The 57,174-nt window shown below is 38.8% G+C and overlaps 1 protein-coding gene and 1 long non-coding RNA gene across 5 annotated transcripts; one reads left to right on the forward strand and one right to left on the reverse strand.

Annotated features, from left to right (window-relative positions):
• Positions 1 to 18,572: 18,572 nt before the first annotated feature.
• Positions 18,573 to 27,815, forward strand: LOC149161160 (uncharacterized). Of its 4 annotated transcripts, none has more exons than XR_016261859.1 (4): positions 18,573 to 19,431; positions 25,485 to 25,758; positions 25,871 to 26,070; positions 26,141 to 27,815. It is a non-coding gene; the product is annotated as an uncharacterized LOC149161160 (long non-coding RNA). The 4 variants fall into 4 exon arrangements; XR_016261858.1 differs by having other exon boundaries at positions 26,162 to 27,815; XR_016261860.1 differs by lacking the exon at positions 18,573 to 19,431 and adding an exon at positions 21,574 to 21,761 and having other exon boundaries at positions 26,162 to 27,815.
• A 12,666-nt stretch (positions 27,816 to 40,481) lies between these two features.
• Positions 40,482 to 41,066, reverse strand: LOC149161161 (secreted RxLR effector protein 78-like). The gene has a single exon (XM_089434793.1). It carries the CDS (start codon positions 41,064 to 41,066, stop codon positions 40,482 to 40,484), a length of 585 nt encoding a protein of 194 aa, XP_089290919.1.
• Between the last annotated feature and the right edge of the window lie 16,108 nt (positions 41,067 to 57,174).

The raw sequence follows: 57,174 nt of genomic DNA on the forward strand, positions 1-57,174 counted from the left end.
TCAGAAATCTTCAAAGGGGTTCTGGAAGGTTCAGAGGTAAGTTACCTTTTAAATGCTTTGCTTGTGGAAGAGTAGGTCATTATTCTGCAAAATGTCCTTATAAGGATAAAGGAAAGGAACCTGCTAGATGGAACAAGAAACAGAATGCAAATAAGAAAAGCTACTACACTCATGAAGATAGTGATGGTCTATCAAACAGTGATGAAGATGAACAAGGTAATGAATATAAGTTGTTAATGGCATTTGAAGATGATGATTATATGGATGCTATAGATGTGGATAACCTTTATGATGAAATTACTAGACTCAAGAGATGTATAGAAGAAAAGAACATGATCATTGATACTCTACAATTTCAAATTGATGAAAAGGAAAAACATCTCGAAAAATTAGAAGGTGAAATTGTTGGTCTTAGAAAAGAGATTGAGAAAACAAAAGCTATTAATCTCAAGTTTGTCAAAGGATCTGAAACTTTGGATGAGATTATCAATGTGCAGCGGTCTCCTCTAAACAAGACAGGTCTGGGCTATAATGGAGAAACCTCTCAAGCATCCACCTCAAAAAGTTATCTTGATGCAGCAAGAAGAAATGAGCAAAAGCACAATGAAGATCATCAGGTAAAGCAGGGACAAATTACAAACAGAAACTATCAGGGGCAATCCATCTTAAGGGTGAAAAAAAGCTACAACCAGCCACAGGTAAAATCTTCTCAATTTGGTTTAAGAATAGATGACAATAGAAATTACAATCAATTGGCTGGTAGATTCAATAACCGCAGAAGTTTCTTCAATGGACAATGCTTTTCTTGCCATAACTTTAGTCACAAAGCAGCTCAATGTGTTGCATATAAAACGATCATGACTAGGGAAGCTCAAAAACAAAGAAGTATGACGGGGATTACAAAAAGGACCTATAACAACTTTTCGGTTCTTGAAAATGAATTTGAATGTTCTATTTGCAATAACTTTGGTCATGAAGACTCTGAATGCAGGAGCAGGTTTCAGCAGAAAAAGGAACAAGCCTCAAGCACCAAAACATGGAGAATAAAGGAACCTCAAACAAAAAGATGTGGGATAGCATTTTATGCAGAGGGACAGGAAAATCTATGGTACATTGACAGTGGATGTTCGAAGCATATGACAGGTGATAAAGAAAAACTTGAGTCTTATTCTACTCTAGAAAAGGGAAAGAAAGTCTCTTTTGGAAATGATACTCCTGCAACTATAAAAGGAAAAGGCATTGCTCAGTTAAAAGAAAAGGTCAAGGCTGGAAATGTTTTGTATGTTGATGGATTGAAGCATAATCTTCTAAGTGTCAGCCAGATGTGTGATCAAAGAACCGAGGTTATATTCAGATCAAATGGATGTCTTGTTCGTGATCTTGATACAGGTAAAACAGTGATCAAAGGCAAAAGAACTCCAAATAATCTGTACATATTTGAAGAAGGACAACAACAATGCTATCTGAGCAAGGATGATGAGCACTGGTTATGGCATCGGAGGTTGGGACATCTAAGCTTTTCACAAATAAGGAAAGCATGCAAATATCAGGCAGTTCGTGATCTTCCAGATATCAAAATTCCTGACAACACCATATGCAAATCATGTCAGTTTGGAAAACAAACCAGAACTAACTTTCCAGAGAAAGAAGGATCAACTAGCATGCCTCTTGAGCTAGTACATACAGATACATGCGGTCCTTTCAGGAAAAGAACACCTCGAGGAGAAGAATACTTGATATTATTCATTGACGATTTCTCCAGGTTTGTCTGGTTAGGACTTATGAAGCACAAAGATGAAGCATTCGAAAAATTCAAATCCTTCAAAGCCTTGGTTGAAAATCAATCAGGTCACAAAATTAAGTGCCTCAGATCTGATAGAGGTGGGGAATTTACTTCAAATGAATTTTTCGATTTCTGTGAAGAACATGGGATAAGAAGAGAATTCTCTACAGCAAGAACTCCTCAGCAAAATGGAGTTGTGGAAAGGATGAACAGAACAATCCAACAAATGGCTTGTGCTATGCTTGATGAGTCAGGAACTCCCGCAACCTTCTGGGGTGAAGCTGCACATGCTGCGGTTGTTATTCTCAACAAAACAAATGTCCGGGTGAACAGCACTCAAACTCCTCATGAGCTCTGGAGTGGTAGGACTCCTTCGGTAAAGCACTTCAAAATCTTTGGGAGCAAATGCTATATCAAGAATACGGATGAGCAGCTTAGCAAACTTGAACCTAGAGCAGATGAAGGCATTCTTCTTGGTTACTCTCCACATAGCAAAGCATACAAATGCTACAATAAAAGACTTGGCAGAATTGTTGACAGCATTGATGTAGTGGTTGATGAAAAGGGATACATTCCTAGGCAAGTACATCATGAAGACATCGAAGAAGATGAAGGCTACCCCCAACGACAGAATGATGAAGAAGAAGAACCTCAAGGAGAACCTCAAGAAGAACCAGAGGAGCAAACAAGAATAGAAGAAAAGAATCCATCCAGATATGTTCAGAAGAATCATCCAGAATCTCAGATTATGGGGCAGAAAGAAGCAGGTGTACAAACAAGAAGAACAGTTGCAGAAGCTTCAAGCTATTTGGCATTACTCTCCTCTACTGAACCACAAAATGTGAAAGAGGCATGCAAAGATGAATGTTGGGTGAAAGCAATGGATGAAGAACTTGAGCAGATCGAAAAGAACAACACTTGGGAGCTGGTTCCTAGACCAAAAGATAAGAATGTTATCGGGACAAAATGGGTCTTCAAAAACAAATTGAATGAAAATGGAGAAGTAATTAGAAACAAATTCAGACTTGTGTGTAAAGGGTATGCGCAGCAAGAAGGAATAGACTTTGAAGAAACCTTTGCTCCTGTTGCAATACTTGAGGCCATCCGAATGTTCCTTGCTCTCTCAAGTTTTCAAAACTTCAAAGTATTTCAAATGGACGTGAAATCAGCCTTTCTGAATGGAGACTTGGAAGAAGAAGTGTACATTGAACAGCCAGATGGGTTCATTCTTGGAAATGATCCAAATCTTGTATGCAGATTGAAAAAGGCTCTTTATGGTCTCAAACAAGCTCCAAGGGCTTGGTACTACCGTTTGGACAAATATCTTCATCAACAAGGCTTTTCAAAAGGATCGACAGATAGCAATCTTTATATAAAAGTTGAAAATGACAAATTGCTAATACTTGTTGTGTATGTAGATGACATTATTTTTGGGAGCAATGAAGAAGCTATGAGTCAAAGCTTTGCCTCGGTCATGCAGAAAGAATTTGAAATGTCCTTGCTAGAAGAACTGACATATTTCCTTGGTTTGCAAATCCAACAAAAAGAAGGAGTAATCTTTTTATCTCAAACCAAGTATCTCAAACAGATTTTGAAGAAATATGGTATGGAAGATGTGTTACACAGTAATTTGTCACCATCCCTGTTACTCCTCTTGTCGTACCTTGGAGGACCCATCCCGGGAGTTATAAGAAGTGACAAAGTCTAAAAACACCTGCATTATGTTCCCATGAGTATGTACTCCATGTTCCCTGAAGACACCTTCTGCAGATCATCCCTAAAAAATGCTCTTTTTCCATTGGCGCAAGTCCACAGTATCCTACCCGCGCCAATGATGGAGATCCTCAAAAGGGGGCGCGACCATTGGCGCTCTATCTTAGAGCAACAGTCGCGCCAACCAAATTTAGTCGTGCATTTTGCCTTAATGCACGTCCGACTGTTGTTTCCTTCATTACATGGAGCTTTTCTGAGGATAGAAAATCAGTTTTTTGTCGAGCTTTATCCATCTTTATGGCTTTTGCTAATTCCACAAAAGGTGTCCCGGTTCATCGCATCCTCCTCCCTTCTCCATCTATATAAGCTTGTCATTATGCATTGGACAAGCTAGTGCTAGAGAGAGTGTTGGTGTTAGTGTTATGCTAGTGATTTGGTAATTGAGTTATAGTAGTGATGATTATTGGTCATGGAAGAGAATGCTAATGAGTGCTAGAGAGGTTATGCTGCCGGAGAGGAGATGCATGTCAAGACACATATAGTTACTCACCCAGCCAGGAGAAGGGTCGACGTCAGAACAATGGTTGTAACTTTTCCTGTTTATTAATTGATGAGCGACTGCTATTATAGTTCCAATCTCATTATCTGTCATGGTGATATGTTGATTTATTTCCTTTCTGACTGAAATATAGTTGTGCCTTGGTAGTTTTTATGTTGGTATCTGTCTCTTCCTTTGTATGTGCAGGTATTCGTTATGATCTGTTGGAGCAAGGGAGTGAGGATATCAACTCTGCTTCAATCATAGCGTTGGACTCCAGGTTAGTCTTCTTGATTCACCTTTGAGGCATAACTAGGAACTTGCGTAGCAGCGTGGTTTGTTTGTGGCTAGTTCTGTCATAGGCTAGTGGGATCACCTCTGTCTGCAAAGGGGATTTACCTTACCAACAAATTGGCGACTCCGCTGGGGAGTAACTCTTTGATTTCTGTCTTGCATGTTAATTTTCTTCTGCTTGCTTGAGTGCATGAGCTTCCTAAGTCAGTTCTGAGTTGATTCTTTATTGTTTGACCCATCTGAGCACTGTCAACCCGACCTGAGGTCGTATCATTTATCTTTTTAGTTGGCAAGCTTAATTGGCGCTGTTATTTCTTTAACAGTCGCGCCAGTTGGCGCACGTTGCTCAAAAGCAACTCGCGCCAATTCTGTGGTAGCGCAAGTTGCAGGCTGACAGTCGCGCCAGCTCTGTAAATTTTGCCTGTGTGTGGGTGGAAAGCTCATTCAGTCTCTTTATATATCTCTTTCAGCCTCTGGAACTGTGTTGAACCTCTACTTGACTAGTTTTAGCCTGTATCCCTCAGTTGTTTGCTTATTTCCAGTGACTTTGCATGTCTAGCCTTCTGTGGGAAGTTTCGGTCTCTTGATCATCCAGTCAGCTTGTTGATTGTTCTACACCTATCCAGTGCTTTGTTAAAGCTTGATCTTCTATACTCTGAATACTTCACTTCTAGCCTCTTTGAAGTTCACTAGTTTTTGTGTTTTTTCCTTGCTTGCATGGTTCATTTTGTGTTTTAGAATTGGTTCTATTTCATTGACTGAACTTGGATTGTGCATATCTCTTAGAATTTGTTTACATGCATCATGCCATCTTAAAGGAAAGAAAAACAAAAAATCTCTTGCATTATAGTAGTTAGCATTTATTGTTATTTGTTGCTATTAAAAGGAAAAAGACAAAATTTCGTTTCTTGTTATTAGCTGCATTAGGATCTTTGTTCTTTGTTGAAGTGATCATTTCGTTTGTGAAAAAAGATCTCAACCCTACTGTAGATAGGATTCATCGAATCAAATGATTTAATTTCGGCATATAGTTTGCATGTAAGAAGCTTTCGAGATATCACATACGGTAGGACCAAAAAACTGAAACATAATCAAAGATAAACTTTAAAATGAACTCAATGAACATAACAACGCATTGGAACCTAACGCAAACACTCTAGAGGTCTAGGTTAGAGACGTGTTCCGGCGTCGTTAAACCTGGTAGTTTATCGTCGAGTGGTTGGGTGATTCCTCCACGGTGAAACGGTAGCTGCCAATACGGACTGTGCTCCCACGTACCGTCGAGTATATATTGGGAGACCCCTATAGGAATAAAGCCTTTATCCATAGGAAGCCGTGTCAGCCGCCCTACGATTCACAATGCAGTGAACACAGCATTCACGAAGATCGACCACCCGTACCCTAAAAAGTATTCTGTGGTTTTGCGAAAAGTTTGGCACACCCTCTACCTAGAATTCCAGAGCAGTCACTTTTGATCCTTTTCAGACTCCCTAAACGAAAAGGTGCCTATGAGCGTCTTGTCACTTCGTGCTCATTAAATATTCGAAGGAGACTAGAGTCATCTTTTACCCTTTACTCTTAAAAAATGAAAAGGTTAAGTTCAGTGTCTTAAAAATTATTGGCCACGATAACATCTACCCAATTAGATTTTGCGTGCGTTAGCTTGAGTAGGGTTAATTCTCGTTCAATGGTAGCCTTTCCGGTGCCCACCGGCCAAGGCATTCCTCCTGATGGGTACCCTCGTCCATTTCCTTCTGTTGGAAATGTTGGTGTTCAGTATATCGCAACATTGTCTTTGCCTGGGTTGACCATTGGTTTACCCGTATGGTTGTTTTCAAACTCGGTGGTCTCAAGTGTGATGAATCCTGTCCCACCACCACCTCCTCCACCTGAACAACACCATGTTGATTCTAAGGTGGACCCCTTCCCTTCTTCGCCTATTGCTGCGTCCTCATCTTCTACTTCGCCTGGTGAAACCTTGGATTTCGCTAACCAGGTGGCTAAGAAGAAGAAGACCAAAAAGAAGAAGTCTCCTAAGGGAAAGGTCGTATCTACCACGAAGCTATCAGAAGTGGAACCACCTTCTGCTCCTCCACGGAAGCTTCGGTCTCCTTGTCGATTATGCAAAGGGGATCATTTTCTTTCTGATTGTCCTGGCATTCCCAGGATCCTAGATATATGGTCCCGTGACCCGACTCGCCCCTTGCTGTCGCAAATTGACGATACCATACTAGTTGGTAACAGGAAAGGGAAGGTTCGTTTCCCTTGTCGACTTTGTGAAGGTAATCATCTCCTTCGACTTTGTCCACTGATGGATGAAGCTTCGCGTATTTTGGCAAGTCTGTCGGATTCCTTACCCCAACTACCCGCTGGATATCAGCGTCTTGTTACACCTGCAGAGTGTCTCTCCACTAACCAAGAGATCAAGCATGATTCCTCTTTGGTCCAGCTTTCTCTTCCTGAACCTACCTGTGCTCAGCATTTTCCAGACCAGTACCTGGTCGGAAAGAGTGTTGCTCAGCCTATTCCAGACCAGTACCTGGTCGGAAAGAATGTTGCTCAGCCTGTTCCAGACCAGTACCTGGTCGGAACAAGTGATTTATGTTCATCATCTACGCACTACTTAATCATCAAAGATGAACCTCCTGAGTCCAAACCGACCGAAAGTCCACAGTTCAAGCTTACAAGTAACCCGGTCTTTCAAAAGGTCCAGCTTACAAGTGACCCGGTTTTACCTACAGAAGTTCCATCTTTAGCTGCTCTTACATCTGAATCTAAACCAGACGAAAGTCAAAAGGTCCAGCTTACAAGTGACCCGGTTTTGCTTTCAGAACTTCCACCCCTAGATGATCCTACATCTGAATCCAAACCAGACAACAGTCAAACGGTCCGGATTACAAGTGACCCGGTTTCGCCTTCAGAAATTACCTCCTCAGATGATGTTATCACTGCCAAGAATGACGAACCCACCGTCCAAATTCTATTCATTGACATAGACGTTAATGATCAAGTGAGCATCCCTCTCATTTCTTCACAACAGGGAGAAAGTCCATTAGAGGCATATCCGGCTGTTTATCCAGTCCCACCTCCGAGCAACCTAGTTATTTCCTTTAATTGGGATCAACTGGTCAATCCTCGGTTACCAGCCTCCATACCATTTCGAATTATAGTTCAAGTCTATCGCATGGTTATGGCTGGTACAATTATTAATGAAGGATCTCCTGTTAGTATCCTTTCTTCAACAGCTTGGGAAGCACTTGGTTCCCCACTGCTTCTGCCTGAGATGAGAAGCCTTGTAGGTTTCCATCGAGAAATCACTCGACCTTTAGGAATTCTTCCCAATGTACCTATCACGTTAGAAGGGAAGACTATCCAAATGGGTCTCATGGTAGTCCAAGGTCCGTTAGATTACAATTTACTCCTTGGACAAGATTATATTTATCGCATACGTGCTATTGTGTCCTCACTCTTCAGAGTGATGTGTTTTCCGCATGAAGGAAGAACGATCAAAGTCGTAGACCAACTTTCATTCCCCGGTTCACACTTCACATATAGCCATTTGCCATTCCTAAATGGTCTTATTTCCACAGGAAATGCCCCAGCACCCACCCCGTCATTCTGATGACGGCTGCTCACCCGGGCGCGTGACTGAAGCCCGGGGGGCATCCTCCAATCGAGTCTTTCCAAGTAAACCTTCATTCCATCCACTCCGTGAATGCCATGAAGCTTGGGGGGCATGTATCTCGATTGGTATAATCATGCTGGGGGCATGCAACAATTTTTTTTTTTAACAAGCATAGTTTTTCGTTTCAAGCTTGTGTAAACATGAAACCGAACCCAAGCATAGTTTTTCGTTTCAAGCTTGTGTAAACATGAAACCGAACCCAAGCATAGTTTTTCGTTTCAAGCTTGTGTAAACATGAAACCGAACCCAAGCATAGTTTTTCGTTTCAAGCTTGTGTAAACATGAAACCGAACCCAAGCATAGTTTTTCGTTTCAAGCTTGTGTAAACATGAAACCGAACCCAAGCATAGTTTTTCGTTTCAAGCTTGTGTAAACATGAAACCGAACCCAAGCATAGTTTTTCGTTTCAAGCTTGTGTAAACATGAAACCGAACCCAAGCATAGTTTTTCGTTTCAAGCTTGTGTAAACATGAAACCAAACCCAAGCATAGTTTTTCGTTTCAAGCTTGTGTAAAAATGAAACCGAATCCAAGCAAAGTTCTTCATGTTTCAAGCTTGTGTAAAAATGAACCCAGTTACATCCCGTGATTGCCTTTTATCCGCTAAAATTCTGCTAGATGAGCCTTGGTTGTTTCATTCCATCGCCACCATCTTTTTGGCCGATCATGTGCTTTCACTTGGTTGTTTCTCCTTTCCTGAGGAACCGCAGCGATGAGTGGTCTTGTTAGCCAGCCTCTTAACCTTTACGTGTTTCAAGTAAAGTTCCACCATTACCAGAACCAGTTGCTATCCCTTATACCACTCATTCCTTCAGGACGAGTCGCCTTTACGCTCTTTTCTGACTCGTAAAATATGAAAAGATTGCCGAGTATTTTTCCCTTTTTTACTCGTTAAAGAAAATAAAAATGAAGGTCCGCTTTTAGCTCTTTTCTGACCATTTAAAGAGGAAAAGATTGCCGAGTCGCTCCTCTTGACTCGTTAAATGGTGATAAGGGGCGGTCGTTTTAAGTTCTTTTTGTCGACCGTTAAAACATAGAAAGATTACCGGGTTTTTGTCGTTTCAAACTCGTTAGTGGTTACGAAACGACGTGGTTTTGACCGCTTTTTTACTTTTTCAGGTCGAAATCACTAATCATGAAAAGTACTCCTCGATCGTAATGATCGGGCGGTTCTTTCGGGTATTATTTTATACTTTTTTGGGCCCGAGAGACACAACTTTACGAAAAAGGACATCCCTGGAGTTTCCTTTTCCGCTGTCTTTTCAAACTCTCTAAACAAGAAAAGACGCTGAGTTCTTCCTTTGTCAGACTCGTTAAAACTGAATGACATCGGATTTTGTCACAACGCAAGCATATGCTATCCCCATCAAGCTTGTTAAAAATAACTGGGGTACTCGCCAGAAATGGTGGGGGAAAATAAAATTTTTTGAACCATAATTATTACCGTAACGGCAGTATGTCGCTCTTGAACATGACACTTTTTGCTTTCGTGTCCAGGGTGGGGATATTTCATCTCATATCTTTCACTTGCTTCCATGGATTTGGGTACCCTATTTGACCTCTCATTCACTCATTGCCTCGTCATAATGACCTTTGATACATTGATGTCAAATACTGCCAATTCCGTTAATGTGCCGCCGATATGTTCAAGAGAAGTTGACCTCTGCAAATAAACAACCTCCCTCTGATAGTTCGCATAATCTTGATTCACAACATTATCTCTCTGTCTCGTGTCGATGATGTGGGAAACATTATGGCCCACCTTCGATCAAGGTCACTCCCTGTCGACTTCAGCTCACTATCCAGGAAGTTGACCTAGAGACTCCCTTCCGGTGCCTTGGAGCTTGCATGCCTCAATGGCAGGTTCTTCGTGTTCGACGTGAGGTTTTCATCATTGGCCTCCGATCGAATGATACTACGGGTGTTCGACTTCAGCGCATTGATTCACACGCCGTAGATTGTACCTATAGTACCTTGAGGGCCATTGTCATTATTGGTGGTACCTCTCGCGTCTGTTAACAGTTTCCATTATTGACTGGTAATCAGGCGATGTTCATGCATGTTCGACTCCAGCTCATATATTCACATGCTTGGACTTGTACTCTTGTTCGGGTCGAGATGGAGCGCAAGACCCTGGATTGTGTCTGTTGTAATCCAGGCGTGTTTCTTGATACTTGACTCATTCACTGGATGGCTGCGACCATACCTGAGTCAAATCATTGATCCTAACCAGATGGCTGCGTCCATACTATGGATCTAGATTATTTATGTACTCTCTTATGGATGGCTACGACCATACCACGTACATCTTGTAATTGAACTATCAGTCATGTCTCTTAATACAGCTCCTTGGCGGCAGTAACTATATGTGCTCTTGTGTGCTCTTATGTGTGTGTTCTTGTAAAGCATTTCACCCCTCTCCACCTCTCGGACTTCATGCTTTAGGGGGCATCTGTTACACAGTAATTTGTCACCATCCCTGTTACTCCTCTTGTCGTACCTTGGAGGACCCATCTCGGGAGTTATAAGAAGTGACAAAGTCTAAAAACACCTGCATTATGTTCCCATGAGTATGTACTCCATGTTCCCTGAAGACACCTTCTGCAGATCATCCCTAAAAAATGCTCTTTTTCCATTGGCGCAAGTCCACAGTATCCTACCCACGCCAATGATGGAGATCCTCAAAAGGGGGCGCGACCATTGGCGCTCTATCTTAGAGCAACAGTCGCGCCAACCAAATTTAGTCGTGCTTTTTGCCTTAATGCACGTCCGACTGTTGTTTCCTTCATTACATGGAGCTTTTCTGAGGATAGAAAATCAGTTTTTTGTCGAGCTTTATCCATCTTTATGGCTTTTGCTAATTCCACAAAAGGTGTCCCGGTTCATCGCATCCTCCTCCTTTCTCCATCTATATAAGCTTGTCATTATGCATTGGACAAGCTAGTGCTAGAGAGAGTGTTGGTGTTAGTGTTATGCTAGTGATTTGGTAATTGAGTTATAGTATTGATGATTATTGGTCATGGAAGAGAATGCTAATGAGTGCTAGAGAGGTTATGCTGCCGGAGAGGAGATGCATGTCAAGACACATATAGTTACTCACCCAGCCAGGAGAAGGGTCGACGTCAGAACAATGGTTGTAACTTTTCCTGTTTATTAATTGATGAGCGACTGCTATTATAGTTCCAATCTCATTATCTGTCATGGTGATATGTTGATTTATTTCCTTTCTGACTGAAATATAGTTGTGCCTTGGTAGTTTTTATGTTGGTATCTGTCTCTTCCTTTGTATGTGCAGGTATTCGTTATGATCTGTTGGAGCAAGGGAGCGAGGATATCAACTCTGCTTCAATCATAGCGTTGGACTCCAGGTTAGTCTTCTTGATTCACCTTTGAGGCATAACTAGGAACTTGCGTAGCAGCGTGGTTTGTTTGTGGCTAGTTTTGTCATAGGCTAGTGGGATCGCCTCTGTCCGCAGAGGGGATTTACCTTACCAACAAGATGCAAAACCAGTATGTACACCCATGGTCACAGGATGTAGCCTCAGTGCAAATGATGAATCTGCAGCAGTACATCAACCAACGTATAGATCTATGATTGGAAGTTTACTTTATTTGACAGGTACCCGACCAGACATCATGCATGCAGTTGGAATAGTTGGAAGATTTCAGGGAAATCCGAAGGAGACTCATCTTCAGGCAGTGAAGAGAATTTTCAAATATCTTCAAGGGACTCAAAATTATGGCTTATGGTATCCTAGAGATACAGATCTTACACTTCATGCTTATACAGATGCAGATTGGGCCGGAAGCGTGGATGACAGGAAAAGCACAAGTGGTGGTGCGTTCTTTATGGGTTCCAGACTGGTATCTTGGTTCAGCAAGAAACAGACTTCGATTGCCTTGTCTACAGCTGAAGCGGAATATGTTGCTGCTACATCTTGTTGCACCCAACTCCTTTGGATGATGCAGACTTTGCAGGATTTTCAAATCACTTGTACACCACCAATCCCCATCTTATGTGATAACACAAGTGCAATCAGCATTTCAAAGAATCCTGTTATGCATTCAAAAACCAAGCACATACCAATCAAGTATCATTTTCTCCGGGAACAAGTGCTTGAACAGAAGATCAAGTTGGAGTATGTTCCTTCTAAGGAACAAGTTGCTGATATTCTCACCAAACCACTGCCCAGGGACACTTTTGAATACCTCAGACAAAAGCTGGGGGTTGTTGATGCATCATCTTATTACTGAACCTCTTCTGATTGATGGTACAGGTTCAGGGGGAGCACATAATGCATTGTTGGCATTATGGAGGATGTGCAGAAGGAGATTTTGGAAGTAGCTGCAATATGTCTCTATCTCTTTCATGGTGGATTATGGTTCCTCGTTGCAGATCTGGTTCATATTCAGGGGGAGCATGTTCTTAGGGGGAGCATAACCCTTTGCCCTTGATGTCAAAGGGGGAGAATGAAGCTGAAGTTTTGAGGTTGCCATCAAGTCCAAAGGGGGAGATTGTTGGCATTATGACTAAAGTGTTGTCCTTGATGGCAACCCATTCAGGTGATAGATCACAGTACTTCATATCAGCAGCAGAGATTGATGATCAGCTATCAAATATTGAAGAAAATAAGGGGTACGCAGGTACTCCTTGCATAAGGTGCGTACACGCAGGTCAGTGTTACATAAAGTGCGTACATACCCGCAGTTATCCCGTTCAGGAGGTGCGTACCCCTAGTGCACACTTTTCAAGGCAAAGAAATTCACATGTGGGGTTTTCTTATGTTTTACTCTTGGTATTTAGCCGACAGTATTGTGTTATTATGGTGTCGGCTCGTGGTATTGATCCATGATTTAAGGAAGAGCTTTCCTATATAAAGCAAAGGAGATCATTTGGCTTGAGCGTGTTTTGGGTTGAATATCTTATGAGGGCTAGATCTGGTCTAGATCTAAACAAGGCGAATCTACTGATGGACCGAGATCTCTTCGGCGCATGTTCAGATCTGTAGATCTGACTGTCTGGGTTACTTCTGAAGTCTTGAAATCATCTATGCCCGGAGGTACGCAGGTGCAGTAAGAGAAAAGTGCGTACATACGCAGGAACGAAGCGTTTCAGGTGCGCCGGTACGCAGGCGCAGAAGGGTTCAGGTGCGTCGGTACGCAGGCACAGAAGAGCTGCAGGTGCGCTGGTACGCAGGCACAGAAGAGCTGCAGGTGCGCCGGTACGCAGGCACAGAAGGGTTGCAGGTGCGTACATACGCAGGCAGTTCAATAGACTCAGAGCGAGGTACGCAGGCTAGCAGTTGAGCAGGGTGCGTCCGGTACGCAGGTTAGCAGTTGAGCAGGGTGCGTACTGTAAGCAGGCAAGCAGTTGAGCAGGGTGAGTACAGTAAGCAGGCCAGCAGTTGAGCAGGGTGCTTACGTAAGCAGGCAAGCAATTGAGCAGGGTGCTTACTTCTCTTGAAATCTTTGTTTATCATTGTTGTGTTCTGGGTTTGGTCCTATTATTGTTGATCTGGTTACTACAGTTGATTGGGTGATTCTCTTATACTTGATGATCAATTGATGCTTATGGATCCAGTTTGAAAATTTATGAAAAGTGGTCCTTGTAAGAAAAGAAGTAGGGGGTTGTAGCTCCCTTCCAGGAGAGACTGGAAAACGAGAGAGAGTTGTAGCTCTCTGCAGGTTGCAGCCTGCGTACTGGTAAAGGACTGCACCAGTACAAAACCATTGTAAAAGGAGATTCTAATTTGAAAGAAGATAGAGACATATTGCAGCAGGTGGTTTTCACCCACATTGGGTTTCCACCTTACATCTTGTGTTCTTTGGTGTGACTATCTGTTTTCTTTTGTTCATGCTCATTATTTTATGGTACTGACATGCAAAAATAATTCAAAGAACAAATAAAGAAGATTTATTAAAAGAATTATATAATACTGATTCACCCCCCCTCTCAGTATTATTTCCAACACTTTCTTACCCTTGTACTCCTATTTTTACCCCTTTTTTACCTATAAATGTACCTCTTTTCACCTACTATGCCACTTCATTCACTGATTAAAACTTTGCCATCACATAACTAAAGGTCAAAACATTTATTTGATGTTATTTCAGTGTTTGTGGTTGAATTTAGGTAGATTGTAGAGTCATGCTATTAAAATATTCCTATCTATCTATTTTTGGGCTCCTAGCTCTCAAGGTTATTGACATGGAATGACAGATTAAGTACCAGGATGGAGGATGAGGTGGTGGATGCTTTGTCATCTAAGCACTACTACTATTATGTACTTAAAACCTTATTTCCAGACCCATACTCAAGGTGGAAGTCGACAGGTGGCAATTCCTTATGGTGAAGTATAAACAGTTTGTGAGATCTTTTGAAATCTCATGCCCTGATATCTTTGTGGCCAGAGATAGAAGCAGTTTATCTAGAGATAGGAGTTGTTGATCCAGGTAGAAGTGCTTTGTCAAGCTACATGCAACTGATTCGAAGAGATCATACAGTCCAAGATTAGTTGTTAGTTAGCGGGTTGCCATGTTAATGTATATTTTGTTAAGTTTTTTACTTGTCGATTGCCTCTTAAAAGGGCTGATGAAATTGAAATCAGGGGGTTAAGCAATGACGACAATGTAATGTCCTGTTGTTGTTAGTTTTTAAAAACTTTGTTTCAGAAGATATTAGACTATGCATGATTGCATCTAAGCTTTGAATTAAATCAATTTCGGCGTTATCTTGTTGTAAGTCATGGTATTTGTGCTTTGATCTACATTTTACTAAATTAGATTAGCTTGCTCCAGGCGTGGCGGGGCCCACCACAATTAGAACCAAGCTTCATGGTTAGAGTAGATTTAGGAAATTGTTACTGTGTGATTTCTCATAGTTTAGCTTACATTTATCTAAATTTCTAATGGTTTGGTCTGTTGATTGTTTGAACGTTCATCGTTGATATCATAACTGAGCCTTTGATTGGTTTCTAGACATTAAGTGATCTTCCTCATCGATGATTGATTTCTTTGAAGAATATTTTTTATTGAACCATGGAATTATAAATCGTTATGATTAAAACCAAATCTTGCATAATTATTTGAAAATGCATACTTTTTTATCTTTATGAATGAGCAAGCATGAATGCATCGGTGTAGCACAGTTAAGAATATCACTGCGATGGAATGTAATTTGAAGTTGTAGTTAATGTTTATAAGTTGGAACAACTTCTGATTGGGAATACATGTGTTTGAGTCACGTGGTTAACATTAGAATGATTTTGATTGAAGAAGAGTGTTTCTCATACAATTTGAAACTTGAACAATTGTTTCATACTTGAGTTTTGTAGCAAGGCATTTTGAGTTTGATTAGAATAGTTTCATTTTCCATTAGATATAGTTTGAATTGGTAGTTACAACATTTGATTTCAATTAGGATTAGTCTAGGTTTGAATTGGCATTGCAACAATTTAAATAAGAGTAATTTAGTTTTCTATTGAACGTAACTTAAATTGATAGTAGAGTGTTTCAAATTCAATTAGAATAATCCCGTTCCCACTAGGTACAATTTGAATTTCGATTTCAAATAGAAAGAGTCTTTTCATTCCGCGAGTTCGATTTTCAGTAAGAGTGAAGATTTTTCATTTCGAATGAGCATTTCATGAGTGATTTTTCTTTACAATAGATACAATTTGTGTTATATACCTAGGGGGGATAATATGGGGTACCAAGGGAGGTATCCAAGGTAATAATGTAATAATGGGATGGGCCATAGTAATAAATAAGGTGGTTAACCCATATCATGTAACGGACCACAAGTAGTTAATAATAATGTAATGGGCCCATGGTATTAGTTTGATGGTATGAGGGAACCATGGTAATGATCCATGGTATTGTATGTATGAGGCCTATATAGAGGCTAGAGACTCCACATGTAAGAGAGTCAAGGATTATTGTATGAACAAGCATATGGAAATCACATACTCTGCATTTAGATCTTCACCCAATATGTAGTGCAACTTGTTTTTACGATTCCTGGTTGATAATTAAATATTAGGAGCTTTAAACGTCTAATTAAACTCCCAACAATGATTCACCATTTTGCAAATTTAGATTCCCTAGTGGTATGTCGACCTCTTCTTTTGCCAAATCCATAGTCTTCCTTGTTGTTTTGAGGCATCCTGCATAGATCAACCTATTGTCTATAAGATCTAGTATTCCAAGTTTTAGATCGGCCTTTGCTTTGGCGAGATCAAGAATTATCTTCTCTGTCTCGAGTTTCCCTACATTGATCTGACGTCTCTCAAGTCAATCGCAATGGGGGGCTTTCTTTGATGGATCGGGTAGCAAAGGATGGGGTCTGGGACATCCAATAGTGTACATTTTTTCCATTGCAACCCCTTCCACTCCTCTTTGATCCCTTCCATGATTTTGATATGGTTGATGACTTGCGTGATTCTCATGAATGAGTGTCGGATTGGGGAACCAAGACAACTTTTCAATTTTTTATTAAAACCCCAAAAGGAAAATCAATTTTATTTTGGGTTCGGGCCTCAGAGAGCATCAACCAACTGAAGCAAAGTATTCCGCACATTCTGGGTATTTCAATGCTCCTACAAAGCCTGATCGGTAAATGGAGGTCCTTCGTTCAAAGACATCCTCAAAGGGAAATCTGAAGCATCAACAATACCATAACAATACAATATACCCAGACCCTATAAAGTGGAGCAACTGAATCAAATACCAAAAATGATTGTATATCTATCAGAAACAACTGATCTATGCACAACCTATGAATCTCAAGCAATTATATGTAGGTGCAACGCTTTTTGGCCAAAACCAATGGATCTTTTCCATTGGATCTTCATAATTTGTACAATAAATTGTGAGATTCACCTCTGCTCCAAGGGTTTTTTCATAGTAAAGTTTGCATCATTGGAGGAAGGTGAATATACATTGTGAGAGGGCCCGTGATTCTGTGGGACTTTTTGTCACCCCATGGTTCCCATATTTCGATGCCAATACAATGGTGGTATCAAGGCTGTCGATTTGGGTTATAAATTGCATCACCCCCCCTACATTTTTGGCACCATAAAGTGCTTGAAGGCATTGGGGACCTCTTAGGGAGATACATAAAGATAGACACACAAAGAGTCAAAGAACCAATCTACACTTTTGCCAAAATTTGTGTGGAGGTGGATCTCAACAAAGGTTTGCGAATCGTATTTTCTTAACACATAACAAGCCATGTTGGACACAATTTCTAGATTTTGAGAACATGACGTTTAGATGTCGAATATGCCAACAAACCAAACATTTACAAATCTCATGTTCTCATACCTAGAAAGCACCTCGAAGGAAGAAGAAATCAGGAAATCAGCCCAAGGGATAGCAATTCCCACAACAACTGCCTGAAGAAGAATAAGACGATGAAGAAATGACACCCCCTACCACTGAAGAAGCCCACAATAGACATCGTAGAAAAGGAAGGAGTTAATCATGAAGATTCAAGTATCCCAACACACACATTGCAGCATGAGATCATATTGCCTCTAAACATCATCATTTATCCGAAAGTTCAGATTCAGATAAGGGAAATCCAGGAAAGAATGAAGGGTCCCAACTAGCACTTGTAACAACCACTTCATCCCAAGGAGAATGACCAAAGGTAGAAAAGAAGAAATGGAGAAAATGGTCACCTCAAAGTAGTTTTTAATGTTTTTTTTTTGAACAGGAGAATGCATGTAAGCATCTACAACATGTAATTTGTTTTCATGTAAGCATCTATAACATGTAATTTTGTTTTCATTAATAAAATTACAATTTTTCCTGGAAAAAATAAAAAAATAAAAATAAAATAAAAATAAAAAAAATAAATAAATAAATAAAAATCCTTCTGGTGGATAGATAGTTTTTTTATTCACTAAAAGACACTAATTTGGTCATTCAACTTAATTACCAAAAAAAAATTGAAAAAACAAAAATCAATACTTTTTGGATCTCTTACCAAAAAAAGAAAAGGAATTAAAAATAAATAAGTCAATACTTTTTGGATTTGTGTCAAATGTGGAAGAGATGTTGTAATGTAATATAATGTGATGTCCTCTAAACATTTTTACGGGATCAAAATAAAATATAAATAAAAATAACGGGTTAAAAAAATAAAAAATAAATCACCTTACTTAAAAATAAAAAGAGCTTTAAACTGAAAATAATAAGGTAAACTTGACTTGGTCAAGTTACTAGTGGTTTTTGCGCTGGAGGTTTATGAAAAACCGTGGTATTAACGTGAAATATATATTCCTTTATATAAGTTTAAAATAATAACGTAAACTTGACTTGGTCAAGTTACTAGTGGTTTTTAAGCTCGAGGTTTATGAAAAACCGTGGTATTCACGTGAAATATATCTTCCTTTATATAAGTTTAAAATAATAAGGTAAACTTGACTTGGTCAAGTTACTAGTAGTTTTTGAGCTCAAGGTTTATGAAAAACCCTAGTATTCACGTGAAATAGATCTTCCTTTATATCTTATTTAAAGGAAGGGTTAAGATTATTTCACAAACATGCGTTGGACTTCAATTCCACCAGTTGGATCTAGATGGATGGTTTAGAAAGCCTAAGGGTTTATCAGGGTTTTCAGTGTCATTTTAAGATCGCTGGTTTAGATTTACCAAGGGTTAATTAGGGTTTCCAGTGTCATTTTTTTATCCCCGTTCTGTGTCTCCTAGTGTTTCACTGCATACAGATCTGTGCTCGAGGCATACACATCCGTCCTCGCTAAGGCTGTATTCCTTGTTTTCTGTTTGCATCGAGGTTCTTTTTAGTTTTGTTTAGTTCTTCCGCTGGTTGATTATGGGGTTCTGCCATTTATTTTTCCGAATCCAAGTAATCTTCGGCACTGTCAAGGAAATGGGAATAATAAGCACCGTGCTACTAAAGGGCATTTAACGCTTTCTATATGGGTACAGAGTCTTAATTTCACCTTGACATACAGAGTATTAATTTCCATTATGGGGTGCTATGGCTCGCCCCAATTTCATGGTAGCTTTCGGACTTTGATATGACTATGACAATGATTCCTTAACCGTCGTTTCTTAGGGCGGTCATTTCTTAAATCCATGTGTGAACCGTTGCCGTTCCCTGCGGCAGATGGCCTATATTTCTTTGATTGGATTTGTTCGTTAAGTTTCATATCAGGCTCAGTACGCGAATTCTACAACAGCGCACATGTCAGAGAGATTTTACAATTACTCTCCACCTCTACTAGGCATTTGTTCTCACGAAAATGCATTCCGAATCTAGAGAAGAAGTGTCTTGTGATGTGGAGAGTAAAAAGCAATTTCTGTAACAATCACGGGCATCCATGGAAGCCACTTCAAGGTTCCTCTAAACCAAAGTTCTCTCACTCATTGAATGGACAAAAGAGTTCCGAGGTATGTAGACATTCACCAAAGTTGACTTTATACAATATATATTTCGCAAAGCTGAAGGAGTTTAGTTAGGAGAGATAGGTCAAAGTTTTTTTTGGGCTTTGAACATCTGGTTTTGTAGATGTGTAGTATATGTTACTTCTCTCTTTTCTGAGTGTTTTAGATCTGGTCTATCTGACATCTATTTTTTGAACTCCACTGGATTTGAACGTGAAGTGTTGACATGTCTCTGTCGAGCTTTTTGAACATCTGGTTTTGTAGATGTGTAGTATATGTTACTTCTCTCTTTTCTGAGTGTTTTAGATCTGGTCTATCTGACATCTATTTTTTGAACTCCAGTAAATTTGAACTCTAGAAATTTTTTTCCTAAGCTTTTTCATAGATTTATTCACATGATCATCATATAACTTGTTAAACTAAATTATGTCCATTTTTAAAATATCATGTATATGTAAACATATAATATAGCAAATTGAGAAAAACAAACAATTGGCAATTGAGAAAAACAAATAATTGGTTAGAAATATTTGTTAAACGAATTACTAACTTCCAACCACCCATGTTTCAATGGTCAATAATGTTCTTTATATTTTTAAACTAAGAACACAATTATAATATTATATTCATAGAACACCTTTTAGAACCCCAGGTATACTCTTTTTTCTTTTCTTTTTTCATTTATTGTGGAGATTTTGATTAATAGTAATTCTAGAGTTGTTTTGTATATGGATGGTTAAGATTCACCAATGTTGTTATTAGGTTTTCGATGTTGTTGTGGATTAATTCTAGTGCTTGGGATGTTGTTTTGTTATTTTTATTATTAATTTTAGTGATTTTTTTTACATAATTATTTTATATTTGTAAATAAAAAAATCCAAATATTCTAAATAATAACAACAAAAAGAACAAGATGTAATCATAAAACAAAGAATAAAACCATAAATATGTCAAATATAAAGAGTTAATTCAATCATGTAAAAATGTCACTAAAATTAATAATAAAATGAAGCAGCAATTTTCCACTGAATTTTCCATCGAGGGACGGATGTTGAAAAATGAAGTAGCAAGCGGCAATCCAAGTTGATTTGTTTCCACAAACTTTCTGGTGGAAAATTCGCCTCTCGATCCAGGCACAACGGGATCACTGTCAAGCTCGAACAAGATCAATACTATTTCTTGTGCACCGGGTGCAGGAGCTTCATAACGAAAATTCTCCTTCTTTACTTTTCCTTATGAAGCTCCTGCACCGGTGCATGCAACATAGTATTGATCTTGTTTGAGCTTGACACCAATCCCGTTGTGCCTGGATCCAAATGCAAATTTTCCACCAGAAAGTTCAGGGAAACAAATCAACTTGGACTGCCGCTTGCTTCATTTTTCAACATCTGTCCCGTGGTGGAAAATTCCATGGAAAGTTGCTTCTTCATTTTATTATTAATTTTAGTGACTTTTTTTACATGATTGAATTAACACTTTATACTTGGCATATTTATGGTTTTATTCTTTGTTTTATGATTACATCTTGTTCTTTTTGTTGTTGTTATTTAGAACATTTGGGTTTTTTTATTTACAAATATAAAATAAAAAATAAAATTTTGGACCTTGACTTACTAAATCGGCCTTAAGGAAATTTTCTTTAGGATGAAATCCACCTAAATAATTTGGCTTCATGTAACTCAATCTTGTATGTCCTTCGACAATTAGATTTGTGCCCTGCCACTAATCCATAATGAAAAACCCCAAAATATCTAGTTGTTGGATGGCACAAATCGAGTTGGTGGAGGCCAAGTTCTTCAGCCCGATTTCATTTGAAGGCAAATTTACTTGAGGCCAAACTTGGGTGAGTTGCAAGTTTTAAACTTGTATTTTTCATTGTATATTTGTAGATCAAAAAAGCCTAAATGATCCAAATAATGAAATGACGGAAAATTTTTGTTGGTTAATCATCTTTGCAATGTGTGAATGATCTCTCTTGTTTATTTCCCTTACATAGTTTTAATTCTAGAAGTTAAAAATACCATTGATTGTATTGTGCCGAGAGGCGCTCACTAGCTCAGTATGGTAGAGATGTTGTAATGTAATGTTTAACATTTTGACTAAATCAAATTACATAAAAATAAAAATTAAATTAAATTAAAAAATAAAATAAATAAAAAAATTAATGTTACATCTATACGAATCTAGAGCGCAGGTGTCTTATGGAGAGTAAAGAGTCACTTCAGTAACCATATCAATGAATGAAGAAATCCATCTGCGAAGCTTCTTTAGGGAATCGAGCTCTCAGCAGAGGTAACGAGTAAAACTTTCATGTTGCCGCGAAACGAAGCTTCGAGGTTTGTAGAAATTAATGGCAGCTAGCTTAGTTATTTACCATATACATTTCAAAAAGCTCAAGTGTTTTCCTGGGATGGGGCAGTATGTTTCATGACTTTAAAGCCATAAATGTGACTGGCAGTCAGATGACTAATTTTTTTGGAATTACAGCCTAGTTTTTTGTCATTTTATAAATTGCAATGATATGTAACAGCTGTGGTTTTCCATTATTAGCCATTTTAATTGGTTTTTGGTTTGGTCCCAAAAATATGGTCACGATAGCTCTGTAGCTATGTATCCGTGTATTTTAATAAACCGTTATTTGATAAAATGGTCGAAATTGATTTGAGGAATGTTCTTTTGATTTTGGATCAGAATTGCCATTATCTCTTATTTACCCCTGCCGCTCCTTCGATTCAGGTGAAGTGGAGATAACACGAATCGAATCTTACCTTTATATCATTTTATAAGGGGCCGGGGTTTCGGCATAATACTTAGGATCCTATTCCTATCATGACGGGATATGTGATCAAGAAGTGTCAAAGCTGGGATCGAATAAAAGAAATCTGAGCAGACGGGAGCTTAAACAGTTCGAATTCATGAAACGCCGCCCAATCGATCCAATCCCATCACAAGACCAACCGATCTCGACGCCAGCCTTCCAAGCCATGCCATGCCAACACGCGCACTCGACTTGGCAGCCCGGGCTGGAAGGAAGGCGTTGGCGTTGGCGTTGGCGTTGGTTGTTTTAACGTATACAGTACACTCTACCGCCAATGCCATAAGGGGGGGTGGGTGGCCCAGCCGAACACATGCGCTCGAGCTTGCTCATCCATATCGCTTTCCGGCACGATTCATTCAACTGGCAAGCTGCTTTCCACTATTCTATACGTATTCACAACCCACTCTACTCATCGGCATTGATAAGTTCCCCCGCCCTATTCTTATGGAAGCCTTGCCCCTACTACGATTATGAATGCCAGGGCTTGAGCTTTCACCCTTGCATCAGAAGAAATAGCTATGATGGCAGTTCAATGAGTGGCAGTTCAATTCGGGCCCTTATTCTTAGTAGGGCTTATAAGTGAATGAGTCCCAATTCGAGTGATCTCACCCCTATTAAAGATCACCATTCATTCAGAGATATGTGCCTACTATTGAACCGGGCTCGTCGATAAAGGCCTTTTCCGATCACCCAATATTTCCAATTCTTTAGTTATCGCCCAGTTATGAATCAGTCAAACCCGGAACAAAGTGCTATTCGCCAGAACTTCTGCCCTCTCTCTCAGCTCCCACTTGGATATCTGGTGGCCGTTACACCTGCTTCGAACTCCTGACTATTATTACCCCGACTATGAAAATAAGGGCCCCGTTCGAGATGTTCCTGAATAGCCTGTTTTCAAAGTATAGGCTTCTGCTTCGCGAATGTGCTAGTAGAACGATTTCGCCAGGGGCTTCTTGGTAGATACTCCTCGCCTAAACCATCCATTTTTGACCTGTATGCTCTCCAATCCATCCCGATATCCATTCGCTTTGGTGTAAATAGTAGCTATCTGTTTCTCCCTCTACTCTTTTTGGGCTGCCCTATTATTATAAAAGGGGCAACAATCGTAATAATAGGGGCGTTGCTTTTTATAATAGTAACACCAATTTCTTTTTAGTCGCAAACTTAATGCCATCGAGATGGGCGGGATCGGTAGTTGTGAGAAGGCCTCTAACTCTGCTTTTATAATGAGAAAGGGCTCGCTAACTACTTCGGTTTTCCAGCTACTCGTTTCAGCGCTTTAATCTGAAATCGCAATTGTTGTCTAGGGGAATACCTACATCAATGGCAGGCAGGTTGGACCCCCATATTGAAATGACCTTTCACTTATACCAGTACTTAGCCAATTACACCTGTACAAGCTCTTAGTGATATATAGCTTTATTTAATAGGGAAACATAGTAGATAGTATAGTGTGTAAAGCTATTGTATCGATGTTACTATACCTAGTATTCACTCTACATAACCCTTAACCTAGTTCATATTAAAGCAATGGTTATCATAGTCAGCTTCACTTAGCAGGTAACTCATGTTAATTGAATACAGAAACAAGCTTATCCCATTGTATAACTGTAATCAATCATTGCCTAAACTATACTATGCTTGTTACTAGTCAAAGAAATAGTAAGAGTAACTAGTGATGCTTATACTCTTATAGTTACAGAGACCATTCCAGCTTAAGCTAATCAGTAATCAATAGGTACAGCTCTGATTAGTGTAAGTATTACTGTGATTCCCTATTAAGTAAGCATGGCATGTTCTATAGCTATTACATACTTTCACTTACACTATGTATTCCAATCATATAAGGTATGTAATCATAGTATGAACTCCATATTACGACTAGTTTCATTACTGTTACTTAGTTATACCTGTAATCTCTAGTACTATAAGGAAGACGTATTAGTCTCGTAATATCCCTAATATAGCTCATATCAATCTCTATCAGTATTTGCTTGTTATATCAGTCTCTTAGCTGTCATATACAAGGGAAACCAATGAGAAACACCTAGTCTAGTATAAACTAGTATCACTAATACCACTTGCTTATGGTGTCTGCAGTTTAGTTATGACTGTAATAACCCATATCTTGTGGACAACGGTGAAGCTTAGTCATAGTGTTTACATCATTCCAAAGCACACATCGATTGTTCATGTTGATTAAGTAAGGTAAATCAATGGTATATATAATGTTCATAAGGTATGAATATGCAACATTGTAATGACTAGTATCATGTATCAGCACTGTGTTCGTTATCTTACACATATAAGGTGATTACCATTGTTATGCTTAAACATATGAGTATAGTGTTACCCATTTATCTAAGAGCAATGAGTCAATAGAGTAAGCTAAACCAAGTTGATCACTAGTAATTCAGAGTACTAAGCTTCATCGTACATTGATAAGTAATCATACCTCTATGGAACCAAGTGAATCATAGTGAACGCAACCAATACTAATTGAATAGGGATACTAATAGAGCATGTATGAACTCTATGAACTAGCTATCTTATATGGCTATGAAAGGTATGGTAATATATTAGTAATCATATATATAAGTAATGCCATAAGTTACATGAAATGAATACAGTAACTTGGAACCAGACCTGTTGCTCTATTCAACCTAGTTACTAGTAATACAGCTGTTCATTCATATTAAGATCACTTGTTACTGATATAAGCTAGTATCACTACTCTAGTAATCATGATAAGCTTAAATCCCATAGAGCTCTTGTTATACAATGTACCAACCGCTGGATATATACATATTTACCGCTGATATATAAATGGCAATGATCTGTATCTAACTTTGGTTTTTTATTATTATGCAGTAAGGTGTTTTCCTCTAAAATCTATCTAATTGTAATTTTTGGTTTTTTATTATGCTGTTGGTTTTTATTACGCTGTAAGGCGTTTTTCCATCTAATTGTAATTTTTGGTTTTTCATTATGCTGTTGGTTTTTATTACGCTGTAAGGCGTTTTTCTGGGAAATCAATTCTCCTCTCATCTTACTGGTCTTACTATGAACCGTCATCTTACTTGTCTCTGATCTGATGTTCTGATCTGATGTGAGACGATTAAAATATTTGTCACTGTTCATTAAAAAAAATGTAGTTATAACCGAAACAATAACAGTATAAACTTCATCTTTTTCTTTGAACAACGAACCTGAATGTAAACGGCCATGGTTTGCGTTGCAGAGTTCTTTTTCTTCGACCAGCGAACCTGAAAGCTTGCGTTACAGAGTGAAGGTAGAACAGCATGGCTTGAAACAGGATTGCATTACCGAATGAAAGTTGATGGCCATGGCTTGCAACGGGCTTGCGTTGCAGAATGAAGGTTGATGACCATGGCAGAAACCCTCCTCTCATTTGCATTCCTGTCTAGCAAGTTTCTTGCTTGTCGTTGTCTAGCTTGTCTCTACGAGAGAAGGTTTCGTGTTCACGAAATGTCTCATTGAAGCCCTCCACCATGGTATTCCATTAGCTTAGTTGGCATTTTCCTGCTCAGAATGTGAATTCTGCTTCCAGTATTATGAATATAAAATTTTATTTTTTCGATATTGATAGGGTTTTACCTTGTGTAGCTGCACAGAGTATGAAAGCCGCACCAGGGCATGTATTAAGGGAGATCGTGAAGCAGAACAACTATTTTCTTGTGAAGCCAAACAGCTACAGGAGCACTAATATCTTTTCTTAGTGCAGCCGGACAGCTACAGGAGCACCAAGATCCAGTTTAGCGAAGACACCTATAATCTCTGGAACTTGCATTCATTCAAGTTTTCAGGTATGGCTTCTCTTTTCCTTTCTGTTGAAGTTGGTATATTTTGAACTACTTATTTTCATACTACGGTCAGCTTTTTTTGAAATCCCAACAGAGACAAGAAGAAAGCATGTAGATATGCATTGAAATGGAGGTTACAGACTCCAAGGGAAGAACTGCATGCCTTGGAACTTTATTCTCCATAAGCTTATAAGTTTAAAGGGTTGTAGCTGCATCTTTTTTCCCTCTTAAGGAACCATTAATAAGCAGAGCTACCAAGGGAGGAATCGCACCGGAAGCTCTTATTGTAACTTTATTATCCTCTATGAGTGACAGACTCAAAAGAGTACAAGTTGCATTCTCTTTCGCTATTGATGTTCCTGACTTTAGTACATGTATAAGGGGCTTGATTTAGTACATGTATAAGGGGCTTGATAGCTCCAGCTTCTGTTATTTCAAACTTGTTGTTTTCATAAAGAGACAAATTCAACAGAGCAGTGGCTGCATTTTCCTGTGTTAGAGGATCCACAGAATGTAACAATGATACTAAAGGATTTACAACCCCTACATTAGCTATCATAATCCTATTCTCCAAGTTTTTTTTTTTTGTATATAACCTCAACTGTGCTACTGCCTTCCTTTGCAACTCCGTTGATGTTGATTCCAAATCTTCTACCAAACTTATATAAATAATCTCCAAATTTTCAGTTTCAAGAGTACATGATGTTGCAACTGTTTTTAATAATGGCGATACATTACACGCGCTCCTACTTTGCCCATGTTCTTCTAAAAGCTCTGCTTTCCACTGCTTTGGCTTTGGCTTTACCTACTCCCTCATCAAATCGGCAACAGAAGGTTCTCATAGATCTAGGAACAGGCCTCCCAAGGCTATTTGAATCACTCTGGCTACCACTATTGTTCTTTCTCAAAACATTCGGACAACTGTTGGACAGAGAATTGTTGCAATCAAACTGTGACTTATTATATGAATAGTGCTTGGAATGGGGATCGGCGGCCACAGACATCATGATATTATTAGGTCAACAAGTTGGTTAAACAAGTCTAATAAATCTGTAGATAGTAGCAGGGTCTATTAGAGGAAATGCTCTTGGCGTAGAAAACTAGAGTGAAATGGTTGCAAGAGAGACAAAACTTCAAAAAGAAAACATCACACAACTATGAGAAACAGGAACTGCAACTGTTCTCACAGATTAACTAACCTGGGAATGAGATTTTTTAGGTTAATTCATGAACTCGTTTCTCTCTTTTTAGTCTATTTCCAGTGTCTTCAGGAGAGAGAAAAGCCCCTTCATCAAGGATGTATCCTCTCACATTTCATCTATGGTTTCATATTAGAAAATCAACACTTTTATAATCCAAATTATAGTCAACACTTCTATAATCCGAGTTTGAATTGAAGGTCAAGGGCCACTAAAAGCTCTGCTTTCCACTGCTTTGGCTTTACCTACTCTGTCATCAAATCGGGAACGGAAGATTCTCAACTTCTCATAGATCTAGGAACAGGCCTCCCAAGGCTATTTGAATCACTCTGGCTACCACTATTGTTCCTTCTCAAAACACCACTATTGTTCTTTCTCAAAACATTCGGACAACTGTTGGACAGAGAATTGTTGCAATCAAACTGTGGCTTATTATATGAATAGTGCTTGGAATGGGGGATCAGCGCCCACAGACATCATGATATTATCAGGTTAACAAGTTGGTTAAACAAGTCTAATAAATCTGTAGATAGACTAAAGCACAAAATATCCAAGGAGACTTAAAGGATTAGGTTCCAGATTCTTTTACTAAAGGAGCACCAAGATCTTTTCTTGTGCAGCCGAACAGCTACAGGAGCACCAACATCCAGTTCAGTGAAGAAGACACCTATAATCTCTAGAACCTGCATTCATTCAAGTTTTCAGGTATGGCTTTTCTTTTCCGTTTCTGTTGAAGTTGGTATATATTGAACTGCTTATTTTCATATTACGGTCAGTTTTTTTTGGAAGTCCCAACAGAGACAAGAAGAAAACATGATGCATTGAAATGGAGATCACAGACTCCAAGGAAAAAACTGCATGCATTGGACCTTGATTCTCCATAAGCTTATAAGGTTAAAGGGTTGTAGCTGCATCTTTTTTCCCTCTTGAGGAACCATTAATAAGAAGAGCTACCAAGGAAGGAATCGCACTGGAAGCTCCTATTCTTATTATCCTCTATGAGTGACAGACTCAAAAGGGTACAAGCTGCATTCTCTTTCGTTGTTGATGTTCCTGACTTTAGTACATGTGTAAGGGGCTTGATAGCTTATGTTATTTCAAACTTGTTGTTTTCATAAAAAGACAATTTCAACAGAGTAGTGACTGCATTTTCCTGTGTTAGAGGATCGACAGAATGTAACAATGATACTAAAGGCTTTACAGCCCCTACATTAGCTATCATAATCCTATTCTCCATGTTATTTTTTGCATATAACCTCAAATGTGCTGCTGCCTTCCTCTGTAACTTCGTTGATGTTGATTCCAAATTTTCTACCAAACTTTTAAAAATAATCTCCAAATTTTCAGTTTCAACAGTACCTGATGTTGCAACCATTTTTAATAATGGTGATACATGTCGCGCACTCCCACTTTGCCCATGTTCTTCTAAATGTATGACTTCACAAATCTACCTATCCAATTGGCCAGAGATGCAGTCTCCTTTGGATGGAAAACTGGAGGTGGGGATGAAATTGTTGCCAGCCTCTGTAATTCTTCAGAAATATCACTGCTGTAGGAAAACAAATCACTGAAAGCTAGAGAAAAGTCTAGGGAATTAACCTCATAAAAGATATATGCCTTATGCCAAATTTTGTTGCGCATTCCAAATTTTGATGATATGTCATGGCAAGACCTGTTGTGCGCAGTGGTTTTATTTCTGTATTTTGTAGGTAGTGATTTTATTTCAATGTTCATTTAAACTTGATGATCTTTCGGAATCCTGGTAAATATTACCAATGGTTTGTCATATCTAATTTTCTATAGACATCAAAATTCCCTGTTGCACTGCTAACAAGGCCTCATGGCTGTCTGAGCCTCGTCTAAGCTGAATGTTTAAGGAATTTGGATTCCATGATAGCTATTGTGTATGGACAAGAGGACTGATATATGGCCAAATCTATTGCCCCCAAAATAAAGTTAGGTGGTGAGTTTATCATAAACACATTCTGGTGTAGGATGAAACATCCTCCTCATGCTCTATTACAACTTTCCCAGTTCATAACAGCAAACATTGAAGCAAAAGACTTTCCCAGTTCATAACAGCACGGACAAAAAATGCATGGGCACATACAGGTGCTAAATAAACAATATAGATGGTCTGGTCTGTTTTAATTAACAAGGAAATCAAATTATATGCATCCAGCCTCGAGGCCTTTCCTTCTTACAATAAATACAAGAATGGCAATCTCCTTTTCACTAGATTGGACTTTCAATTTTTCAACACAATCTACAAATTTTACTTTTATTTTTAAATATTTTTTCCAGGCCTAACATTAGGTCAAACTACAATCGCCTCTGTTTCCTTTAATTCGCTGGCTTGGTCTTCTGTTGCACAATAGTTGCAAGCTTCTTTTCCATTATGCATTTTTCCAAGAGTTATGGGCTCTTCTGCTACCTCTTGTAGTGCTGCCAAAGTACACTGAAATTGTACCCAACTCTTTGGTTTTCTGGCAGGTTCAACCATATTTAACACTGGAACATTCTCCTCTCTGGCTTCTTCTCAATTCGTGAGGGGATGATGGGATAGCTCTTTTTTTTATTTTTTAATATTTCTTATCCCACTTGCCCTTTTTTTGTGCACTATATAATACAACCCCATATATCAGTTGTTTACCCTTTTCCTCCACACAAAAAAACAGTACCATTGCTATTCCATTAACAAATAAATTGGGACATATAGAAAAATAGGACAGAAATTGCTAAAAAAAAAAAAAAAAAAACTCAACACATAGATCTTAATAGAAACCAGGACAAAAATTGCTAAAAAAAAAACACATAAATTGTATTAGAAACCACCAAGACCCTCTTGAACTAACAGTAACATTTCCTTCTATAAACACTGACTGTCACTACCCAAAAATACTATCGATTGTTTATCTGCGTTGCATAAACATGATGATTATATGCAAATATCTTTTCCATTTTAGTTCTACATCAGCATAGATTCTAATTGAAATCCACTGAGAATTGCATTTTCCTAGATTGCAAGCCTAGTAACTTTGTAATTTCATATTCATATGTGTACCTGTGTGTTGTCAATCTCGAATGAAGAATTATGCAAATATCTTTTCCATTTTAGTTGTACATCAGCATAGATTCTAATTGAAATCCACTGAGGATTGCATTTTCCTAGATTGCAAGCCTAGTAACTTTGTAATTTCATATTCATATGTGTACCTGTGTGTTGTCAATCTCGAATGAAGATTCATTCACTATGTGTACCTGTGTGTTGTCAATCTCGAATGAAGATTCATTCATTTGAATTGCATTTGCATTTGCTCTTTGTGCTGCCATTTTCCAATGAAATGCTATCCACTTAATTTACATTTTGCTCAAATTGCATGGATTTTTTTATTTATTTTTTACAATTATGATTATATTGAATTAAATCCACATTATTTTCAGAATAGCACTGAATTTTATCCACCATTATTCTCAGAAAAGCACTTGCAAGGAAGCGTATTATTCTCAGAAAAGCACTTGCAAAGAAGCGTATGACACGGCTGCCTTTTTTTTATTTTCAGTATCACTCTTGAGAAGTATGTCAATCTCTCATTACGGTGACCCTTGTTATTTATCTTTAATGGTGGACTTCATTGCATAACTCAACTATCTAGATAAAGTTGTTATTAGTTTTATAGAATGGTTGTTGGTTTGTATTTCAGAAATTTTGAATGTTTTGAATTTTTACTAATGAATATTTGGTTGGTAATCAACTTCCTAAAGTTTGTCCTTGGCCTTGTTGTACAAACAAAATATCATTGGTAATCAACTTTCTAAGATTTCGACACTCGAGCAACAAAATGTATTCTCAATGAATATTTAGTAGGTAATTAGTTTTCAAAGTCTGAAACTGTAACAACAAAATGCCTTTTTAATAGCCTCTTTTTTTTCAAAAAAATAGAATTTTTTTTTCAAATATCTATATCTAAACATGAAACACATTAAAAGCCGGAATTTGTTTAGCTAATTTTTTTTTTATCATATACTTGTTCTTGGATTGTGTATTAAATTTCTTAAATATATTAAATTTTAAAAAATTAGTAACTTAAACTCTAAGGTTTTCGCCTTTAGCTTTAATAAAATCTTTGTTTCAAATTCAATATCAAATAAATAAATAAATATATTAAAAAATCCGATTTGTTTGTATTCCTATGGAGAAGAATGATACTGGCTAAATATGATTGTGTATCAATTTATTTTGATATAGGTGGAGTTTGTATACTAGCTGAAAATGAATGACATGACACTGGCTTTTACATATCACTGTATAGGTTTATATCAGCGGAATAAGAATGATGTATCAGTTTAGTTTAAATTGTGATTTTAAAATTTGATTTAGTTTCTGAAAATGAATGACATGACACTAGCTTTTACATGATTGTATAGGTTTATACCCTCTGAAGAAGAATGATGTATCGGTTTAGTTTAAATTGTGATTTTAAAATTTGGTTTAGTTTAAATTGTGATTTTATAATTTAGTTGGTAAAATTGTAATTTAAATTTGTTATTTTAATATTTTTTTATCAATTACTGTTTATTTATTTTTAATTGTTGTAATGTCTTTTTAAATATTTTTATTAATTCAAAATAAAATAAAATTAGTTTTGTTGAAATAAAAATAATTTTAAATTAAAATAATTAAAATTAAAATTTAAGGATATTAATTTTATTAATTTGTGTTGGGCAATTAAGATAAACTTGATTTGGTCAACTTACTAGTGGTTTTTGAGCTTTAGGTTTATAACAACCCATGATCTTCATATGGAATATATCTTATTTTAAGGGAGTGATTAATAGATCATCTTAACTCCATCTCTACCAAGAGGGATGGTGGCTTAGAGAAGATTATTAATATTAATATCTATTTCTAAATAGTTTATATATATATATATATAAAGGGTTATTATAAAATAAATATCAAATTGATGTAATTGTTATTAAGATTTAGTAATTATTTAGCTTATGTTAAATATTTCTATAAACATTTTTATTGTAGGTTTGATGTTTTGCATTGTTATATTCCAATTATGTAGTATGCATCTTATTCTAGAGAGGAGTGGAAAGGGAGAGAAGGGGAGGTAGGAGGGAGGAAGGGACATAGAATTTTGGAGGTTGAGAGGGAGAGAGAGATAGAGGAACATAGAGAAAAACCTAGAAAAATTTAGATAAATAAATTTATAGAAATAGGGAGGGAGAGGGAGAGAGAAAGGAAAAAGGGGGAAGAAGAGAGTGAGTGAGAGTGAGGAGGTAGAGAATTCGAAGAGAGGTTGGAGAGAATATGAAAGAGAAAGGGGGTATGGAGGGAGGGAACAAGGGAGGTAGAGAGGCAAATAGAGAGAGATTGAAAGAGAGGGAGAGAGGGGGAGTGATAGAGGGAAAAGGAGAGAGAGAATTAAGAGGGGATATATATATATATATATATATATATATATATATTAACTCTCTCTTTCTCTCTCACCCCTCTATATATATATTATCTCTCTCTCTCTCTCCCCTCTATATGTCTCTCCCCTCTCTTAATTCTCTCTCCCTTTCCCTCTATCACTCCCCCTCTCTCCATTTCAATCTTTTTCTCTATTTGCCTCTCTAAGGTTTATTATAAAATAAATATCAAATGCTAAATATTTTTATAAACATTTTTATTGTAGGTTTGATGTTTTGCATTGTTATATAATTGTTAGATTCCAATTATATAGTATGCATCTTATTCTAAAGAGAAGAGTGAAAAGGGAGAGAAGGGGAGGTAGAAGGAAGGAAGGAGGGAGGGACATAGAATTTGGGAGGTCGAGAGGGAGAGAGAGATAGAGGAACATAGAGAAAAACCTAGAAAAAATTATATAAATAGATGTATAAAAATAGGGAGGGAGGTGGAGAGAGAGAGAGAGGGAAAAGGGGGAAGAAGAGAGTGAGTGAGAGTGAGGAGGTAGAGAATTTGAAGAAAGGTTGGAGAGAAATAGAAGAGAATATGAAAGAGAAAGGCGGTATGGAGGGAGGGAAGGAGGAAGGGAGAGAGGAAAATAGAAAAGGAGATTGAGAGAGAGAGAGAGAGAGTGATTGTGGGAAATGGAGAGAGAGAAGTAAGAAATGGGGAGACAAGAGAGAGGGAGAGAGATAAATAGAGGGAGAGGGAAAGAGTGAGAGAAAGAGAGAGAGGGGAAAGAGGGAAAGATGGATAGAAGAGGGAGAGGGAGAGAGGGATAGAGAGAGTGGGATGAAGGAAGAGGGATAATGAGTAAGAAAGATGAAGGGAGATGGAGAGGTAGAGAGACGGGAGATAAAGAGAGGAGAGAGTGGAGAGAGAGGAAGGGGGAGTGGGATGTAAATTTTTAGGGCTAATTTGTTCTTTGTTGTAGATAATTGCATTTTTAAACTTGTTCAATGTTTTCATATTACGTTCTCCCCATAACATCATATCATCATTAGAAATAATTTTGAGAGAACAATAAATTGAACAATTTAGCGGAACATAAAGGAATAAGAGAAGAAAAACATACACAATAGGGACACCAAAGTTTTTAGTCAAAGATGAGGGAAAAGCCTCACGAGGGGGAACCCATAAGTCAATACTTATTCTTCTATTAGATATTCATTAATGTTTAGCGAAGACACAAAAGCAAATTTGTTGTCACTAAGAATAACAACTACCTTCTATATGTTATGTGCTTTTTAGGGTTATGCAGATTTTGGGGAAAATGCACCTAGAAACTTATTGACAAAATTTGGATTCTATGAGCCATACTGACTTATTGAATTTTCCAATGCATGCATTGTGGTTCACTTGGGAGCATACTAAGTAAGAAAGATTTTTCTCATCCTTTCTTTTAGTTCTGCTAGATTGAAACTCCAATGTCTTATTTACCCATAGAAACTTCATTGTAAATCATTTCATGTCGCTGTTGCAGGTATATTGTCATCCAATGTTTGGTTAGACGACGCGAGCCTATTCCTCGCCACATTGGTTTTCTTGGGAGCACTAGTCAGCGAACCCTTTCCGGGAGCTCCATTCTCCCCAAACGACTAAGGTTTTACTGCCGCTCTCTGTCGGGGTCATGACAGTGGCTTCTCTGGTTTTTATGCCGAGACTCCATTCTCCCCAAACGACTCAGGTTTTGCTTTGGCTCTCTACCGGGGTCATGACAGTGGCTTCTCTAGTTTTTATCTAGTCTCAGGGAGTCGACCATGACCCTGATGCATTACAAATTTTGGTTGATATGTTTACCTCTGTTATATGATTATTTATAAACTGTGATAGCTCAATGGTTCTTTGTTTCAGTGTCATATAAGTCCAACATTTTTGTCCACTTACAACTAAGGGAACTAAAGAGAGCCAAAAGAATGAATACCACCTTGCTCACAGAAATAAATCCAACCAAAAAGAGGATGTTAGCTTAAACAGCACAGAAACTCCTTTTAAGAATATGCAAATTGAAGTCATTGGAAGCAGATAGAGTGTTGAACACTTACCATACACATTGAGATACAGAAAAAGCCCACAATGGAGAACTGTAAATAACCCTTTTTAACCCTTCTTAGTTCCTCTTTTAATGATTCCCTTATTCATCTTACTAATGAGGACAACATTCTGCTCCTCCTCAATACCTGCAATCTCCTAGTTAAAGTTATTCCATAGCCTGCTATAAATGAGAAGTTTTTTTTGGCAAGATGTAATAGCCAAAAAGTTTCCAAAAACAAGACCTATTTAATGCAGTGGGCTTTGGGTATTAGGTCTTTACCCACCACTTACTAATTTTCATCTTCAATGATTCTTTATATGTCACAATGCTTCTCGAATTTATGCCTTATGGCGTTTCCTTTGCAACATCTGGTGCAAACGCTAGTTATTAACCATTTTAATTGGTTTTTGGTTTGGTTCCAAAAATATGGTGATGATCCCGTTGCTATGTATTTGTGTTTTAATAAACAATTATTTGATAAAATGATTAAAATTAATTTAAGGGATGTTTTAATACTAAAAAATTATTTTAATTTGTTTCATAAAATGTTTTGATATATAGATAAATGTAATGCAAAATATTTGAATGTAAATTATGAATATATTATATATTATTTAAAAAATATATATATTATGAAACAATTAAATTTTATAATTAAAATTTTTATTTATTTAACATTTAAAAATACAATTTAAATAAAGAAAATTAACTTATTATATTTTGCTTTCTTATAATTTGACGCCTATCAACTCTAGTTAAATCTGTACCTAAAATAAATCTATATGGTCTTATTTTTAATTTGCTATTTTAGATTTTTTTTGTTAATAGATGGCTGACGCCCTATATTGGTTTTAATTAGTTTGTGGTCATTTCAATCGTATTAGTTTTAATTAGTTTGTGGCCATTTTAATCATCAGCGATCTTTGTAGGGTTGAAAGCTTTTGTATATATGAAAGGTTATGATGGGTGGTTTTAAGAGTTAATACAATTTGTGTAAGGGAAAGTACACAGACAAGTTTTGTTGATTTTGGACATTTTTACTGTTCGCTAACCATGATTTTGGACATTTTTACTGTTGACTAACCAAAGATTTGGTTGGATGTACGCTTTTTTTTTTAACAAAGACGATATAGGTTGTTTTTATTGGGTTTTTAAAGTTTTTTTTGGTTTGGGGTGATTTCTTTAATTATATTTTGGGGTGCTTTTTAATATTTGGATAATGATGTTATGTGACATTTTATAAATTTATTTTTCATTTAATATTATTGGATTTATAAATTTTTGTAAATTTGTAAATATATTTGTTTTTTTAATTTTATATAGCAAAAAATACTTATACAACATTTAATTTTATATAAAATGTTTTCTAGAGAATTCACATAACTACTATCTTTATGTTGATCTATTTCAAACTGTATACTATAGTTTATCATTAAGATATAAGTAAATCACATTATGTAATTTGAAAAATATTGACATAACCACACACTATGATTAAACATAAAAAGAGTGATATGATTTTTTTAGAAAATAGTTTATATAAAATTTTGAATCACAAAAACTTGTATTTTGAAATATTTAATTATGTTTATAATTTATGTAAAAAATATGTGCACTTTAAAATATTGTTTTTTCTTTATGGTATAAAGAAATAGACTTTATATTCTTTCAATGACTACCCTGTTTAGTTAACCAGGGGGTTAGAGGGGGCGTGGAGTCCCCTTATATAAAATTTTGAATCACAAAAATTTGTATTTTGAAATATTTAATTATGTTTATAATTTATGTAAAAAATATGTGCACTTTAAAATATTGTTTTTTCTTTATGGTATAAAGAAATAGACTTAACAAATCTCTGTTGGGTTGTGTTATATTTTTTCAATGACTAGTGTTATATTCTTTCAATGACTACCCTGTTTAGTTAATGGGGGGTTAGAGGGGGGGTGGAGTCCCCTTTCGTTGCGTAGATTATGCAGTGGGGGTCACAGGGGGCGGCGGCCCCCTTTGTCCAGGGGGTTTGAGGGGGGCGAGTAGCCCCCCTCTACAGGGTCTGAGGCGGCGTTTTGGGGAATTTTTTTGTGGACCCTATATTAAGTTGGGTGGACTTACCTATGGTTTTGTGCATGGTTTTCGCACATGGTTTTGGACGCGATGGTTTTGGGTCCATGGTTTTGATTGTGATGGTTTTCGGTCCATAGTTTTGGATGCAATGGTTTTTAGGTCCATGGTATTGGATGCTTTGGCATGTATAAATATGTATTGTAACATTGAAAGGAACATAATGAAAAATCAATCTGGAAGTCCAGGTTTTATCTGTGTATATGTGTTTTATATGTTATTCTCTCGCATTGTTTATTTTCAGTATTTTAAAATTCATATAAAGATAATTTCTATACAATATCTAGATTTATCAGTCCTTACCTTACCGAGACTAAATTACTCTATTGATAATTATTAATTTGTCTTTTCACTAAACCTTTGTTTCATTCATCAATGTTTAACCAAAGTTATAGTTATAAATAGCAAAACAATTATTATATTATATAATAAAGCAAAGCTTGGAAAAGTTATATCTTATATGCAAAGTTATCCGTTTATGTAAATACCCAAAGTTTTGTTTACCCCCACAACCTCCTCGGAAACGCTGACACTACCTGCCAAGTCTACTAATTTGCTGGCAGCATGAATGTCCTCACTCCCCACTCTTCTTCTGGAGGACACTGCCTCCAGCGTCTTTCTTTCGCTATACAAATAATTATTTCAAAGAAATAAGAAATTTGAATAAAGACATTTTAAAAGTGAATGTTATACATGATGGTGCAATAATTAAATAATTAACTCGATAGTTTGTTTGTTTGGTTACATTTTCAATTTTTTATTTAAATTTCAAATTTCTTTGAACGCTATAGGCAATGTAATAGGAGAAAAGTAGGGTGTGAGGAAATGCCGAAAACATGCGACATTAGCAGATTATTACAAGTACCAAGTAGTCTCAGTATTTTCAGGAAGGCAGTGGGGCTGAAAAACTTAGGATATTTGCACAAGGTAATTTGCGGAGAAGGATATAACATATATGTAACTCGAACTTTCAATGAGAAGAATATATCATTCAATGTGTGATGTCTCTGATAAGACTTCAAATATATATATTTTATATAATTGTTTTGCTATTATAATTTTGAATTAAATATGTGATGTCTTCAATAAAACCTCGAATCTTTCAGAATGAAAAAAGCTGTATTGTATTATATAAGAAATATAACGGTTCTCATAATGGATACATATTCATAGGATAGTGAAAATATGATCGTATCTCTCAAAAGAGAGAAACATGCCATTCTTGTTCCTCTATGAAGGTACAAAAGATGCAAATATTTTACCGTCAGTCTGTAGATACAAGATCCCCAAAAAACTTTTCGTCCAAAAACAACGATATAAGAAAAAAATGCTTTTGAAGAAAAGCATGACTGAAAAACTGCTAAAGCGAGATTAAAAGACAGGAGGAGAGAACTCCTGAATATTGAAAATTTCATCTTCAGACAAACCCTGCACAAACCATATACCTGGTGATGATGAGAGACCCTTTTTTGATAAAGAATCGGCCTTCAGATTTTGAGACCTCCTGATATGTTTTATGGAGGATTCGAACATATCATTCCAAAGGGACCTGATCCTGTTCATCCAGCCAGCGAGATGAGGCATAGAGATATTGTTTTCCTTGTGCAAAAAATCCACCATTACCTTTGAGTCTCCAAAAATCGATACATGCCTGATATCTAGAAAGGAACAAAAATATAACAAACCAGCAAGAGCCATTGCTTCTGCTTTAGAATTAGATCCCCTTCCTCCATTCCAATGGATATTGAAATGGCAGGATTCATTAATCAGAATATAAACCCCGCAGCCACAGATGCCTCTCTGTTCAGCACCATCAAAAAATGCGCATGGGAAAGAAGGAAAAACCAGGGGATCTGAAGGGATAACATCTTCATTTTCCTTAGGCGCCTTGAAAGAGAGGCTTTCATAAGACAGTAAAACCTTAGAGAATATATCCACAGGAGAGCAGTGGATGCTGTTGAAAATGGAGTTGTTCCTCGCCTTCCATATGCTCCATAGACAAATAATAAACAATGGCCTCCAGATCACTTTCTGTTGGATCTACAAAAAAAAACGCATCAGATATAGAGGAATGAGACATATGAAGAATATCGAACCATTTCTCCATAGACAGCCAGAGTTGCCGGGCGATATGACAATCCAGGAATAAATGCCAATTGTTTTCCTCATCGGATCTGCACATAGGACAAAGCCCCGGTCCCTGCCAACCCCGCTTTCTCAAATTTTCCCAGGAAAGATTTCTGTTGCGGAACAACAGCCATGCAAAAAAAACCATTTTTGATGGGCACTCAGAATTCCAAAAAGTAACAGGAAAAATAGGACTGAGATGGGGATCCCTCTTGTCCATTAAAGTCTGGTAAACCTCTTTCACTCTGACACCAAAAAATGATTTTGAATTTTTCCAGATAATATCATCTGATTCCTCCGAGCGAAAGATACCACATGATCTAAGACTCATCCTTATAGGCTCCCATAATATGGCAATAGAGGGCAGCATCTGAAGGAGACCGACATCTTTCCACAAAGGGATCGATCCATGCCACCCAGCAATTAAATTACTCCAAAAAAAGAGACCCCTCCCGTGGAAAATTTTTAATAAAACCTCCCGCACATAAATGTCCTCGGTTCCACTCAGAAAAAGATCATATCCAATCAGAATTTTTTTACCTGTTTGAAACCGCCATGTTAAGTTCTCCAGGAAGAAGCCTTCCATCCTATGAAAACTTTGCCAGATTGTTGACCCGTACGAGGGGCCGATCCTTCCCTCCTTGAACCATAAAGAAAAATCTTTTCCGCCCAGATATTTCTTTTTAATAATCATGCTCCAGGACCCACCACCAAAAATACACCTCCAAAGCGATTTACATAAAAGCGCCTTTCCAAAACTGCGAAGGTTCAGCAAACCCCAGCCTCCCATGCTCTTAGGAGAAGAGATATCTAATAATTTTTTGAGGTGAAATTTCCGTCTTTCTGCTTGACCTCCCCAGATGAAATTCGCTGTAATCTTATCCATTTTTTTAATAACGCTAGCAAGAAGGAAGAACAAGTGGGCCCAGTATATAGCTAACGAGTTCAGCACAGATTGAGCCAGAATGACTCTGCCCGCCAGAGAAAGACATCGGAATTCCCACAATGAAATCTTTCTGTGATATCTATCAATAATCCACTGCCAGTCCTTTTTGGAATAGCCATTTGCTTTAAGCTGGAACCCCAAGTATTTAATTCCCTGTTTGATTGAGTGGGACTTCACGCCAAACAAGGTTGATAACGAGTCCACCGCTTCTTGACTGATTTCATTATGATAAAAGATAGATTTTTCCTTGTTTATTTGCAGACCAGAAGCCTTGGAACCCCAAGTATTTAATTCCCTGTTTGATTGAGTGGGACTTCACGCCAAACAAGGTTGATAACGAGTCCACCGCTTCTTGACTGATTTCATTATGATAAAAGATAGATTTTTCCTTGTTTATTTGCAGACTAGAAGCCTTCTGAAAATTTCTGAGGATATCATAAAAGCAAGTCCATGTAAACCTACATAACATGCCAAACAAGATAATATCATCAACAAAAAGGTTATGGGAGATAGAGATGTTCCTGCAAATTATAAAGGGCAGCGTCTTTTTTCTGCTACTGCTTTGTTGATATGGAGGCTGAGCGTGTTCATCGCCAGAATGAAAATCAATGGCGATAAGGGGCATCCCTGGCGGAGACCCCTGGCTGCCAGGAAAAAGGACGAAGGGATTCCATTAATAATAATAGCATAGTTCACCCCTTCTATACAAGCCATGACCCAGTTAATCATATTGGGCCTCAACCCAATCTTAGCAAGCAAACATCTAATAAAACTCCAGTCCAGGCAGTCATATGCCTTACGAAGATCAATTTTGAAGATGATGTCTTCACTCTTTCTTGAATGTATGGCAAACAAACCTTCCTGTGTAGAAGCAACCGCGTCCAGAATGGTCCTCCCTCTAAGAAAAGCATGATGGTCTTTAGATATAAACTCAGAAAGAGTTCCTTTGATTCTTTCAACAATAATTTTAGACATTATCTTGAACGAAATGTTACACCATGAAATTGGCCGATAGTCCTGAAGGGATACAACATCATTCTTTTTTGGAATCAATGCTATAAGAGTTGATGAAATTTTATTGTTTATACTACCGGACTTTGTGGCCTCCACCATTCTTAGCAGATCATCTTTTCAAAAAAGTGAATAAAGAATTCAATTGTCCAGCCGTCTGGACCCGGGCTTTTGTCCCTTTTAAAAGACTTCATAGACGCCAAAAGCTCCTTGTGCAAAATCGGCTGAATTTTTTTTTCATTTAATTCATCATCAAACATCTGGGGAAATAATTCTATGCCCCACAGAATATCCTGTATCCTGCAATTTTCAGATTTCTTGTACTGATTTTCAAAAAATCTAATAGCCTCCTTTGTAATATCCTGATGGGCATAAAGGAAAACTCCATTTTCGTCCTTTAACTTCCATATAGAATTCTTAGCTCGTCTGGCGCTCGCATATTTATGAAATTTTTTTGTATTTTTATCTCCCTCCCTAAGCCAGATCACCCTACTCTTTAGTCTCCAGCAAGCTTCTTCCTGTTCCAGAATCGTTTGCTTCTTCCTCTGCAGCTCCTTTATCTGACATCTCATCTCAAAAGAGGGTTGTTTATCATTCATGGATACCATAATATTGTCCAACTCTATTTGAATCTCCCGGAGAGACTTTCTGCTCATTTGTCTTTTTTGAAACTGCCATTCCTTTGCCACTTTTCTAATTGCATCCATTTTATCCCTGAAGGTCATACAACAAGGAAAGGATTTTTCTGAAATCTCCTTCCAACACTGAGTTATCACCTCATTAAAGACCGGGTCCTCAAGACTTGTTCTGTTGAATTTGAAAGAGCATCCCTTTCTAAAACCCTTTTCTCTCCACCCTAGAATAATCGGCCTGTGATCAGAGATAAAAACATTCTCAATTGATGAGAAAGGCATGCCCATCTCTTCAATTAAGCTGTCATGGAGGATAAATCTATCCAGCCTTTTCGCTATATAAGCACTTTCAGATCTCCCATTTTCCCACGTCGGCATCATTTTTGATGGAAAGATGTCAAAAAAGTTCCTGCATAAAAGTTCATTTTTTATTCTATCAGCAATCGGGTCTGATTTTTTCTTTGCACCCCAAATTTCCTCCATACTCAACGAGACATTTAGATCTCCTGCAATCAGCAAAAAATCAATGTCAAGAATTTCTGATTCGAACAGTTTATCCCAAAATGACTGTCTGCTCTTGTAGGGCGCATACATATTAAGAATATTAATTGGATTTCTATGACCCCTTAGATGAGCCGCGATAAGAATGCCAGCCATACAACGATATGCCTTTGCCTGAATCCAATCGGGATCCCATAACACTGCCAGACCCCCCGAGAGGCCAACTGCATCTACTGCCGATATGTGCCATAAAGGAAACATCTTTCTAAAATAAGAAATTGCAACAGATGAATCATGCATGGTCTCCTGAATCAAAATGATTTTGTGAATTACTGTACGGAAAAGGTCCCTTAAAGCCAAAAAAATTTGGTCTGCCCCCAGACCTCTAATATTCATAGATAGAGCAAAATTCATTTTGAAGATTTTTCGGCCTTGCTTGCTCTAAGGGGCCAATCATCTGTCATATCAATAACTGGGACATATATAAGGGACAAATTCCGAATACCCCTACCAGCTTCGTCTCCCCTTCCCCTGAAGTGTCTGCTGCCGCTATTGTTCTTCCTCCTCACTGTTATATTGCAAGCAGAATCAGGGCTGATGCGAGGAGACGAGGGCTTTCCAGGCTTGTGAATAGTAAGCGGTTTGAGGTCCATCAAGTTCTTATTTAAAAGATAGTCTAAATCATGACCTATGGAATTTGACGGGGAAGATGATGGGGAGTTTGCAGGAGTAGCCGAGATCAGAGGTGCCTTCCCTTTCCATCTCGGGGAGATAATCTTCTTTGGAGACGGGAATGAGGAAGAAACCACAAGGGTTTCCTTTTTGGGGAAGATGGGAGGAAGAGGATCAGGGGGGAAGAGGGACCTCGAAATCAGAGGCAGGTTCCAGCGGCGGCATAGAAGGAGATATAGCATTTAACGGTGACAAGGATTTGGGTTGGGTTTGGTGATCACCTTCTAGAGGGATCCTAGACTGGACATTTTGCAAAGGAGACACAGAATTTTTAGATGGAAATCTCTCTGATTCAGGGGAAGGACATTTCCTCCTGTAGAATTTTTTCCCAAAATGAGAAAGACCCTGCTGCTTTCGGTCTTTTGAAACTAACCTCGGGCAATTTCTGAATAAATGACCTGTCCGGTGGCAAGCTGAGCATCGAAAGGGGATTCCCTAGAAATCCAGCCTCTCACAGATTTTGATGTCCCCCCAGGAAATGTCAATATGGTTCGGGAAACCTCCCCTGAAAGATTTGTCAATGAGAATCCAAGTGACACACTTGTCCTTCTCACCCAAACATCTCGGATCAACATACAAACACCTAACAATAGCATTCCCTATCTCCGCTAGAGTTTCTTTGGACCATAGCTCCAGAGGAAGACCTCACAGTTTTACCCATATTAAGTTGTTGGTGGGCTTATTTTTTAGCGGATTATAGCCCAAATACTACCTATGAAGAGCTAGGAAACTTCTCCCCGAGACCCATTGATGATTTAAAATGGATTCCAGATTAGAGGAGCTTAGGAAGTGGAAGCAATACCATTCTTTGAGCAATCTAGCAACGATAGGAACATATCCTATCAAAGGCTTCCAATGCTTTTGAAGCCAAACTCTCATATTGGCGTCCTCCATTTCTGGGAAATGCCAACGTCCAACTAACGCAAAATCCTGAAGACTATCGATGCGTTCAGACAAAGTCACACTTTCAAGCTTAATCGCCGCAAGAGGAGGAGCCAGTTTAACAGGTTTAGAATTTTTCAGAGGACAAAGCAGTGAGGCGGAAGAAGTCTTTCCCTTTGATTTGGAGATTGGATTTCCATCTTGAAGAGCACGCGTATCGCGAGGGACCGAAGGGAGAATTAACATATCCTCCAGCGTGGAGCGCCACTCACAGGACAACTTGGCATTGTCATGTGCGGTCTCCGCCTGAATGGCTGCGTGGACCATGGCTTCCAAGGCAGATGAGTCAGATGGACACTCCATTCCCGAAAAGCCACCTAGCTCTGTTATATGCAGTACTAAAAATCCAACAAAATAATTATCGGATCATACGGTCATAAAACCCAAAGAAACTGGGTTCAAATCTCAAAGGATAAGGATTCAGATCACGGAGCTGTCAGAGGATGACTCGAGAAACAATCCGGCGATAAATCCAAAGGAAGATATTTAGAAGGGGAGACCACCTGTCCACCACCATAAAGGAAAGCTGACGCAAGCATGAGCAATAAGCTCGTCAGGAGATGTGATGATTTGAAAAGCGGCGGCCCACATTAATCTGGAAATAACTCTATCCCCCTACCGAATTAAGTAGGCAAATCAGAATTAGATAAAAAATCAATTCCCGGAATTAAGGCTTTGTACCTTAACCCAATTCCGAAACCGCCGGCGGATTTTTCCGGGCTGGAGAAACCAGAGACCCAGGATTCATTAATTCCAAGCTCCAGATCAAGAAAGAAAGACAGAAATCTGGAGAAATCCTTTTACTAGATTGAAGATAGGCTGTAATATCTAGTCATTCAGAAATAACTTACAAAGGATCCTCTGGGCAGACTAAACAACAACAATAAACCGCGCAGGCACACCACCAATGCCCTAGTTTAAAACGGACATCTGAGCAGGGCTTAGAAATGACGATATAATTATCTAACTTTAAACTTAACAGCGAAGCCCAGAATGAGGATGAATAATCTAACATGAGAGCGTTTAATACACCACCCAAAACTGAGGCATAATTAGCAACCAATAACCAGAACTCTGTATCTCTTTTAATTCCATATCCAATTATCCCAAAACTAAACTGAAAACAGGAAGACGATTTACTCTACTCTGCATTCTATTTACTAGAAACTACATTACTCTTTTTTAAGGATGAACAAACACAGAAAAAGATGGATAAAATTAACACGCCTGGAGCCGCAAACATGCCGAGTGCAGGGAGCAGGTGATGTTCAGCGAACGAAAAGACTCCTTTATCCAACAAAAAGCCAAAACCAGCCAGAGCAATGCCACAAGGAACGAAAGAGGAAATGAAAACAGAGGGAGGTTGAAAACTTTGATACCCAACCATTGTGTAAGGAGTACACGAGGGAGAGGAATGAGCTTCCTCTGTCAGAAAGAACAAGTGGAAATCCACCCAAAGAGAGGAGGTCTAACCCGAAAAACAGAAACTCATTCAGCAGATAATGTGACTGAGTCGAAACCATGCATACGGCTCTTGAGACAAGTATCGGCTATGGAAGGTGTCGAAGAATAAGATTGAGGCTGGTAACAGAAACATGAATTTGATATTACCTGTTCTCATGGTTGATAGGCCGAGCATCCTCCATCTACCTTCCCAGTTGGCGGACACTGATCATCACTCTTGTGCTCGATAGCTGCGCTCCCTCAACCCTTTGAGATTTTCGATGTGGAGGATTTTTCATATCAAAGTTAGAGTGTTGATCATTCACCAAACCTCGAATCTTTATCTCCAATAGAAATCGAAAGAATAGATTTTAATTTTTTTTTTATATAATTGTTTTGTTATTATAATTTCGAGTTGTTTTTAGTGTCATTTATTGGAAGTTTTTTGAGTGGGTTTTTCGGTCTAATTTCTCCAAAATCTAACAGGAATTGATTGAAATCACAAGTTTGATGGGTAACCCCTGCACAATCGGAGTGCCTAGGGTTTCTCCAGAGCGTTGAATCCATATACAATAAAAAAAACCAAAATAACACAAATCAAGATTTCACTTCAATTTTTTTCACCAAATTCTAGTACAATTTTTTTTTAAAAGTAACACTAAAAAACAACCCCTTATTACTTTGGTTAAATATTAATTAATAAAACAAATTTTTAATTAAAAAACAAATTAATAGCCATCAATAGAGCAAGTGATCCCTATAGTCCTTCTGCTTCGCTGGAAAACAATGACTAATATATAATTTATTTTGTAATAATGGCTAAGATACCCTGTAACATAGACTATCATATAATTCTATGGTAATGGCATTAGGTCAACAATATACTTGTAATTGGTGAGGTTAAGATATTATAATTTTTTAATTTCTCATAAATAATAGAAAATTCAAAATACTATGTAGTATTCTTATTTTTATTTATAACTTCATGCGTAAAAATTTATATTTATTAATTATTTAAAATGTTGAAACGCGTAGTTTGAGAAGTACTTCCACAAAGATTGGGATATTAGATTTGTAAGAAATTGACCTATTGAAATGAACTTTTGTGAACAGAATAACCAAGTGGTGGGTTTTAGAGCCAATATTGTGGGGTTAGTCTTTGTTTATTTTATTTGTGGTAAAAGAGTGCTTTGATGCACTAAAGGGAGCACCTGAAGGCAACAATGGAGAGATATAAATAAAGGAGACCTAGGAGAGGTCTCACCACATCATAGCAACCATCTCAAGAAGCATTACGAGCTAAGGAAGGCGCAGAACCTCAACAGGGTCCGCAGCTTGAAGAGGAGGGAAGGTTATGGTCTGTTTGTGTTAGAAAGAGGCCGAGTTTGACCTAGCAAAGGACGAAGTTTCTGTGAGTTTTGTGCCCTATATAGGGTTCTGTCCAGGCTGAGTTGAGAAGCAACAATTCTGTTTGAAGGTCTGTCTTTGTTCTCTGCACAAGGAGAAGGGCCCTGGAAAGAGGATGAATTAGCCTCAGATGTCCTCCCGTGGAGGGTGAAGTTGCTTGGGAAATTGTGCAGGGTTTATGTGTCTTGGCAGAGCCTTAGAAGACGCTGAAATTACCTCAGACTTGGAACAGAGGCCGTGGGTAAGGTCAACTGGACAGTGTGTGAGCTTGATTGGTTGCTGAGGTGAACTACTGAAGTCTGTTCAACAAAGGAGGGTTTGGACAGCTGTTTGAGGGCTAATTGTACAATGATCCTAAAGGACAAAGACCACTGTGAGTAGCTGTTAGTTTAGGGCTGATTGTGCAAGAGATTTAAAGGACAAAAGTTCTTGTGAGCAGCTGGTGTGAAGAGACTTTAAAGGAGCAAATTTCTCTGTAAGTAAAGGAGGCAAAGGACTGCTCGGTGTCGGTGACAAAAAAGGGTTGAAAGGAGTGTTGTTGAAGGATTTACGTCAGCAAGTTTGTTATTTTTTGTCTTTGTTCTTTGGGCAGATTGAGGATCAAAGGACAGACCTCAAGCCCTAGTGTATAATGCGTATACTAGTGTCTTGTATCAGGGCGCTTTGTAGGAGCCATGATCCCTAGTACTGGAGCTTTACGTTTGTTTTATTAAAGGAGTAATAAAACCAAGTTTTGAGGTATTCATACTTTGGTGTACTTTGTTGATTCAACGTTGTTATATTTCCATGTGCAAAGTGCATGAAGTTGTATTTCAATGCGTTTATGATAGTGATTGGACATAGATTTGAAAATTCAAAACAGTTTTTTAAATGGTAGTTGTGTATATAGCCTGCATTTTATAGGAAATATCATCACAAATATTATATCATTATAAAAAGGTAAAAATTCCATATGAAAGAGAAATGGTAAAATATAACACACCAAACCGGCCTTGTATAACATGCAGAATTATAACCAACAGCGTGTAAAGGAGCTTACGGGATCTTTCCAATACAATATAAAACTCAGACAACGTCTTTCCAAACATAATAAGCAAGCGAAATCAACCCTTTGTTTTATTTTTCATTGCAGATCAATGATTTGAATGTTATTGCAGATTTAGCTCGTTGATTCAAACAGGCCCTCCCAGGCAAATTATTTAAGAGAATTCCCAATCTGATTTGCTCTGGAGCGGTTCTAATTGATTTCTCCTAAGGCTTTTATTTTTCAGAGCAATGTGCAAGAGGTAATGTCCATGTAGTAAGCGTTTTATAATATCAGCGCCCCAGGTATCTTCTGTCATCACGAGAGTTAAGAGGGAACTCGAAATTTTCTGCTTTAATAATCTCCCGATATAGTTGAATATAGATTAAGTGCTTGCATCCGATAATCGAATAAAATTTGTTTAATCGAATAAAAATAACAATAAATCTGAATTACTTTTTATATCCCAGTGTTTCTGAACGGATGAGTTCTAAGAAATTACGAGTTTTATAAATTTGTTCTCCTTTTATGAAGTGTAAAGACAGAATACAATTCTGTGCCTTTGTTAATTGAGATCTGATCACGATCTTCTCTGTTTCTACTCAACCGAGATCAAAATCAGTCAAGCCCCACATTGCTTAGCATCTCAACCCATTACTGTACATGGTATTGATATGAAAAGTTTTCATGAATGAGATATGTGTCAGACCAGATTCAATCGATAGAGAGTGAATGCTGCTATGGGCATATGTCATTATGCATTGTCGGCGGTCATTCCATTAAAGCATAACATTACAGCGTCCTTATATATCGTATAGAAATGAGGATATTCCTATTTCATATACGGACGGGACGGATATTGACAGGAACGTTAGCCGATCAGTTACAGACGCAATATAAGGCCCATTAGCCATTTAGTTACAGACGTTCCCCTATACTTAGATCAGTTACCTTACCTGCTGAGCAAGGAGTTATATACGTATTTACAGCTCCGTTAGCTGCAGAGGAACGAATTACAGTACATACCTGGAGCTTAGCCGAATATGATGAGAATCCGTACGAAATTCATTAGCGTTAGCCCAAGACACTTCGTACTACACGGTCTTAAGGAAGGGTGAGGATCAGAGACGGAGGGTCGGCTCCACAAAAGAATGAGGTTTCATAAGGCGGTATAGTCAGGAGTCTAATTCAGGTTGGTTCAAAAGCAAAAAAACCTTAACCTCCTCGTCGATATACACACATTACGGGTTATCTACCCTCCTCATCTATCTGACTCTTGCAACTATGATAGTGTGATAGTGCTTCCCCTATCGGGGAACCTCATGGTCTCTATCGGTAGGTAGGTAGTGGGAACAGACCAATATAACCTATTGGTTATTTTCAATTCAAGTTGTGTACTTAGGGAATTTAGGTGTTTAAATGGAAAAGTGACACGTAGAGATGCGGGTCTCACGTAGATATGTGATATAATATCAGCTTTCACCTCCTTCCTATCAAACATTCCTATAAAACAAACCATAGCTATAGATTTAGTTCAGACAAACCAGAGCTATATATTTTTTTAGTTAAGAAGGACTAGATTTATCAGAAGGAATACTGACTAGCTATCATATAGAAACAAAATAAAATGTATAGTTTAGTATATAAAAAAAAAGATATTTTTCTTGCCCGGATGAATATGGGGATGGATTCATCTTTCCCATCAAAAATCAGTTTTGACTATGGCAAAATATGAAATGAGGAACTTTAGTTGCTCGACTGATAAGGATGCGCAAGCAGGCTCGACTGTTAAGGAGAGGACCTTTAGGGTGCGTAAGCACGCTCGACTAATAAGGAGAGGTGCTCGACCAAAAGGGAGAGGAGAGGATGCGCAAGCAGGCTCTCAATATAGGGAGAGGAAGTTTTTGAACTTATCCAACTCCACCTTATTGATTGTTGTGCCTGGGCCAAACCAAGTGGGTGTACACTTACGGTGCTAATACAGAGCTATAGATTGATTTGGTTCACATAGAGATATAAGAGAGAAACCTCATGAAAATGGTATAGTTGATTAACACAATAATATCCCCTACCCTATGCGGTTGTGCAACCTCATCAGCTGACCCTACTAATAGTGCTGCCCCTACTAGAAGCAAGGAATCATGGCTATCAGATATAAACTTCCTGAAGTGGCATTCTAACTAAATAAAATCTCCATTTTATATACCCACATAGCATAGCCTAGTAGAGGTGTTTTTTGTGGGGTTTCATCGAACCCATCAAAATGATAAGGATGCGCAAGAAGGCTCGACCGCTAGGGAGAGGTTTTGACTATGGAAAAAGATGAATTGTGAATCAACATATGTAACGCTTTATCATAGCATCCACCAGTCGAGGTAGTAACCTCGTGTTCTGCGCGTACAATCCTGTAGGGTCCCTATATATCGGGTATGTCAGTGTGGCTCTCACTGTATGGCTATGATTGGAAAAGTGAGGTTATGTTGGCTGCTACAAGTCGTCGTCTATGTTATCCGGGTGGTGCTGCTCTGTCTCGCTGGTAGGGTGTTTAGGCCTCCTGTTTAGTCCTTAATTGTCCATCTCGTGGGACCTACCTATCTCGGAAGATCGGGCTATCAATCAATCACTATCAAGCATCATCACCAACCTCGCTTACAGGCACTGCTGCCTTCCTAGCGTGAAATAAACCTTGTGTCCTTTTGATGATCCTCAGGTGCATAGTAGGTAATGCATCTTCATGTCTTAAATTTTTCCGAAGCATTAATCCTTTCCGAGTAGCCGGGGAGCTAAGCTAAGGAGCAAAGGCAAATAAGACACCCGACAAAAGAGAGACACCAAGTGAGCCCGCCATACGTGAGATAATTGATGGCTTGCTTTTTGGAAATGAAAAAACCGGAAGGTGTGAAGCCGCTTGTCCCTCCGGGGGCAAGGATTTCATTACTTCACGTGCTTCCTTGCTTATCTTACTAGCTGGGATGGGATAAGAATCGGCGCGCTTACTTACGTGATTACTGCTTGCCCGAAAAAGAAATAGAATGACTCGACCTTGAATACTTCCCCCTGCTTTGACGAACAAACTCTGAACGAACGGTACGGTTCCATCAAATAGGAGAGCAAAGAGCTTTCTCGCAAAGGTCCATCCGATCGGCGTCACGCTAAGAATTTAGATTCCCGCGTCTCGCCTTCTTAGTTGGTTTGTCTCCCCGGCGTAGCACTTGTGATTATCTGGTAGGTGTTCGCTGGTGGGCATTCCAGTTTTGATTGATTGGACGATGGGAATTGCACTTTTTGATGGTCCGCTGAGCATTGGGTTAACTAGGCCTACTGCTACTTGGTCAATTACAATGGATTATGGGTAAATAGGCTGCTTATCTGGTTCTTCGACTGAATGCGGAACGGATTATTCGACTAGATCAAATGGAGCTGGGTCAACTTCTGGATTTGGATCTGCTTGAACTCAATCTGTTTGAACCGCTGCTTATACCTCCGCTGCTGGATCATTTACTGGTTCTGGTCATGGATCGGCCTCTCGCGGCTCTTCCATGCAAAGAAAGAAGAGAACAAATGAAAATGAAAAGAATAAGGGACGGAGTCACTCACTATTCATATGGTGAGGGAATTGTTAAGAGTGAGGTGACTTCCTTCCTTCGAACCATTTAGCCAAAATATGTTCCGACGGGGAAGGATGTTTCAGGAGCTAATCTCGGTCCAGCTAATGAAGTAAAATGCTACCTTCGGCTTGCCTAACTAAGTTCTCTGGGCTGGGCTTCCAACCAGGGAGCCAACAAATAAAAAAAGAAGATATTTTTCTTGCCGGGATGAATATGGGGATGGATTCATCTTTCCCATCAAAAATCGGTTTTGACTATGGCAAAATATGAAATGAGGAACTTTAGTTGCTCGACTGATAAGGATGTGCAAGCAGGGTCGATTGTTAAGGAGAGGACCTTTAGTGTGCGTAAACACGCTCGACTAATAAGGAGGGGTGCTCTACCAAAAGGGAGAAGAGAGGATGCGCAAGTAGGCTCTCAATATAGGGAGAGGAAGTTTTTGAACTTATCCAACTCCACCTTATTGATTGTTGTGCCTGGGCCAAACCAAGTGGGGGTACACTTAGGGTGCTAATAAAGAGCTATAGATTGATTTGGTTCACTATTATTTGGTTCACATAGATATATAAGAGAGAAACCTCATGAAAATGGTATAGTTGATTAACACAATAATATCCCCTACCCTATGTGGTTGTGCAACCTTATCAGCTGACCCTATTAATAGTGCTGCCCCCACTAGAAGCAAGGAATCATGGCTATCAGATATAAACTTCTTGAAATGGCATTCTAACTAAACAAAATCTCCATTTTATATACCTGCATAGCATAGCCTAGTAGAGGTGTTTTTTGTGGCGTTTCATCGAACCCATCAAAATGATGAGGATGCAAGCAGGCTCGACCGCTAGGGAGAGGTTTTGACTATGGAAAAAGATGAATTGTGAATCAACATATGTAACGCTTCATCATAGCATCCACCAGTCGAGGTAGTAACCTCGTGTTCTGCGTGTACAATCCTGTAGGGTCCCTATATATCGGGTATGTCAGTCTGGCTCTGACTGTATGGCTATGATTGGAAAAGTGAGGTTATGTTGGCTGCTATAGGTCGTCGTCTATGTTATCTGGGTGGTGCTGCTCTGTCTGGCTGGTAGGGTGTTTAGGCCACCTGTTTAGTCCTTAATTGTCCTCGTGGGACCTGCCTATCTCGGAAGATCGGACTATCAATCAATCACTATCAAGCATCATCACCAACCTCGCTTACAGGCACTGCTGCCTTCCTAGCGTGAAATAAACCTTGTGTCCTTTTGATGATCTTCAGGTGCATAGTCGGTAATGCATCTTCATGTCTTAAATTGTTCCGAACCATTAATCCTTTCCGAGTAGCCGGGGAGCTAAGCTAAGGAGCAAAGGCAAATAAGGCACCCGACAAAAGAGAGACACCAAGTGAGGCCGCCATACGTGAGATAATGATGGCTTGCTTTTTGGAAATGAAAAAACCGGAAGGTGCGAAGCCGCTTGTCCCTCTGGGGGCAAGGATTTCATTACTTCACGTGCTTCCTTGCTTATCTTACTGGTTGGGATGGGATAAGAACCGACGCGCTTACTTACGTGATCACTGCTTGCCCAAAAAAGAAATAGAATGACTCGACCTTGAATACTTCCCCCTGCTTTGACGAACAAACTCTGAACGAACGGTACGGTTCCATCAAATAGGAGAGCAAAGAGCTTTCTCGCAAAGGTCCATTCGATCGGCGTCACGCTAAGAATTTAGATTCCCGCGTCTCGCCTTCTTAGTTGGTTTGTCTCCCCGACGTAGCACTTGTGATTATCTGGTAGGTGTTCGCTGGTGGGCATTCCAGTTTTGATTGATTGGACGATGGGAACTTTTTGATGGTTTGCTAGCATTGGGTTAACTAGGCCTACTGCTACTTGGTCAATTACAATGAATTATGGGTAAATAGGCTGCTTATCTGGTTCTTCGACTGAATGCGGAACATATTATTCGACTAGATCAAATGGAGCTGGGTCAACTTCTGGATTTGGATCTGCTTGAACTCAATCTGTTTGAACTGTTGCTTATACCTCTGCTGCTGGATCATTTACTGGTTCTGGTCATGGATCGGCCTCTCGCGGCTCTTCCATGCAAAGAAAGAAGAGAACAAATGAAAATGAAAAGAATAAGGGATGGAGTCACTCACTATTCATATGGTGAGGGAATTGTTAAGAGTGAGGTGACTTCCTTCCTTCGAACCATTTAGCCAAAATATGTTCCGACGGGCAAGGATGTTTCAGGAGCTAATCTCGGTCCAGCTAATGAAGTAAAATGCTACCTTCGGCTTGCCTAACTAAGTTCTCTGGGCTGGCCTTCCAACCAGGGAGCCAACAAATAAAAAAAGAAGATCCCTCACCATATGAATAGTGAGTGACTCCGTCCCTTGATGGGTTACTCCAGCTATTAGTCTAGCTTCCCACCGGCCTGCCTACACGGATTAATGCCTTGACCCCGAGGGAGGCCTGCATCTAGAGATAAGGACAAGGCAAGTGATAAGGAAAGGATACAGAGTATATATCCCTGACAACGACTTATTTATACTAGGACTTATACGGGCTCATGATTAATACAACTGACCTTACCATAAGACAGGCTTGATTTAGTGTGAGTGTGAGTGTCTGGTAATATAAGATATAATGGGGAAAAGATCGATACTCTTATGTTCTTCTAGTCATAAGGAATGATGGCTCACCTGACTTAGGAAGGTGAGGAAAGCTATCCATAATTTGAGATCTCTTCTTCCTTGGGGGTGAAGGATAGGCACCCACCCTACTCCTTTATCTCTGCTAGCTCAAAAGCATTAGAATTGTAGGCCCATTAGGTCCATCCAGAACAACTGCTAAACATCACCAGGAATTGGATTCTTTCCCTGGGATACTTTATTATGGAAGGCAAGCAGCTCGAGGGAGGACTATTATAGCCTTTGTTTATATCCGGAAGTCAGCTTATGGACAGTCCCTTGACAGAGCATCCATCTACTTGAGCCTGGTTAAGTTCCAAGAGACCGCTTAAGTTTAGGCCCTTCGATTCGACCTTAGGACAGCCCACAGAATGAACGAGGAGCTGCCCAGGCAGCCGACAACACCTATACTTGGAGCTACCCAGTTTTACACTCATTTTACTTCAGGTACCCAACTAGATTAGTTTAGGTTGGGGACATATACTACTAATCTAGCTACGGGGGTGAGGTCTCTGCTGCTGGGTCTACTGCTGATGCTGGAAACAAGCACCATAGAAGTGAAGGATGCAAAAGAGAAGTGAAGCATTTCACCCTCGAGCAGGCCTCCCTCGAGGTCTAGGTATTAATCCGTGTAGGCGGGCCGGTGAGAAGCTAGACTAATAGTTGGAGTAACCCATCAAGGGACGGAGTCACTCACTATTCATATGGTGAGGGATCTTCCTTTTTTATTTGTTGGCTCCCTGGTTGGAAGGCCAACCCAGAGAACTTAGTTGGGCAAGCCCAAGGTAGCATTTTACTTCATTAGCTGCACCGAGATTAGCTCCTGGAACATCCTTGCCCGTCGGAACATATTTTGGCTAAATGGTTCGAAGGAAGGAAGTCACCTCACTCTTAACAATTCCCTCACCATATGAATAGTGAGTGACTCCATCCCTTATTCTTTTCATTTTCATTTGTTCTCTTCTTTCTTTGCATGGAAGAGCCGCGAGAGGCTGATCCATGACCAGAACCTGTAAATGATCCAGCAGCGAAGGTATAAGCAGCGGTTCAAACAGATTGAGTTCAAGCAGATCCAAATCCAGAAGTTGACCTAGCTCCATTTGATCTAGTCGAATAATCCGTTCCGCATTCAGTCGAAGAACAAGATAAGCAGCCTATTTACCCATAATCCATTGTAATTAACCAAGTAGCAATAGGCCTAGTTAACCCAATGCTCAGCGGACCATCAAAAAGTTCCCATCGTCCAATCAATCAAAACTGGAATGCCCACCAGCGAACACCTACCAGATAATCACAAGTGCTACGTCGGGGAGACAAACCAACTAAGAAGGCGAGACGCGAGAATCTAAAGTCTTAGTGTGACGCCGATCGGATGGACCTTTGCGAGAAAACTCTTTGCTCTCCTATTTGATGGAACCATACCGTTCGTTCAGAGTTTGTTCGTCAAAGCAAGGGGAAGTATTCAAGGTCGAGTCATTCTATTTCTTTTTCGGGCAAGTAGTAATCACGTAAGCGCGCCGGTTCTTATCCCATCCCAGCCGGTAAGATAAGTAAGGAAACACGTGAAGTAATGAAATCCTTGCCCCCGGAGGGACAAGCGGCTTCGCACCTTCCGGTTTTTTCATTTCCAAAAAGCAAGCCATCAATTATCTCACGTATGGCGGCCTCACTTGGTGTCTCTCTTTTGTCGGGTGTCTTATTTGCCTTTGCTCCTTAGCTTAGCTCCCCGGCTACTCGAAAAGGATTAATGGTTCAGAACAATTTAAGACATGAAGATGAATCACCTACTATGCACCTGAGGATCATGAAAAGGACACAAGGTTTATTTCATGCTAGGAAGGCAGCAGTGCCTGTAAGTGAGGTTGGTGATGATGCTTGATAGTGATTGATTGATAGCCCGATCTTCCGAGATAGGCAGGTCCCACGAGATGGACAATTGAGGACTAAACAGGAGGCCTAAACACCCTACCAGCCAGACAGAGCAGCACCACCCGGATAACATAGACGACGACCTGTAGCAGCCAACATAACCTCACTTTTCCAATCATAGCCATACAGTCAGAGCCAGACTGACATACCCGATATATAGGGACCCTACAGGATTGTACGCGCAGAACACGAGGTTACTACCTCGACTGGTGGATGCTATGATGAAGCGTTACATATGTTGATTCACAATTCATCTTTTTCCATAGTCAAAACCTCTCCCTAGCGGTCGAGCCTGCTTGCGCATCCTCATCATTTTGATGGGTTCGATGAAACCCCACAAAAAACACCTCTACTAGGCTATGCTATGCGGGTATATAAAATGGAGATTTTATTTAGTTAGAATGCCATTTCAGGAAGTTTATATCTGATAGCCATGATTCCTTGCTTCTAGTAGGGGCAGCACTATTAGTAGGGTCAGCTGATGAGGTTGCACAACCGCATAGGGTAGGGGATATTATTGTGTTAATCAACTATACCATTTTCATGAGGTTTCTCTCTTATATATCTATGTGAACCAAATAATAGTGAACCAAATCAATCTATAGCTCTGTATTAGCACCCTAAGTGTACACCCACTTGGTTTGGCCCAGGCACAACAATCAATAAGGTGGAGTTGGATAAGTTCAAAAACTTCCTCTCCCTATATTGAGAGCCTGCTTGCGCATCGTCTCCTCTCCCTTTTGGTCGAGCAACTCTCCTTATTAGTCGAGCGTGCTTACGCACCCTAAAGGTCTTCTCCTTAACAGTCGAGCCTACTTGCGCATCCTTATCAGTTGAGCAACTAAAGTTCCTCATTTCATATTTTGCCATAGTCAAAACTGATTTTTGATGGGAAAGATGAATCCATCCCCATATTTATCCGGGCAAGAAAAATATCTTTTTTTTATATACTAAACTATACATTTTAGTTTGTTTCTATATGATAGCTAGTCAGTGTTCCTTCTGATAAACCTAGTCCTTTTTAACTAAAAAAATATATAGCTTTGGTTTGTCTGAACTAAATCTATAGCTATGGTTTGTTTTATAGGAATGTTTGAGAGGAAGGAGGTGAAAGCTGATATTATATCACATACCTACATGAGACCCGCGTCTCTATGTGTCGCTTTTCCATTTAAACACCTAAATTCCCTAAGTACACAACATGAATTGAAAATAACCAATAGGTTATATTGGTCTATTCCCACTACCTACCTACCGATAGAGACCATGAGGTTCCCCGATAGGGGAAGCACTATCACACTATCATAGTTGCAAGAGTCAGAT

This window comes from Pinus tabuliformis, chromosome 5_2 (genome assembly GCF_031772625.1).
Source record: "Pinus tabuliformis cultivar Carrire ecotype Pingquan chromosome 5_2, CPIR1, whole genome shotgun sequence".
NCBI lineage: Eukaryota > Viridiplantae > Streptophyta > Pinopsida > Pinales > Pinaceae > Pinus > Pinus tabuliformis.

Excerpts from the sequence above, each read along its gene's own strand:
- LOC149161161 (XM_089434793.1), bottom strand. The coding sequence starts at position 41,066 with ATGGTGGAGGCCACAAAGTCCGGTAGTATAAACAATAAAATTTCATCA.